The sequence below is a fragment of the Ziziphus jujuba genome, chromosome 12, assembly GCF_031755915.1.
Source record: "Ziziphus jujuba cultivar Dongzao chromosome 12, ASM3175591v1".
In the NCBI taxonomy this organism is placed as follows: domain Eukaryota; kingdom Viridiplantae; phylum Streptophyta; class Magnoliopsida; order Rosales; family Rhamnaceae; genus Ziziphus; species Ziziphus jujuba.
Genome location: NC_083390.1, coordinates 20,951,443 through 21,023,531, shown reverse-complemented (window position 1 = coordinate 21,023,531; position 72,089 = coordinate 20,951,443). Strand labels below are relative to the sequence as shown.

Genomic DNA, 72,089 nt, shown 5'->3' with positions numbered 1-72,089 from the left:
AATTTCCGACGGTGGCCGTTTGCTGTGAAATTTTGCAGATTTGTAGATCGTGAGGAGAGCAATCCAACGGGACCGACGGTGAGCAAAACGGAGGTCGGACGGCGGAGAAATCACCGTTTGAAGATTTTCGACCCCTCGCCGGAAAACGCTCCGATCCCGGCGCGTCGGTGGTCCGATGGCCGTGATTTTTGGTGGGTAGGCCGGACTTGAGGAGAGGATGCTGGGTGTATGGCGCGTGTACTGTACATCGGCTGGAATAGTGCCGATTCGCGGTGGCCGGCGGTGGAGGGGAAAAATCGCCGCCAAACTTCGGACGTCCGATCCGGGCGCGTCCGGCGGCCGTTCGCCGTGAAATTTGGAGGTTTTGCCGGAAATGAGGTGGGCAAGCTTTCTGTCCGGCGCGTGTACAGTAACTCGGCCGGAACAGTGGCAAAATCCGGTGGCCGGCGGTGGCTCTCTCTCTCTCTCTTTCTCTCTCCTCTCTCTCTTTCTCTCTCTTCTCTCTCTTTCTCTCTCTTCCCCGAGAGTTTTTCAAAATTAAAACCCTGCGTGACACTGTTCATGCCACGTGGACCAATCAGAAACTGACACGTGGCGTTTCACTGTTCACCGACCCAAAAAAATATTAAAATAATACGGTATCCGGTAAACTTCAAACGTCCATAACTTTTTAACCGGATGTCCGTTTTGAGCGTGCCGCTAGTCTGTGAACTCGTATCGACGAGCACTTCACAACCATGCATGAGTCAAAGCTCAATTCCCCATAAACAAAAAGTCAACTCCGGCACCCCTTGGACAGTTTGGACCGCAACTTGTTTCGTCCATAACTTTCAAACCGTAGCTCCGTTTTCGACGTGCTACCAGTCTACGAACTCGTGGCATCGTGCACTTCACCACGGTGCCCTAGTCATCTTGAAATTCTCACCGAGTCAAAAAGTCAACTTTTGACCCCCTTCGGTCAACGGTCAACGGTCAACCTCGGTCAACGTGCACGGATTCCGGTGCGATTCGGGACGGGGTGTTACAGCCTTCCCCCCTTACAAAAATTTCGTCCTCGAAATTTCCGCACGTCACTGGAACAGATACGGGTACTGCTCACGCATCTGTGCTTCGGGTTCCCACGTTGCTTCCTCGACCAAGTGGTTCCTTGCCAACCAATCCATGCCCAACACTACTTCAAGTCCGGATAGATCCAACAGGATCAGGTCTGTTTCCATCCCTTGATCTGTGAAATCGTCGGGCGTAGTCCTGGCTCCCTGCTGCGTCATAGCAAACACCCGGCCTTGACTTGTCTGCTGGGGTCTCCTTCCTCTACCTCGACTCGATCCTGCAGACGGCTGTACTGATCCCGAAGAAACTCCTACTGGCTGACTCCCCTGGGAACTCTATCCTGGAAATACCCTTGTATGCTGTGTCCGTCGACCTGCTTCTAGCACACTGCCACTACCATAAGGGCAATCCCTCCTTATGTGACCTGGCTGCCCACACCGAAAGCATAAACCATCCATCTGACACTGCCCAGAATGATTCCCCCTACAAAGTGGACAGATCCGCGGAGAACCAATGCGTGACTGCTGATACGAGCTTGCATCCACACTGATCGAATGGCGAGCTGGCTGGGGCATACGATAACTATCTCTCCTCTGGAATCTGCCTCGTGGGCTTAACCCATCACTGTCTGAGCCTGAGCTATGGCTCTTCTTAGCTGCCCCCTGTCGAGGTACTCCGCTATACGAACCTTCGAATGATCTGCGCCTTGCGGGTCTGTGTATCTCCTCCTGTCTCTCTAGCTTAAGCGCTGCATCCCTGGCGGACTGATAGGTGGGATGTACTGATCCAGAAAGGGTGTAGCTGATGCTCTCTTTCAATCCGTCTATGAACCTCACCTTCTTCGTGTGATCGTCGGGAATTAGGTGCATGTAGAATTCTGATAGTTCTCGGAATCTCCTCTCGTACTCTGTCACTGTCATGTTCCCCTGTCGTAGTTCTTCGAACTCTCTCCTTCTTGCTTCACGGTAGGCAGGAGGACAAAACTCTATCAATGGCAGTTGTTCATCCCAGCTACCACGAAACTGCATAATGCAAGACCTTAGCAGGTCTTCTAATGTCTGAATTGTGCACTCTGCTTGTCCATCAGATTGCGGGTGAAAAGCGGTGCTGTAGTTAAGTCTTGCTCCTAGTGCATCAGCCAACTTCCGCCATAGTCGTGAAGTAAAGCGCGGATCTCGATCGGAGACGATGGCTAACGGTACTCCATGAAGACTTACAATGCGTTGCACGAACAACTAAGCTAACTTCTCGGGTGAAAAATGTTCTCGTACCGGTAGGAAGTGTACCGACTTGGTGAGACGATCAATGATTACCCAAATGCCGTCGTACCTTCTAGGTGTGGAAGGAAGCTTGAATACGAAGTCCATGTTGAGTTCTTCCCACTTCCACACGGGAATCGGTAAAGGTTGGAGTAGTCCCGAAGGCTTCTGTCTTTCTGCTTTCACTTGTTGACAAATCAAACACTTTAATACGAAGTCTGCCACTTCTCTCTTCATACCAATCCACCAATAATACTTAACAAGCGTCCGGTACATCTTGGTACTCCCAGGATGCATCGCATACATCGAGCTGTGCGCCTCCTCTAAAATCTCCTTCTTGAGTCCTGGAATATCCGGAACACAAAGTCGTCCTTTATACACGAGGGCTCCATCCCTCCTTATGGAAAATTCCGGATCAAGACCTTCTTGTACCTTGCCCTTAATTGTCCTCAACTTAGGATCTTCCATTTGGGTCTCTACTATACGATCCACCAACACCGGTCGTACCTGGAAGCTAGCCATGAGAACTCCTGAAGGATGCATATGCATTAACACCCCCATCTTCTTCAACTCCACCATGAGAGGTAGTTGGATGACTTGGATGTGAGCAAGGGATCCAGTAGCCTTCCTACTCAAGGCATCTGCCACTACATTCGCCTAATAGTGACTTTAACTTCCCTCTTGTGCAACTTTCCTTCTCATGCCCACTAATTAAGGATAGTCAAATTGGTCCACGAGAACACGATCTACAAGTCTTGGTCATAGTCGAACGCTAACCATAAGGTGCTTCTAAAGCATGCATCCTTAAACCAACAACCAACTCTCGTGACTCGATCAGCACTTTAAAAGGTTAGATTAGAACTTAAGTCTAATTTCCTCAAATACTGGTATCACCAAGTTAAGGTTGAGATTAATTCACTTATCTTCGATTACCCTCCTAGTACTTACAATTATAAAGCCCCTGCTCCTCATTGATTAACCAATAGTCTTAACCTCGACAAACATCAATCTTTCTTTTAACTAAATTCATCAAGGTCATGAATAAAATTCTCAACATCCAAATATCATTCTTGAAAACCCTAAGTTTCCCTTATTTCAAATAAATTCCATGAATCCACACCTCAAGCAATAAGAAATTTAAATCCTAATTCTAGCATCACCACCAATACTATGAACAAATCACTAGGTCCTTAACCCAATAAAGTATTCCACACTTCTTAAATTCTAACTCCGTCCCAAAAATCATACTCCTTATCATTGTAAATTATCACCAACAATATCAACCACCTTGAATCGATAAAGCACCACCAATACGAACCTTAAATCTCCAAGGAAATAAGATATCAAGATCTTAGCTTCTAGAATGAAAAATAACCATGCTTAAACATCCAACCATGCCTAAGGAATCATCCTCATCTCATTAACCTCATCAACCACCAAGTAGAACTTTAGTCGCTATCCGGAGCTTGCTTGATTCTCTAAACGCTGTCGTACCTTCTCTTTGTGAATGATAGTTTAAGCACGAAATCCATATTTACATCTCCCTACTTTTACTTATCGGTGACCTAAGTACCTTTATTCGGATCTTGCAACTTCCTTTATCGTGCCAAACCACCATGTCATTCCATACGTCTTGGTACCCTTGGGGTGTATCGCATACTTTGAATCGCGTGCTTCCTTTAAGATCTCCTTTTTGAACTCAACGATACCCTGCTTTGGATTCTCGACTGGCGATACTTAACCCTTAAGTCGCTCTTGGAAAAACCATAACATAAAACAAATAATAAAATATATTTTTCAAATATACCTAACTTGCATAGGCAATTGTTAAAACTCCACATTGAAAATCATATCTTAAAATCCATAGCATAAAATAAAATATGCACGCTTGTAATGGAGGTACGTACAACACCTTCTACATGTTACGTAATCCATGATTCCAACTGTCGCCGACACTCTGCTACCAATACAAACCAGGGTGGTTGCCTATATTGGCCGTCCAATTCCCCGGGCTCATAGGCAACATGATCATGGGGCTAGCTCTACATGGACCACATTGGTTCGCCGCCTCCATATGGTGCAGTATAATATTACACAATATAACATACAAATACATGTACGAACAAAAACCAAAAATACTTGAATAAAACACTTTTAATTTCAAATACCACTTTGAAAAGCATTTAATTTTTTGATAAACGATCGGAAAAATATTTGACGCCTTGAAATCGATTGACACACATCCTTAGGCAATCATCCTTCTTCTCCATGAACGAAACGGATACCATTCACGATGATAAGCTTGACCTTCAAAAAGAAAAGGCATCCTCGACCATCGACTAGGGCATAGGAATTTCCCGTTAGGCTAGATGATCCTAATTGACACCCTCGAAGATTAGAGTTACTCAAACTCGGGCAACGAATTTACTTCGAGACAAACAGAAAGAACGCTTTCACACGGGTAAAACGAGAGATTAAACACGGATAGGATGCACAACAATGCACAGTCCCTTAGGAATACTAGAACCTAGAGCTCTGATACCAACTGTCAGGACCCGTCCAGAATTCCTTCCCCGGAACCCTAGACAGCCCTGATCCCAAGGAAACCCTACCGAACCTTCCAACGGAAAATCCGGCAGAGCCTCCCCTAAGGGATTTACTTACCACAAAATTCCCTGCACTGAAAACACACTTCTAAAATTATCCCCTTATTCCTCCCACAGTACTACAAATCGATTCCACAAATTGCAGCACTTAAAAAAATAAATACAGTAATCCAGTGCAAAATAAATACAACAAGAGTGAAAGAAATATTACAACTGCAATAAAAGAATAACAGGGTACTGCCGAACTAAAACAGCAAGGAAGATCAAGTCCGCTCCGAGTGAACACCGACAACCTGGTACCTAGAGGAACGGAATTTAAGAGTGTGAGATGCTAATCATCTCAGTGAGCGACCCTACTACTATACCATATATTATCACAGTAATAAGTATAAATAATAATTATTTGGAAATAATATTTTCTCTCAAAACCCTTACAATTCTCTCAGTTGGAAAGGTTCCCCTTTTAAAACAATTTCACAAAACCCTTTATCCATATTCCCCGAAAACCAAGACATCAATTAAATACCAGAAGCGGTAACATTTATATTTTTAATTCCAATTCAGTTTCCAAACATTTTATTTTTAAAACACAGTTCTGAAAATCATTTGATGCACCCACTATATACCAGTGGCGCCAACAGTACCCAGCGTCCCAAGGTACCGCCAGACAGGAGGTTATAGAGAGAAACCGGCATACGGTCGCGTGGCGTCCCACAGCGCCGCTGCTAACCTGGTGTCCCGGCCAAAGGGGGGTGGCCGCCCTCTCCGATGGCATCCACAGGACACCCTCATAATATCAACCGCGCGCTACTCACACCCACCTGCGCGCTAATCACATCACCTGCGCGCTAATCACACCCACCTGCGCGCTAATCACAACCGTGTGCACACTAACCATATCACATATACCATATCACATAATCAGAACACCAGTACGTGCACGGTGCATCTAAAAATTATAAAATCCATAAATTTAAATCATAAAACAAATTTCACATTTTTCATAAGCATAGCGGGCATAATCCATCCGCTTGAGCCGGGAAATTCTCCACAATTTCCTTATAATCCATACCAAAAATTCCATGATTTTCAAATCCACCAACTCCCAAATCCATCAATTCAAATATCCACATTTTTTTCCAAGCATAAATAATTTCTCGAAATATCATAATCAAATCCCATAATATTTTATGGGCATATTTCATAAAAATTGAAATCACCAACATAACCAAATATTTTCCTTGAAATATTTGAAAATCAAATCGTGCCCAATTTACCATTAAAACCACACCAATTTCAAAATCCTCAAAACCATAAAATAATTCCACACGGCATAAATTTGTAGAATTCGCATTTTCTTAAATCCAATAAGTTCATAAATACTTCTACAATAAATCCAATAAATATTTGGCACATAGAAATTAAATTCCAAATATTTAATTCACACATAATATATTCATCAATTAAATTCCCCAAAATTAATTTGAAGGTGGGTCACTCACCTGGAGCACGCAATTAACCCATGATCCACTACGGGATCAATTCTACGACTCACCGGTGCTCCTAGAACAAAATTCACAGACAGTCAAATAAATTAATATTTTATTCGGGTAAATAATACCCGGTACCCGGGGGGTCAAAACACAAACGATAACTAAAATTTACGAATCATATACCGAATCGAAACTCGAGTGATGCTAATCACAGATCCGGTCTTAATTTCCGATGATCGTACCCGACGGGGTCGGAATTTTATCGGGAAGCTTTTCGGGTTTCGGCTCCGCAATTCTCCCAAACTGTCGCGAATTGGTGGAAACGGAAGTCGGATTTGGGTTCAGGAGGTCGAACACTGCGGACTGGAGCTGGCCGGAATTTTCGGGTACTCGCCGGAACAGTAATTTCCGGCGGGCCGCCACGTCACCGGCAACCGTCGCCGGAACAGTAATTTCCGACGGTGGCCGTTTGCTGTGAAATTTTGCAGATTTGTAGATCGTGAGGAGAGCAATCCAACGGGACCGACGGTGAGCAAAACGGAGGTCGGACGGCGGAGAAATCACCGTTTGAAGATTTTCGACCCCTCGCCGGAAAACGCTCCGATCCCGGCGCGTCGGTGGTCCGATGGCCGTGATTTTTGGTGGGTAGGCCGGACTTGAGGAGAGGATGCTGGGTGTATGGCGCGTGTACTGTACATCGGCTGGAATAGTGCCGATTCGCGGTGGCCGGCGGTGGAGGGGAAAAATCGCCGCCAAACTTCGGACGTCCGATCCGGGCGCGTCCGGCGGCCGTTCGCCGTGAAATTTGGAGGTTTTGCCGGAAATGAGGTGGGCAAGCTTTCTGTCCGGCGCGTGTACAGTAACTCGGCCGGAACAGTGGCAAAATCCGGTGGCCGGCGGTGGCTCTCTCTCTCTCTCTTTCTCTCTCCTCTCTCTCTTTCTCTCTCTTCTCTCTCTTTCTCTCTCTTCCCCGAGAGTTTTTCAAAATTAAAACCCTGCGTGACACTGTTCATGCCACGTGGACCAATCAGAAACTGACACGTGGCGTTTCACTGTTCACCGACCCAAAAAAATATTAAAATAATACGGTATCCGGTAAACTTCAAACGTCCATAACTTTTTAACCGGATGTCCGTTTTGAGCGTGCCGCTAGTCTGTGAACTCGTATCGACGAGCACTTCACAACCATGCATGAGTCAAAGCTCAATTCCCCATAAACAAAAAGTCAACTCCGGCACCCCTTGGACAGTTTGGACCGCAACTTGTTTCGTCCATAACTTTCAAACCGTAGCTCCGTTTTCGACGTGCTACCAGTCTACGAACTCGTGGCATCGTGCACTTCACCACGGTGCCCTAGTCATCTTGAAATTCTCACCGAGTCAAAAAGTCAACTTTTGACCCCCTTCGGTCAACGGTCAACGGTCAACCTCGGTCAACGTGCACGGATTCCGGTGCGATTCGGGACGGGGTGTTACAGCCTTCCCCCCTTACAAAAATTTCGTCCTCGAAATTTCCGCACGTCACTGGAACAGATACGGGTACTGCTCACGCATCTGTGCTTCGGGTTCCCACGTTGCTTCCTCGACCAAGTGGTTCCTTGCCAACCAATCCATGCCCAACACTACTTCAAGTCCGGATAGATCCAACAGGATCAGGTCTGTTTCCATCCCTTGATCTGTGAAATCGTCGGGCGTAGTCCTGGCTCCCTGCTGCGTCATAGCAAACACCCGGCCTTGACTTGTCTGCTGGGGTCTCCTTCCTCTACCTCGACTCGATCCTGCAGACGGCTGTACTGATCCCGAAGAAACTCCTACTGGCTGACTCCCCTGGGAACTCTATCCTGGAAATACCCTTGTATGCTGTGTCCGTCGACCTGCTTCTAGCACACTGCCACTACCATAAGGGCAATCCCTCCTTATGTGACCTGGCTGCCCACACCGAAAGCATAAACCATCCATCTGACACTGCCCAGAATGATTCCCCCTACAAAGTGGACAGATCCGCGGAGAACCAATGCGTGACTGCTGATACGAGCTTGCATCCACACTGATCGAATGGCGAGCTGGCTGGGGCATACGATAACTATCTCTCCTCTGGAATCTGCCTCGTGGGCTTAACCCATCACTGTCTGAGCCTGAGCTATGGCTCTTCTTAGCTGCCCCCTGTCGAGGTACTCCGCTATACGAACCTTCGAATGATCTGCGCCTTGCGGGTCTGTGTATCTCCTCCTGTCTCTCTAGCTTAAGCGCTGCATCCCTGGCGGACTGATAGGTGGGATGTACTGATCCAGAAAGGGTGTAGCTGATGCTCTCTTTCAATCCGTCTATGAACCTCACCTTCTTCGTGTGATCGTCGGGAATTAGGTGCATGTAGAATTCTGATAGTTCTCGGAATCTCCTCTCGTACTCTGTCACTGTCATGTTCCCCTGTCGTAGTTCTTCGAACTCTCTCCTTCTTGCTTCACGGTAGGCAGGAGGACAAAACTCTATCAATGGCAGTTGTTCATCCCAGCTACCACGAAACTGCATAATGCAAGACCTTAGCAGGTCTTCTAATGTCTGAATTGTGCACTCTGCTTGTCCATCAGATTGCGGGTGAAAAGCGGTGCTGTAGTTAAGTCTTGCTCCTAGTGCATCAGCCAACTTCCGCCATAGTCGTGAAGTAAAGCGCGGATCTCGATCGGAGACGATGGCTAACGGTACTCCATGAAGACTTACAATGCGTTGCACGAACAACTAAGCTAACTTCTCGGGTGAAAAATGTTCTCGTACCGGTAGGAAGTGTACCGACTTGGTGAGACGATCAATGATTACCCAAATGCCGTCGTACCTTCTAGGTGTGGAAGGAAGCTTGAATACGAAGTCCATGTTGAGTTCTTCCCACTTCCACACGGGAATCGGTAAAGGTTGGAGTAGTCCCGAAGGCTTCTGTCTTTCTGCTTTCACTTGTTGACAAATCAAACACTTTAATACGAAGTCTGCCACTTCTCTCTTCATACCAATCCACCAATAATACTTAACAAGCGTCCGGTACATCTTGGTACTCCCAGGATGCATCGCATACATCGAGCTGTGCGCCTCCTCTAAAATCTCCTTCTTGAGTCCTGGAATATCCGGAACACAAAGTCGTCCTTTATACACGAGGGCTCCATCCCTCCTTATGGAAAATTCCGGATCAAGACCTTCTTGTACCTTGCCCTTAATTGTCCTCAACTTAGGATCTTCCATTTGGGTCTCTACTATACGATCCACCAACACCGGTCGTACCTGGAAGCTAGCCATGAGAACTCCTGAAGGATGCATATGCATTAACACCCCCATCTTCTTCAACTCCACCATGAGAGGTAGTTGGATGACTTGGATGTGAGCAAGGGATCCAGTAGCCTTCCTACTCAAGGCATCTGCCACTACATTCGCCTAATAGTGACTTTAACTTCCCTCTTGTGCAACTTTCCTTCTCATGCCCACTAATTAAGGATAGTCAAATTGGTCCACGAGAACACGATCTACAAGTCTTGGTCATAGTCGAACGCTAACCATAAGGTGCTTCTAAAGCATGCATCCTTAAACCAACAACCAACTCTCGTGACTCGATCAGCACTTTAAAAGGTTAGATTAGAACTTAAGTCTAATTTCCTCAAATACTGGTATCACCAAGTTAAGGTTGAGATTAATTCACTTATCTTCGATTACCCTCCTAGTACTTACAATTATAAAGCCCCTGCTCCTCATTGATTAACCAATAGTCTTAACCTCGACAAACATCAATCTTTCTTTTAACTAAATTCATCAAGGTCATGAATAAAATTCTCAACATCCAAATATCATTCTTGAAAACCCTAAGTTTCCCTTATTTCAAATAAATTCCATGAATCCACACCTCAAGCAATAAGAAATTTAAATCCTAATTCTAGCATCACCACCAATACTATGAACAAATCACTAGGTCCTTAACCCAATAAAGTATTCCACACTTCTTAAATTCTAACTCCGTCCCAAAAATCATACTCCTTATCATTGTAAATTATCACCAACAATATCAACCACCTTGAATCGATAAAGCACCACCAATACGAACCTTAAATCTCCAAGGAAATAAGATATCAAGATCTTAGCTTCTAGAATGAAAAATAACCATGCTTAAACATCCAACCATGCCTAAGGAATCATCCTCATCTCATTAACCTCATCAACCACCAAGTAGAACTTTAGTCGCTATCCGGAGCTTGCTTGATTCTCTAAACGCTGTCGTACCTTCTCTTTGTGAATGATAGTTTAAGCACGAAATCCATATTTACATCTCCCTACTTTTACTTATCGGTGACCTAAGTACCTTTATTCGGATCTTGCAACTTCCTTTATCGTGCCAAACCACCATGTCATTCCATACGTCTTGGTACCCTTGGGGTGTATCGCATACTTTGAATCGCGTGCTTCCTTTAAGATCTCCTTTTTGAACTCAACGATACCCTGCTTTGGATTCTCGACTGGCGATACTTAACCCTTAAGTCGCTCTTGGAAAAACCATAACATAAAACAAATAATAAAATATATTTTTCAAATATACCTAACTTGCATAGGCAATTGTTAAAACTCCACATTGAAAATCATATCTTAAAATCCATAGCATAAAATAAAATATGCACGCTTGTAATGGAGGTACGTACAACACCTTCTACATGTTACGTAATCCATGATTCCAACTGTCGCCGACACTCTGCTACCAATACAAACCAGGGTGGTTGCCTATATTGGCCGTCCAATTCCCCGGGCTCATAGGCAACATGATCATGGGGCTAGCTCTACATGGACCACATTGGTTCGCCGCCTCCATATGGTGCAGTATAATATTACACAATATAACATACAAATACATGTACGAACAAAAACCAAAAATACTTGAATAAAACACTTTTAATTTCAAATACCACTTTGAAAAGCATTTAATTTTTTGATAAACGATCGGAAAAATATTTGACGCCTTGAAATCGATTGACACACATCCTTAGGCAATCATCCTTCTTCTCCATGAACGAAACGGATACCATTCACGATGATAAGCTTGACCTTCAAAAAGAAAAGGCATCCTCGACCATCGACTAGGGCATAGGAATTTCCCGTTAGGCTAGATGATCCTAATTGACACCCTCGAAGATTAGAGTTACTCAAACTCGGGCAACGAATTTACTTCGAGACAAACAGAAAGAACGCTTTCACACGGGTAAAACGAGAGATTAAACACGGATAGGATGCACAACAATGCACAGTCCCTTAGGAATACTAGAACCTAGAGCTCTGATACCAACTGTCAGGACCCGTCCAGAATTCCTTCCCCGGAACCCTAGACAGCCCTGATCCCAAGGAAACCCTACCGAACCTTCCAACGGAAAATCCGGCAGAGCCTCCCCTAAGGGATTTACTTACCACAAAATTCCCTGCACTGAAAACACACTTCTAAAATTATCCCCTTATTCCTCCCACAGTACTACAAATCGATTCCACAAATTGCAGCACTTAAAAAAATAAATACAGTAATCCAGTGCAAAATAAATACAACAAGAGTGAAAGAAATATTACAACTGCAATAAAAGAATAACAGGGTACTGCCGAACTAAAACAGCAAGGAAGATCAAGTCCGCTCCGAGTGAACACCGACAACCTGGTACCTAGAGGAACGGAATTTAAGAGTGTGAGATGCTAATCATCTCAGTGAGCGACCCTACTACTATACCATATATTATCACAGTAATAAGTATAAATAATAATTATTTGGAAATAATATTTTCTCTCAAAACCCTTACAATTCTCTCAGTTGGAAAGGTTCCCCTTTTAAAACAATTTCACAAAACCCTTTATCCATATTCCCCGAAAACCAAGACATCAATTAAATACCAGAAGCGGTAACATTTATATTTTTAATTCCAATTCAGTTTCCAAACATTTTATTTTTAAAACACAGTTCTGAAAATCATTTGATGCACCCACTATATACCAGTGGCGCCAACAGTACCCAGCGTCCCAAGGTACCGCCAGACAGGAGGTTATAGAGAGAAACCGGCATACGGTCGCGTGGCGTCCCACAGCGCCGCTGCTAACCTGGTGTCCCGGCCAAAGGGGGGTGGCCGCCCTCTCCGATGGCATCCACAGGACACCCTCATAATATCAACCGCGCGCTACTCACACCCACCTGCGCGCTAATCACATCACCTGCGCGCTAATCACACCCACCTGCGCGCTAATCACAACCGTGTGCACACTAACCATATCACATATACCATATCACATAATCAGAACACCAGTACGTGCACGGTGCATCTAAAAATTATAAAATCCATAAATTTAAATCATAAAACAAATTTCACATTTTTCATAAGCATAGCGGGCATAATCCATCCGCTTGAGCCGGGAAATTCTCCACAATTTCCTTATAATCCATACCAAAAATTCCATGATTTTCAAATCCACCAACTCCCAAATCCATCAATTCAAATATCCACATTTTTTTCCAAGCATAAATAATTTCTCGAAATATCATAATCAAATCCCATAATATTTTATGGGCATATTTCATAAAAATTGAAATCACCAACATAACCAAATATTTTCCTTGAAATATTTGAAAATCAAATCGTGCCCAATTTACCATTAAAACCACACCAATTTCAAAATCCTCAAAACCATAAAATAATTCCACACGGCATAAATTTGTAGAATTCGCATTTTCTTAAATCCAATAAGTTCATAAATACTTCTACAATAAATCCAATAAATATTTGGCACATAGAAATTAAATTCCAAATATTTAATTCACACATAATATATTCATCAATTAAATTCCCCAAAATTAATTTGAAGGTGGGTCACTCACCTGGAGCACGCAATTAACCCATGATCCACTACGGGATCAATTCTACGACTCACCGGTGCTCCTAGAACAAAATTCACAGACAGTCAAATAAATTAATATTTTATTCGGGTAAATAATACCCGGTACCCGGGGGGTCAAAACACAAACGATAACTAAAATTTACGAATCATATACCGAATCGAAACTCGAGTGATGCTAATCACAGATCCGGTCTTAATTTCCGATGATCGTACCCGACGGGGTCGGAATTTTATCGGGAAGCTTTTCGGGTTTCGGCTCCGCAATTCTCCCAAACTGTCGCGAATTGGTGGAAACGGAAGTCGGATTTGGGTTCAGGAGGTCGAACACTGCGGACTGGAGCTGGCCGGAATTTTCGGGTACTCGCCGGAACAGTAATTTCCGGCGGGCCGCCACGTCACCGGCAACCGTCGCCGGAACAGTAATTTCCGACGGTGGCCGTTTGCTGTGAAATTTTGCAGATTTGTAGATCGTGAGGAGAGCAATCCAACGGGACCGACGGTGAGCAAAACGGAGGTCGGACGGCGGAGAAATCACCGTTTGAAGATTTTCGACCCCTCGCCGGAAAACGCTCCGATCCCGGCGCGTCGGTGGTCCGATGGCCGTGATTTTTGGTGGGTAGGCCGGACTTGAGGAGAGGATGCTGGGTGTATGGCGCGTGTACTGTACATCGGCTGGAATAGTGCCGATTCGCGGTGGCCGGCGGTGGAGGGGAAAAATCGCCGCCAAACTTCGGACGTCCGATCCGGGCGCGTCCGGCGGCCGTTCGCCGTGAAATTTGGAGGTTTTGCCGGAAATGAGGTGGGCAAGCTTTCTGTCCGGCGCGTGTACAGTAACTCGGCCGGAACAGTGGCAAAATCCGGTGGCCGGCGGTGGCTCTCTCTCTCTCTCTTTCTCTCTCCTCTCTCTCTTTCTCTCTCTTCTCTCTCTTTCTCTCTCTTCCCCGAGAGTTTTTCAAAATTAAAACCCTGCGTGACACTGTTCATGCCACGTGGACCAATCAGAAACTGACACGTGGCGTTTCACTGTTCACCGACCCAAAAAAATATTAAAATAATACGGTATCCGGTAAACTTCAAACGTCCATAACTTTTTAACCGGATGTCCGTTTTGAGCGTGCCGCTAGTCTGTGAACTCGTATCGACGAGCACTTCACAACCATGCATGAGTCAAAGCTCAATTCCCCATAAACAAAAAGTCAACTCCGGCACCCCTTGGACAGTTTGGACCGCAACTTGTTTCGTCCATAACTTTCAAACCGTAGCTCCGTTTTCGACGTGCTACCAGTCTACGAACTCGTGGCATCGTGCACTTCACCACGGTGCCCTAGTCATCTTGAAATTCTCACCGAGTCAAAAAGTCAACTTTTGACCCCCTTCGGTCAACGGTCAACGGTCAACCTCGGTCAACGTGCACGGATTCCGGTGCGATTCGGGACGGGGTGTTACAGCGAGGGTGTGAACCCTGGGCCAAAGAGGACAATATCCTGATGCGGGTGGTCTGGGCTGTTACAGTGGTATCAGAGCCAGTACCCGGATCGGTGTGCCAGCGAGGACGCTGGGCCCCAAGGGGGGAGGATTGTAACATCCCACATCGGTTGGAGAGGGGCACGAAGCGGTCTTTATAAGGCTGTGGATACCTCTCCCTTCAGGACGCGTTTTGTGAGCAAAACCTTGAGGCCAGGGGGGAGAGAGGGTGTGAACCCTGGGCCAAAGAGGACAATATCCTGATGCGGGTGGTCTGGGCTGTTACAAATGGTGCTGGAATTGAGGCAAAGAAAGCTCCACATTTTCCTAAAAATCCATGTTTATGTGTTCAATACATGTACTCTCTTTAAAAAGAAAGAAGTATATGCAAAATATATCATTTACCTAGTATAGAAAAGAAGATCATGAATCCAGCCGAAATCTGAACAACTCTTCGACTGCCAACACGTATCAAAGCTAACAAACCAGCATTTTCATTGGAAGAATTTGAAGGATGGTATAAGCCAGCTGGGGAAAACTAGTTAATATATAAACTCAACAGTATCTTTAAGTACAAGAATCCTAGAACCATACACAGATACAGATGATCCACTCCCAGTTCCAAATATACCAGAGAAAAGAATGCCGACTCCCTATGATCAGGAGAAAAAAATAATGATTACCCAAAAAATGAAATGGGATATGTATATGAAGGCAAACTAAAAATCATTGCTAGAACTAATGAAGTTTGACTATTTTGCCAAGCAAATTGACAGAACGGAGACAAACATATCAAAGTTTTTTTCTTCTTTTTTTCCTATTGACAAAAATTATCAAATTATATATAAGAAGTGTCGAAGACTTTCTAATAGCCGCAAGGTGAAAAGTTAGTGCATTTCAGTGACACTGTCATAGTTTACAACTAAATTCATAATTGCTATCTAGATTGATATTAGCAAGACATTTGTACCTACCAACCAACACCACAGCTAAGAATAGAAAGCGGCAGGGGAGTTGCACTTGCATACCTTGACATAGCTATGAAGGCACCAGTGAACTGTTGAATCAAAAATTTGTTGAAAAAAAGGAGAAAAAACAAAAAAAAAAAGAATTTAGGGAATTATCAATTTGAAGCTGCCCAGATTAAATAAAAGCATTATCAAGACCGATTTGATACGTGGATGAAATCATAGGAAATATCTGCAGTTAGTTACAATGTTTAGCATACAAGTTTCAAAGAAAATAATTAAATACTTAGAGTATCCAAAAAGAAAAAAAAAATATAACCCTAATTTCGATTCCAACTTATCCCAAAATTAATCAGAAAAAAAAAACACCCCACAAATGTTTTAAAAAAACCCTAGAAACCAATCAAATCGAAAAGTCAAAAGAAAAATGAAGCAAACAGACCAGGCATTTTATCAGAGAGGCCAAGCAAAACAGCAAGCTTGGGCATTTGCTTCACCATGCAACACCACCCTTGAGCTTTGTATACAAATCCATGTCCTCCTTCTTCACAATACTTTAATTTCAAATTCCAAACCATCAATTTCTTTGTATTGAATTTTGGTGACCGAAGAGATGAAACAGGGCTGTTTGGCAAAAAGGCAACTAAGTGAAGAAAGCTTGATGAATGAGAAGAGATGAGCTAGCTTTGGGGGAAGGGTGATGAAGGAGAAGAGAAAAGTCGGGTGAAGAAGAGAAAGAAAAAACAGAAGAAAAAAAAAAGTAAAAATATTTAATTTGGATATAAAGGTATTTTGGGATTATTAAAAATTAAAAAAGTAGAAAAAAAAAAAAAAGATACCAAATGAAGGGGTAAAAATCATGAAACTCATCCATATGAGGGCATTGGGCCAAAATTCCCAATTCTAAAACCTCTTAGATAGGGGAATTTGGCCTAATATCCCTGTTTCAGGTGTCTTAACGAAATCTACCCACATTGTTTTAATTTTTTTATTTTACCCTCTTAGTTTTTAATATTCCCAAGTTATCCTTTTTCAAATACCAAATAAAAAATTAAAAGTGAAAGCTATTCCATTTTTTCCCTTGCGAAGAAAAGAGAAAGAGGAAATGAGGGATAATGGCGAAGCCGCTTGGGATGATCGGGGAAAGTTCACCAAGAGGAGGGACGAGTGGAGGAAGCATCTAAGGCTCAGCAATCATTCTCTTTTCTTCTCTTTGTTTTTATTTCTTTCTTTTGTTTTCGGAAAACAACTTACAATATCCCATCGATTCATAATAATATTTTAAACGAAAAAAATATATATGATCAGTGATCACGGACATGGGAAAAAATTAGTTATCAGATTAACTGGCCTCTTTCCTTGAAATGATTCCGATTCTAAAAGCCAAAAATCCACAGCCGCAAGTAAAAGCAAAAATAATAATAATAATAATAATAAATAAATAAAAAAAGAAAAAGCTACACCCTTTGTTATTGGGATTCGATAGTTTTGTAAAGTGTTCTCTTTTCCATGCAGCCGTTCCACCAAGACAGATCTCCTTGATGATCTGGAGTGCAGGGAAGAAGGAAAAAGAAAGAGGGGAAGAAGGAAGAAGAAAGTGTGCAGGTATATGGGGGATTGCAGCGTGGGTTTCTCGAAATTAAAAAAAAAAGTACATCTAAGTCATTTTTAATTTTTATTAGGGACAAAACAAATATGAAGGGATAAATAAGAAAATTTTGAGAGACTATTGGTATATTTCGTTAAGCCCTCCAAACGAGGGGTATTGGGCCAGATTCCCCCTCTTAGATATTGTAGTTGGGCTTTTCGTCTGAACTTCAGCTTATTGAACTGAGTCTTGTACTCCTGCAGCCCAGCTCTTAGGATATTGGGATTGGGCTTTTGGCGAGAAGTTTTTCTCAATTACGGCCTGATTAATCTATTAAAATATTAAAATAAAAAATAAAAATAAATAAAAATTTATTATAGTATTTTGTAATTCAAATCAATAAATATATAAATAATAGATTTATTTCGTTCTTTTAATCTGGCCACAATAAGTTTCTAATCTAAATTGAAAAGGATATGTTTTGAATTTACGGTAGCATAAGACAGATATCATTGGATCAACTTCAAACTTATTTTGTTATAAAAAATATTATATAGTTTATGTCTTGCTTGGGCTCGCTTCTCTCAGGCTTAGAGGTTGTCTACAACTCATCACGATGCATACTGACTAATGAGATACTTTTTCTGTTACGGACTTAAAATTATAAGTAGCTTTTGATTTCAGACATGTTTGGCCTAGCTAGGCTTTGCATAGATTATGATTTTTAATTTAATTGAGTTTTGTTTTTAATAATAAAAAAATACAGAGAGTTTTTCATTATTTACTTTTTTATAGTTTTGTTAAGGTTATACGGATAGGGATGATTATTAGTTTTAACATTGTCAATGTTAGTATTTTGAAATATACTTCAAAATTTTAGTCACTCTCAATAATATATATCCGTCTATGAGATATTGAGATATGGAAAGCAGCCTAATTCAACATTCTTCTATGTAGACTAAAGAATAGCATATTTTGACATGGTATGAAAATAATTCATGATCCTCAAAGATTAATGAAATCGACTGAAAAAAGATAGGCTTAGATTTTTGGAAATGACAAAATTTAAGTTTAAGATGAAGAATGAGACAATACTAATGGTTATTTTTATTTTTTAAGATGTTGGGTTTAATCATTTACAACAATTTTTTTATATTCCGATGGGTCAAAGTTACGACTTTGCAAATGGACGTATAAGTGATATATATTACTTTATTACTAATCTATATATTTATGTACTTTTTTTCTATACTGAAGAGGAAGGCTTCAAACTTGGAACTTTTATTTTATTCCTATTTGGATTCACCAACGATAATCATTCCAAATCCATCACCATTTTAAAAGCAAAATCAAATGAAAAATTCTAATATATTGAAGTGCTTCATTAAGTAATTTGCAAGCCAACAAAATGATCATATACTTTCTTGCTCACAGAATTTCAATACCTATTGAAATTAAAATATATGATCTCAATATCGAATTTCTATACCAGTATAATAATAATTATATAAACAATAATTGATATAAAATTTGGTAGAAATTTGATATTGGATCTTACAACAATAAATTTTATATGCTAAAATACCTCATATTTTGTTGCAGTACTTATTTTTTTCCCAAAAAAAAAAATTTTACGAGTTTTCTGATTACGAGAAATTTCAAAATCAAATAATAAGGGGAAAAAAAAAAAAAACCTGATTATATGAAATTTCAAGATAAAATGTAAAAAAATCTGACTCTGTTGACGTTCAGTCAGACCTCACGTTAGATACATTTCCCCAAATCTTAGAGTTCAGATTTTTTTTTTTTTTTCAGCAGCTAACGTTTAATCAAGAGCAAATTCGATTTTGACAGTTTATCCTAATTACATTTTTTATTACAGTTTGAAATTTCATCACTGACCTCCTCTACTTTGTTTTTTGTGTTTTTTTTAATTAAAAAAAAAAAACGCATCATTACTTTTGATTATGATACATCACAGCAGATCTACTGTTAGAAGATTAAAAGAAAGTTAAAACTCAATGTTTTATAATTGAATAATATTATAAAAATATAATTATAGTTTTAAATTATTAAAATTAATTTGTAAAAAACTTATAAGTTAAACAGACGTAGAATCACATTATTCATGATCAACCTGATTGCTATATACCCAAAGTCAGAAGCATGATTTTTTATCAACACTCAACCGCTTAATCAAATAATTGAATAATATTATAAAAATAAAATTATATTTTAAAATTATTAAAATAAATTTGTAAAAACTTATAAGTTAAAAAGACATAGAATCACACTATCCATGATTAGCCTGATTATTTCAAATTTAGCCTATATACCCAAAATCAGAAGCCTGATTTTTGGTCAGTACTCAACCCTTAATCAAATATATATACATGCCAGATTTTTTGATTGTCTCTTCTAAATCAACATTATATTACATTATTTCCACCAGAAACAAAAAGAAGAAAAAGAAAACATTATATTATATTAAATGCTTTTACTCAATCTCAAAGTGGCTAAGTTTCTTGCAAAATAAGAAACACTAGCTAAGTTCTTTTTCTTGTACTAAAATATAAATGGGATAGAGCAAGATACATATCATATATGGAAAACACGTCATCTATTACATATATACGTGATCAATATCTTAATGAAAATTGAAATTGAAGGTAAAGGCTTCGTCTTCAGGAAATAATGCTCCGTCGTTGTCCACGTCACTATATTTTTTTACTGGTCACATCAGATATCTACTTTGATTACAGCATTATTAGCAAAAATATCAAAACTACTCTTTCAATATTATACCAAATCCTTAAAAAAAAAAAAAAAAAAAAAAAAAAAAAAAAAAAAAAGAGGCGACGAACCTTTCACATTTGTTTGAAGTAGTTACAAGTTTGATTCTTGACAAATCCAATTTGAGGTTTAATATGGATTTTACATGTTGAACTATATGAAAAAAAAATGATAAGAACAATCGGATATTAATAAACTGGACAGTCTATAAATTTCTATATAATTATAAAAATACAACTATTAATGACCTACAATTCCTTAATATCTGGTCAAGAATACTCTCTCGAAGGCCTATTTTTTTAATTTAACAAAAAAAAAATAAAAAAAGAAAAAAAAGTCAATAATACGTTCTCATCTACAGGGGTGTACTTGAATGCACGCGCAATCGCTTAAAAGAACTAATTAATGCACTTTTCACCCCAAAAAATAAAAATAAAAAGATAAATTAATTAAGCATATATGTAAAAGAACGGTGATCCACAAGCAAGCCTTAGTCCTTCACTGAGAATACATCCCGTATCCTAATTCAAATTTTGATTTGGCTGAAATCTTTATTTCATATTGTAATGTTGAAAAGAAAAAAAAAAAAAAAAAAAAAGAAGAGAAAAAAAAGAAAGAACCCACAAATTTCCCCCTCCTAAACGGAAAAAAATTACCTAGAATAAAATTTCTTTGGTGATGACAAATTATTTGTACTCTTAATTATTCTGTGTTTAAATGGCAGTTTTGAATTTGTATATTTTCGAGTTCACATAGCTCCGAAATGATGCATGAGGAAATTAAGCCCAAAACAACTAGTTCACCTTTGCATTAATGTCTTGATAATTGTGTTGAAAAGATTAGGCCAAGTCTGCGAGAGAGACATATAGGAATAGGATATGCAAATTTCTGGTCACTTCTATATAAATATTGTCCTTATTATTTGTTCCTTTGTTGCTGTTTTCGATTGCTAAGATATTTTTTCTTTAAGCAAATTATATGGAATCTCGAATTCTCGATTTGTATATATATACCATTATTTGTTTGTTTTGAGACATTATTTGTTTCAATATTGTTCTCTTCAACTTTTCAGTTCTAATACTACAAAACATATAGCAAGGCTGAAGGTAAGTATATATTATGGTTTTGTTCGATAACCGGAAATTAATTGTGAATTAAATGATTGGTGGGTTAAACCTTTTCTTTGTATAATATCAATTGCTTTCTTTATTATGTTTTTATTTTATTTTATTAATACCATTAGCCAATTAAACTGATTTGTAATAAATTTAAAATTTAAAATTTATATAAAGTAATTTCAAATTTTAAAATTGAATTTGTATAATCCTAAATTGAAATTCCAGGATATAATTAAGACAAAACCAGAAAGCTTGAAATGAAAATTTCCTTTTATTTATCAAGTTTTTTTTTTTGGAAATATTTATTTATCAACTCGTGGATGAATTATTATTTAGTTGTTTTTTTTTTTTTTTGAAATAGTTGAGTACAAGTTTTTATCACACCTACAATGTGACATGATATTCGGATAAATTTTTAACCTTTTTTCCTTCTGAAAAAAAAAAAGAAAGAAAAGAAAAACCAAAGCCATGTGTTTAATTAATAAATTTTACATGTCTATTATTGATGTGTACCTTTGGGGTCGATAAACTCTGTGGATCTTATTAACCAAAGAGACACGACTTTGCACTATAATTGATACATCGTCAATCAAGAAACTCCAAAAAAAAAAAAAAAAATTCCATGAACTCTTGTTATATATTCATTCTAACCCTCAAATTGACCTTTTTTTTTTTAGATTCATCGATAATAAATTGATCTGAACGTACTTTTAACATTTGTTTCACTTTTAAAAGAAATTGCATTACATCAAATCTCAATTTTTTATACATGAATGAAACTAATGTATCTCTTCTTTGGAACATTAAAAGCCCATTTGGAGTAATTTTTAGAGATTTAAAAACATTTTTTATAGTGTTAAACAAAAAGAATTTAAATTCATTTTTATTAATTTTATTGTAGAAAAATCACTTATTAGATAATTAAAAAAAAAGTAATTAGGTAATTTTTTAAAAATCATTTTCAAATAGATTCTAAATATTATCATTAATATTTTTTAATCAATTATAATGAAGGTGGCTCTATTCACTCTGTAAAAATTATAATTTACTTCTTATACTAATAAAATATACCTGATTTACCTTTATAATAAATAAAATTAAATTACCATAGATAACAATCACAATCCCCCCAATTCTAATACTCTTTCTCATGCATTGAAATCAGTAACCCTCTTCGAATCTTTCTTCAACCGCATTTTTAATATCTTCCAAATTGCCCTGACACCTTCCTTGTCCTCTTACCCAAAAGGAAAAAAAAAATCCTTTTTAAAAGTTAGTAGACATATTTCAAAACTTTTTAAGGTGCGAATTTGTAATTCCTGGGCCATATATATTTGTTGTCCATATTGGTAGCGTGTGTGGGAACATATTGTTCCTATGTTTCTTAGAAAATAGATACTAAGCAAATACCTAACATGCCCAAGCACCTGAATTAGTAATCATATATCAAGGGCGAAAGTTTCTAGGAAATCCGATTGTCTTCATATTAATATATATGGACTATAAAACTGTGATTGGACAAGAGGGAGTCTTTATTTAAACGAATGAAAAAATATACAAGTATTATTTTATGGAAAAAAAATTAAAATAATAATAACAGACAAATTACACAAATTAAGAAATACATGCTTGCCACCTATAGGGACTATTAGAGCGATTTATTCAAAAAAGTGAAAACGATACACTGTCCTAAAAAAAGAGAAAAAGCAAAAAAAGAAAAAAGAAAAAAGACAAATTGCACTAACAAATACAAGTTTGTCACCTATAGGGACTACGAGAGTGACTTATTCAAAACAAAGATAACCGGCCTTAGCCCAACAAGGGGAAAATATTAAACTATGAAACGATTAAATCTCCTTGGGATAGATGCAACTAAGATACTATTAAACAATGAAACCATCGATGTGGTACTTAATAGCGGGTTTAATTAGTAGTTGTGGAGGCGAATAGGAAGTCCTTCAATAGGGATCGGATTCATTCCTCCTAAAACTTTGCAATCAGGATTGATTAAATCCCAATTGAACCTTGTCACAACATGGTGTAGAAAAGTGAGAATTTGCATGCGAGCATAGTCTTTTCCTGGACAAGATCTTGGTCCACTTCCAAATGGGACATTGGAATATGGTGGTGGAGCTCCTCTGTCAAACCTTGTTGGATCAAACACTTCTGGTTCTGGGAATAATTCTGGGTCCATATTTGTAGAGCTAACTGACCAGCATACCTACATCAAAATCCATACAAAATGTATAATAAGAATCATATGCAAGAAAAGTACAAAATTAGTAATTTCAGTAATTGAAAGTGTTTCTAATAAAATGCTTTTATTTATCGATTTGTTTATTTATTTGTAAATATATACCTTCCATCCTTTAGGAATTGTATAACCTTCATAAGTGAAATCTGTAGTAGCTTCTCTAAAGAAACCTTGAACTGGTGGTCTATGCCTCATTACTTCTAGTGCTACATTCCATGAATATTTCATCTTTTGGATGTCTGCCCAATTGAGTGGCTCACCAGGATTTTTCGATTTTGCTACTTCAAATTGTTCTGTTTTCAAAAAACAATTCTCATGAGTTCCATTATTCCCATATTAAATTTTTGCAAACTATAAATATATTTTGTTAAAAGCATAATAATAGAAAGGTTAAAAAAAAGAATTACCGTCTCTGACTTTCTGTAAAATCTCTGGTCTTTCAGCAAGAAACTTCATAATGAAAGTGATATTGATGCAGGGTGAGTTAAAAGCAGCAGAGAGCAAACCCATCATTTTATCAGCAATATCATCCTCTGGCGTGAATTTACCAGTACTTGGGTCTGGTCTACTAATCATGAAAGAAAATATATCCTGCATCTCAACTCCACTAGCCATGGCTACTTTCTTCTCCTTGATCAACACCCGAATCTCTTTCCTCACAGACTCCGCTGCTTTCAATCCCTTATAGAAACAAGTTCCTGGGATCTTCAACGGAATAACATCCAGAGCAAACATAACGCTGTTCATGTAATCCGAAAGCTTTTCGATTCGAGCATGGTCTTGATAACCCATGAGGAATCGACAAGCAAGAGTTAGTAAAAGATGCAGTGAAAGCTTGTGAGCATCAACAATTTGTTTACCAACCCAATATCTATCCAAATGTTCCTGAACCAGAGTATCCATGGTTCCAACGTATTGAACCAGCGCATCAGGTTTAAGGAAATTCGGTGCTCGGACTATTTGGGTTTCGGTTTGGCGAGGAATGGGGGTTGCAGACTCTGCTTCTGTTGAGGATCGGTAAATTTTCTGCTGGGATTTTGGTCTCCATGCCAGAAACATTTGCAATTCATTTGAAGCAATGAATTTGTGACCAGCTGTTCCACAGAGGAAAACAACTGGTTCGCCGAGTAACTTGGTCTTGAAGATTTTTTATGAGTATTTTTTCATTCTATCTCCAATCCATTTGTCATGCGGTTCATTCATGAAACCAAGAGTTTCACCAATGACTGGCCATCCATAACTACCAGGAGGAAGATTGGGTTTGTTCTGGGATTTCGATTTGAATATGTAAAAGAGGAAAACCGTAACTAAAACTGGGAGAATAAAAGATAGAAAAAGGATAAAATGGTTCTCCATTTGGTAAGAAGTTGAATTTTTTTTTTTTTTAAATCTAATTTTTGAGGCAAAAATACTCAAGCAGAAAGTGGCTGAGAAGGCTTAGTAATTTGAATATGGAAGTGAAACTTGTAAAGGAAGCCTCAGGTTTCATCCTTTATAGAGACTTTTTTAGGATAGCATAGTGCATATGGCCCAAAAGGAATGAAAATAAATCTAGAGTGATTAAAGTTTTTTATCAAAATTTTGTTACTTATGATTGATATCTTTTAAATAGTTTACCTTTCCATGTATATATGACAATATCAATTTTATACCATTAAAAAACTGTCATATAATTGGTTATCAAAATTTTAGTAAAAAAATTTGATGTCTATAGTGTTGCTCAAGGAATAGTAAGTTTAGGCTAATTATAATTTACTAATCATTAAAATTTAAATTTTAAATTTTAAAATTTACTAATCAAATGTGAAATCTCTGGTTGATCCATCAAGGGAGCCTTCCTGTGTTTGTTTCTTGGAGAATTCTCAATCTATGTTTTCCTTCTTTTTTTCTTTCCCATATGTTATTTTCTCATGCTAAAATGATTAATAGACTAATTTATCTTAATTTTTTTTTTTTGTTTTTTTTTTTTTGGTGTTTGATTTTTACTTTACTATCTTAGCTAGAGAAATATGTGCAACAGGAGTATATACTTTTTCTTCTAATATACATGTGGATCCTACGAAGCGAGTATATACTTCGGTTGTATTGTAGATTTTTTCCTTAGCAAAGTTTTAATTTTTTATTTAATAATCAGTCTCAAATAAAGTTTATTTTATTTTATAAGGCTAAGATCCATATTTGATAACTATTAGATTTTATCAATAGATCATGTTTTGTTTTTTAAATGAGAATCTAATAATATTATTAAAAATAAGCCTTAGTATAATAAAGTAATATGGACTTTATTTAAGCATGATCGATCTACCCAGCGCTTCCACATTCATCTGGCTTTTTTCTAATATTCTATCTAATCCTTCCTTTATTTATTTTTTGCTTTTATGGCTTTATATGCCTAAAAAATAAACAATATTGATTAAAAAACCAAAGAAATTTGGATTTTTCGATTGCCATATTAGCCCTTGTGAAGGTAAATTTCCTTATTTGGTTCTATGATCCAGCTTATTAGGATTGGAAATCAGTTTTTTGTCCCTTAAGAAAACCCTATACTTAAGCAATAAATATATTATAATGTATCCCAGTTAAGGTACGAGCCTAATAATTTTTTGCATTCAAATTCGGTGTCCCAAAGGTCTACTAACAACCTTATAATTTTGATTTTTTATATTTTTTATGAATCAAAATCTTGTTGGAAAAATCTCAACTATTAATATAATCCAATGGTAACTTGGTGACTTATAAATTAAATTTTAAATATCAACTTTTGATGTGATTTAAAGATTGATAAAGAAAATTCTAATCTTAATACTAATATTAAATATCTTATTTGAACCTAATTATATTTTTAATTTTCTGTATTAACAACATGTACCTATAATTTAATATTGGATTTTAGACTTAGGGTCCATTTGGTATAGCTGACTAAAATAGAGCTTTTGTCTGTAGAGTTTTATATAATAGATCTTTTTGAAAAAGAACTATTATAAAAAATGTAGTAAGTGTTTGGCTGTAAATAAAAAAGTTGTATTAAATGCTAAATGAGTTCTCATATAAGCTAAAATAGCTATATTAAATTTCCATATAAGCTAAAAAAATAAATTTTTTTAAAAAAATATAAAATTTGGACTTCTCTAAAACAGCTTTAAAAAGTTCTTTTTTTAGTCAACAAGTGTTTGTTGACTTTTGCTAAACATTTTTATTTTTTAACAAAAGAACTTTTGCCTTCAAGTAGAGCTTTTTTGATTCCAAAAAAAGTTCTATCAAACAGGCACTTAGTCTATCAATTTAAAATCGTCTCTCACGTTATGTTTTAGGAAAACATGATTCTAAAGTATCTTTGGTCAAATTACGATGAATTAAAAAAAAAATTCAAAACTTAAATCTCCACCTCCAAATGTGTACACATAATTTTTAGGGTTTTTTTTTTCTTTTTCTGTACATTGTATTTTATTCTTAATTTTTTTTACGGTGAAATGAATGACACGGCCCCAAAAAAAAAAAAAAAAAGAATATTTTATTTACACTTATATAATGAACACAAAAGGTCAAAACTCAAATCTCCCTTCCAAATCATATGTGTACACATTTTTATTGTCTTTAGAAAGTTCAATAAGTTTTTATACAGAGTTTTTATCCTTTTTTATAATAAAAAATTGAATTAATAGAGGTTTCCTTTTTCTTTTTCAAGAAAAATAAAATAATAAAATCATGGCTGTGCTTGTCTTACCTCCCTATAAATACACATTAAACTATATTATTAAGGGTAAATTTGCATAAATGAATTTCAATTTCTTTTTAGGAGATTATAATTTTTTTTTTTTTTGATAAAGATGGGATTATAATTAAGATCACACTTTTATAAAACATTAGTGCAGCAAACATTAAAATATGTGATATAAAAAATGTTTTATTATTTTATTAGTTAACAAATAAAAATAACTTAGATATGAATTATGAACATTTAAAAGGGAAAACTTAAATACCACTGTGAAAAATCGTATTTCTGTTTTGTTACCACAGCTCAATGACTTGCTGCCATGTGTTTTAAAATTGGTCATGTCATCTTATTTTTAATTAAAAAATTTAAACAAAATTTTAGATAGCAACTAACCTAAAGTATTTAAATAGACAGCTTATATGTAAATGTAGGTTTCATCCTACCGTAAAACTATTAAAAATACATTTTAAAATTCTTGTTCAACTATATGTGAGTGAAATTCTTTATCCCTTTTAGTTTTTTTAAAAAAAAAAAGCGTGTATATATATATATATATATATGAAACTATATTTTAAAATTAGTATATTTAGAATAAAATTGATAAAAAAAAATACTTATTTTCGACAAAATCGTCCAATCATGTCGTGAACAAATGAGATACGTAGAGAAGAAAACATGCAAAATTATAGTGAAGTAAGACTCATTTTATTGGTCAATTTGAAATTCATAAATAAATAGCATTAACCTACTTGATGGTATCCTACTACACAAATACGTCATGAACTATGAATATGAACTAAGTCAATGAATGAACATCTATACGGTCAATTGCAGACTTAGTCGATAAATTTATTTATCAACTTGTTGATATCAATTTATATTTATTTATTTTTTTGAAAGAGCTGGTTGCAAAATAATACTAGGATAAAACATATACGAGATCAGCTTATGTCATATAACATATATACATATATATATATGAAATTTTTTTATAATACTAGTTGTTACATGTGCTACGTGATGTAATAAATTATTTATTGTCAAACACATAATAATATTTATATAGAAAAAAAAACTTTATGTAAAATTTATATTCTTAAATATTTTTCTTTTTTAATTTCTCATAAAATTTTTACATATCAAAATAATAAATATATACGCTAATCTATGTAAAAGACATAGTTCACTTTTATATTATTATGAGTAATATGATTATCATTACACATCCTATTTTTTATATAATTTTTTTGCAATGAACAAGGTTGTCCACTTGTTTTTATGTGCATTCACATCCTATGGTAATAGAGGGCAGCAAGAGCAACTCCCTGTTAGTAAATAATAGGGCCATCGCCTGTTAACGTAGTTTGATATAGATATTAGATTTATTTTTTATCGGTTAATTTTTAATGGTAATTTAATATATATAAAAAATTCAAAATTTTAAATTTTTTAATTCAAATTTACAAATAAAAGAAAATATTGGATATTAAATTCACTTTCTAAAAGCATAAAATTCTAAAATCAATAATAATTAAACATTGCCCACCAAAAAACTAAGCAAGATCCCTCTACTGTCAGGACCCGTTCAAAATTCCTCACCGGAACCCTAGACAAGTCCTGATCCCAGAGAAACCCTACCGGACCCTCCTATGAAAAATCCGGCAGAACCTCCCCTAAGGGATGGACTTACCACAAATTCCTGCACTGAAAACACACTTCTATAACGTCCCCCCTTATTCCTCCCACAATACTACAAGTTGATTCCACAAATTTCAGCACTCCAAAAAAATAAATAACAGTACTCCAGTGCATAATAAATACATAAGTGTCCCATACAGTATATAGAGCTTCATGAAGTACTACTAAGTATAGAATACAACAAGAGTGAAAGAAATATTACAACTGCATAAAGGAAGAACAGGGTACTTCACGAACTAAGACAGCGATGAAGATCAAGTCCACTCTGGATGAACACCGACAACCTGGTACCTAGAGGAACGGAATTTGAAAATATGAGATGCTAATCATTTCAGTTAGTGACCCTATCAACTATACAATATAATACCACGGTAATAAAGTAGATAAATAATAATTAATTGGAAATAATAATTTCTCTCAAAACCCTTACAATTCTCTCGGTTGGAAAAATTTCCCTTTTAAAACCTTTTCACAAAACCCTTTGTTTGTATTCCCCGAAAACCAAGACATCAAATAAATACCAGAAACAGTAATAATTATATTTTTAATTCCAATTCAATATCAAAATATTTATTTTAAAATCCCAGTTCTGAAAATCACTTGATGCACCCACTATATATCAGTGGCGCCAACAGTACCCAGCGTCCCAAGGTACCGCCAGACAGGAGGTTATAGAAAGAAACTGGCATACGGTCGCGTGGCGTCCCACCGCGCCGCTGCTAACTGGTATCCCGGCCATGGAGGGGCGGCCTACCCTCATCCGATGGCAACCACAGGATGACCTCATAAAATCACCTGCGCGCTACTCACACCCACCTGCACGCTAATCACATCCGTGTGCACACTAACCATATCACATATAAACAGAACACCAGTATGTGTACGGTGCATCTAAAAATCATAAAATCCACATATTTAATTTATATATCAAAATCTCAAATTTTCCATAAACATAACGGGTTTATTCCTTCCAATTGAACCCGGAAATTCTCCACAATTTCTTTATAATCAACATCATAAATTCCATGATTTTCAAATCCACCAACTCCCAAATCCACCACTTTAAATATTCACATTTTCCCAATAGCATAAATAATTCTTGAAGTATAATAATTAAATCACATAATATTCCATGGGCATGCTTACAAAAATTGAAGTCACCAACATAAACAAATATTTTCCTTGAAATATTTGAAAATCAAATCATGCCCGATTTAATGTTAAAACCACAAGAATTTCGCAATCCTCAATACCATAAAATATTTTTCACATTTGCATAAACTTATATAATGCATATTTTCTTTAATCAAAATAAATTCACCAATAATTCCACAATAAATCAATTAAATATTTGGCACATATAATTTAAATTCCAAATATTCAAATCACACATAATATTCACCAATTTAATTCCCGAAATTAATTTGAAGGTGGATCACTCACCTGAAGCACGCAATTAAACCACGATCCACTATGGGATCAATTCCACGACTCACCCGTGCTCCTAGAACACAATTCACACACAGTCAAATAAATTAATATTTTATTCAGGTAAATAATACCCGGTACCCGGGGGGTTAAACACAAATGTTAACCAAAATGGTCGAATAGTATACCGAATCGAAGCTCGTGAAACGAGGATCACGGATTCGGTCTTACTTTCTGGTGATCGGACCCGAGGTGATCGGAATCTCGCCGGAAAGCTTTCGGATTTTGACTCCGCAATTCTCCCAAACCGTTGCAACTTGGCGGAAAAGGATGCCAAATTCGGGTTCAGGAGGTCGAACACAGTCGGGAGGGATCGGCGGTGCAATTGGGTACTCGCCGGAACAGTAATTTCCGGCGAGCCGCCGCGATCACCGGCAACCGTCGCCGGCGGCGGCGCGTGCGGTGGCCTTTGGCTGAGATTTTTTGTAGATTTGTAGATAGAGGGGAGAAGAATCCAACGGGACTGGCGGTGAGGCAAACGGAGGCCGGACGGCAGAGAAATCGGGGTTTGAAGAATTTCGGCCCCTCGCCGGAAAAAGCTCCGATCCCGGCGCGTCGGAGGTCCAGTGGCCATGAAATTTGGTGGGTAGGCCTGACTTGAGGAGGTGGTGAGGGGTGGCTGGCGCGTGTGGCCTAAAAATGACCGGAAAGGGGTCAAACGGCGGTGGCCGGAAAAATCGCCGCCGATCTTCGCCGCCTCGATCCGGGAGCGTCCGGCGACCAACGGCCGTGAAATTTTGGGGTTTTTCCGGAAATGGGGAGAGGCGTCCGTCTGGCCGGTGCGTGTAATGTGAATCGGCCAGAAAATTTAAAAAATTCCGGCGGCCGGTCGATCTCTCTCTCTCTCTCTCTTTCTCTCTCTTCCCCGAGATTTTTGTCAAATAAAAGCCACCGTGTGACACTGTTCATTCCACGTGGACTAATCAAGTGATGACACGTGGCATCACTGTGCACTTAAGCCAGATATAATAAAATATTACGGTATCCGGCGAAATTCAAACGTCCATAACTTTCAAACCGTAACTCCGTTTTCGACGTACTGCTAGTCTACAAACTCGGGGCATCATGCAGTTCGCCATGGTACCCTGGTCAACTCGAAATTTCAACTGGAACAAAAAGTCAACTTTTGATCCGCTCGGTCAACGGTCAACCTCGGTCAACGTGCACGAATTCCGATGTGATTTGGGACGGGGTGTTACATCTACTGTAGCATAGCTGTGTCCATATGTACTTCACACGTTTAAAAATTCAAAAACTCCATAATTAAAGACTTATATGGTACACCTCGCTTAGCTATCATGTGACAGTCATATCAATATAAAACTTTTTTTTCTCTTTTTGTTCTTTCTCATTGCCTTAGTGTAAATATTTTTATACTATTGCTCCGGGTCGGGTAAATCCCTCTAATATTGGCTAAAAAAAAAAAAATTATTGTTGTTTTCACTATTTATTCTTTACCTTTCCCAACTTTATTATTTTATGCTATTCTCTCTTTTTTTTTTTTCTTTTTGATATCATTAATGTTTTATATATTAAGTCCTAACATTTCCAGCTCACAATTCTATACATGTTTTTAAATAAATCCTTGGTAATTTTTTAATCCAATTAAATATACAAATAAGGTTTCTTCATAAATAGGTAAAATATTTATATCAAACTCGTATCAAGATATATATTGTTTTGTTATAAAAAAGATGAAGTTTACCTTATAAAGGAAAAATCTAACATCGAATATCATTTAGAGAAAATCAGCATTGCTCTAAAGTGGACACTACTTCAATAAACATGTTTACATAGTAGATTTATACGTTTTAGCACAACAATGGCCCTTCCAAAATGATATTCATTATTAAATTTTCCCTTTATAAAGTGAACTTGATCATCTCTATAGCATAACCGTGTATATATATATATATATATATATGGAAATGAGAATAAGACAATATGGGGTTCAATTTCCTAGTTTATATATAAAAAAATTAAAATTTAATTTTTAAAATTTAATTTTTCAAATATATTTTTCATTTATTTCACATAAAAATTTATTTATACAAATATAATATTTACAAACCATAACATGATTAATATCATAAATATATATATATATATATATTTGAATAAAAAAATTTATATTTAAATAAATATGTGTATGTATATATTTTAAAATATATAAATAAATAAATAAATATATATATATATATATATATAAATAGGACGGGGAATATAATCTCTATTCCCACCTCATTAGGAGGGGGTTCCCAAGGGAACCGGTTTATACAGGTTGTTTTGTCATCCCCACATATATATATATATATATATATATATATATATATATTATAATATATAGGGTAGTCTAATAAATAACAAATTATTCAAAGTCTAGACTTTAATTAACTACTAATTTTTATATATAGATGTACATAAGATCAATTCTAATATACACAAATGATCTTAAATATCTATTCAAAAAATATCTAAATTAGTTATATATAAACAATTAATCAAAAATATTATGTCTCTACTAATTAAATGAATAGTCAAACTCACATTAGAAAAATTTGATGGTTTTAATATCATATTTTTCTTTATTATTGGTTAAATCACATAAAAGGTTATAATTTAAAATTTAAAAATTGTTCAAACATAAATTAGCGACGTATTAAAATTTTATTTAGGAAAGATGAACTATATTAATATTCTGTGATTGATAAATGTAATTTTAAATTTCAATTATTAATATGATTTGAAAATTGAAAAAGAAAATTCTAATGTTAGTTTTGATATAAAAGTCTTAATTTCATCAAGGCTAATTAAATAAAATCATTTATAAATATACACATACACACACACACACACACACACACACACATATATATATATATATATCTTGTATATGGAGAATAAATTAACTAATTCTCAGATCATATATATTTCAAACTACAAATATATATATATATATATATACAGTCCGTCTATGGTGCGTACAGTCCTCATGCGGACCACAGTATTGGTGACGGTTTTTTATAGTATTGGTGACGATTTTCTAATAAACCGTCGTTAATACTATGAAAAACCGTCACTAATATTGCGGTCCTCATGCAGACCATCTTCATCATAGAATTTCCGTATATATATATATATATAGATATAGATATATAAGAGTTGTTTTATGTTGTATGTTAAGGTTGTTGGTTTAAGGTAATTTGCTATTCTCAAATATTACTCTTTGATAGTTATAGTTTATGAAACATTTTAAATAATTATAAATTTATAAAAAGTAAAAAATAACAAAATTTGGAATTGTGTTAGGTTTAGTATTTATATACATATTCCTTTTAACTTTATAATTAAATTGGATGGCTAAGAAACTAATCTAACTAAAAAAATAAATAAATAAATTAACATATAATTACATAAAAAAAAATTACAAACTAAAAACTAACTATGTGAACAAATGACACCTACTAATTCTGTTAGAATTTGAGGATCTAAATATACATAATAAATTTCATAAATTATAAATTACTAACCTCCAAATGCAGCCATTGATAAATTAAATCTTTAATTCTGCAAAATAGAAAACAATATAAAGTAGTACCTATGGACACACTACTCTCAAACCACTCTCAGATATCTGAAAATCCTAATCTCAAAATATCATATGACATATGTTTGTTTGCTTGCCCTAGACCTTTTATAGTATCTACAAGTCAGACTTACCCATTAATTTTTAACACACACAAAATAATAATAACTTAATAATATAATAATAATAGGAAAAATATGGGTAAGTCATTAGACTTATAAAAAGAGTTGGTCCTCCAGTCCAATGGGCCAACCGGAGTATTACAGAGAGTGTGTGACCAAGGACTTTACTACAAAATAATAAATAAATCAGTCACATTAATGACATAAATGGGCTCTGTAAGTGAGTAATTGATTATGCTAAATCCATAAATTATTTATTTATTTAACATTCTCCCATTCGAACTGCATAATTATCATCATATATAATCCAAACTTACTTACTAAAGAATCTCCCAAACCATAATGCCGTTTCATCTAAATATATAGCATATTGACAGGGTACAACAATATACTAGACTAGATAGTAGAGATTCTCTCAGTAAATATGCCAAAATATGATACCATTTCAACTGAGCACTTTGCATGCCATAAACTCAGTCTAAGTAGTAGAGATTTACCTAACCATGTGCAATCCCCTAATACCATTTCATTCGAACATATTATGTATCAAAAGGATACAACAACATACCCAAACTAGGTAGTAGGGACTAACCATGGCACCTGTGGATCAACATACACATATACATAGACTAATAGTCTCAAAAGGCCTGTAAATATAGGAGCAATAATATGTGTAATAAATCATCTCATAAATAAATAATAATCCATATACATCAATATATCAAAATACTCAAAGAAATAAATAATACTTAACATGAATATTACTGCAGAAAATATAACAAACTTTCACTGACCCACAACAGTCTCAACTGCCTAACAATTCCATACGGGACACATGCTCCTCAAATATGCCTACTGGTAAGGCCTTGGTCAGTGGATCTGCCACCATGCTATAAGCCGGCATGTGAACAACAGTAATGAGGCTTTCTTCAACTTTCTCCTTAACCACAAAATAATTTACATTAATGTACCTCGCACCAAAGATACCTTTTAAATTATTGGAGAAAGACACTGCTGCAATATTGTCACAATACATCATAATAGGCCTCTCAATGGAGTCAACCACTCCCAAATCACGAATAAAATTCCGAAGCCAAACTGCATGACAAGTAGCCTCGTAACACACCACATACTCTACCTCCATAGTTGAGGATGCTGTCACAGATTGCTTGACACTCCGCCAAGACACAGTATCTCCCGCCATAATAAATATATATCCAGTGGTAAATTTCCTATTATCCACACAATATTTATAATCTGTATCATTATAACCAACTACATCAAGCGAGTTGGTATGGTGATATGTTAACATATGATCTTTAATACCCTAAAGATACCTAAAGTCCTTCTTAACTGCTTGGTAATGAATAGAACCATGATTGCTTATAAATCTACCAAGCACACCCACAGCAAAACCTGTATCAGGCCATGTACAAATTTGAGCATACATTAAACTACCCATTACTGAAGAATAGCAAACATTTCTCATTGCCATCTTCTCTTTATCATTCTTGGGACATTGATCCTTAGAAAATCTTTCACCCTTCGTGATCAGTACACTTCCAGGAGAACAATTATGCATATCAAATCTCTTAAGAATTTTATCAATATAGGCTCTCTGAGACAATTGCAACACATAATTAGTCTTATCTCGAACAATCTTGATGCCCAAAACAAAAGAAGCCTCACCAAGATCTTTTATATCAAAATGGTTGCACACATCTGTTTTGTCTCAGCCAACAGGTCAGTGTCATTAATAGCCAAAAGTATGTCATCAACATACAACACCAAAAATATAAAACTGCTCCCACTAACTTTCATATATATGCATCTATCAACAACATTCTCCTTAAAGCCATTTTGGGTGACAACCTTATCAAACTTAAGATACCATTGCCTCGAAGCCTGTTTAAGACCATAAATTGACTTCTTAAGCTTACAAACCAAATTACCATTCCCTGTTTGCTGGAAGTCAACTGGTTGAACCAAATACACATCCTCAAATAAATCACTATTCAGAAAAGCAGTTCTGACATTCATCTGATGCAACTCCAAATCATAATGCACCACAATCGTCATAATGATTCTAAAAGAATCCTTTGTGGATGCAAGAGAGAATGTCTCTGTATAATCAATTTCTTCCTTCTGGCTAAAGCCTTTGGCTACAAGTCTAGCCTTATATCTCTCCACTTGACCATTAGAGTCTCTCTTAGTCTTAAAGACTCATTTGCACCCAATAGGCTTGTTACCCTCTAGTAACTCAACCAAATCCCAAACTCCATTTGATGCCATGGATTTCATTTCATCTTCTATGGCATCCAACCAAAAATTTAAGTGCGAACTGCTTATGGCCTTCTCATAAATGATTGGATCTGAATCATCATTTATGTCAAACTCATGCTTCTGCAAGTAAACCTCATAGTCATCAAGAATAGCAGACCTCCTAGTCCTTTGTGACTTCCTCAAAGGCACATTAGCATCTACAATAGCTGGAATTTCTTGCTCCTCAACAATGGGTTCATCCTGACCAACTACTGGTTCATTAATTACTGGATTAATAATATCTCTATCAGGAATTAAAACACTAGGACTGATTACATTTTCTTCTCTAAATTGAGGCTCCCTTGGAACATTACTATCATCAAACCCAAAATCATCTTCAAAATAAATAGCCCTGTCTAACTCTACAATTCCGGTGGTGTGAGATGGACAAAAGAATCTTGAACCCTTAGATCCTATACAATAGCCAACAAAATACCCACTTATAATTTTAGGATCCAACTTCTTAATTTGGGGATTAGAAATTCTTCCTGACCACAACTCAAAAGAAGTCTTAGGAACGGATTTATTTGGAACTTGATTCAAAATATAAGCCACCGTCCTTAAAGCCTCTCCCCACAAGTAATTTGGCAAACTAGAATTTGCCAACATAGGTCGCACCATATCCAACAAAGTGCGGTTTCTCCTCTCAACTATGTTATTCTGCTGAGGTGTACCAGGCATTATATATTGCACATCAATGCCACACTCACATAAATATATTGCAAAAGATCCTGGGTTCCGTCCAGTCTCATCATATTTGTCATAAAATTCACCACTTCTATCAGACCTCCCAGCTTTTATTTTCTTATTCTTTTGAAACTCCATCTTTACCTTAAACTCCTTAAAAGCAACTAAAGAATCCAACTTCTCACGGATAAGCTCAACATGTCCATAACAAGAGAAATCATTAATAAAGGTAATAAAATACCTAAAAACACCCAAAGCAGTTAAAGTAAAAGGTCCACATATATTAGTATGGATTAATTCCAAAATATCTCCACACCTTACCATCTTATCCTTTCTAACCTTAGAAGTTAGCTTCCCTTTCACACATTCTACACAAGTCGACAGATCGGAGAAACCAAGATTAGAAAATATTTCATCCTTCACTAACCTTTCCATCCTGTATCTAGAAATATGTCCCAAATGCTTATGCCGCAATATTGAGGAATTATCATTAATTCTTGGACGTTTAGAAGCAATAATAGGGGCAACAACAAAATTAATAGAAAAATTAAGACCATTACTAAATAAATCAAGTGTATATAAATTGCCACATAAAGTTCCCAAACAAACAACTTTGCCATCCTTATGTCCAAACAAGAAACTATAATCTTGACTATTCAAAAGAGAAATAGATAATAAATTTCTCCTAATTGAGGGTACATATGAAACTTCTTGTAATTCTAAAACATATCCAGTAGCAAGCTTCAACTTGATTGTTCTTTCACTCTTGAGCTATCTCCCATATAAACATGCTGCTAAAGATTGGTTGGTCCCCTTTGCCTTATCATCCATTGCAATGAATTAGTAACATGAATTGTTGCTCCAGTATCTAACCATTAAGAATTCAAAGGCACATCAACAATATTGGTCTCAATCATTAAAATATTATCTTTCTTCTCTTACTTTCCCTTTCAATTCCAACACTCTATCTTCTTGTGTCCAACTTTATTGCATTAGCCACATCTTCCATTGAAGTACTCTTTCATTTCTCCTATCTGATAAGCATCATCATACTTAGTATTATTCAAAAGGTCCAAATAATAATGCTTCTCATTCATATCAAACTTGACAAATTTCTTTCTTATCTCCTCAAGAAGTTCCTTTGCAATTTCCACTTTTGGAATACTTGCATAAATTGATTCATCCATATGATTCTCCATCATCATCATGCAGCACTAATTAGAATGTCTCCAATCCTCATAAAGTTTCCTATCTGCTGCACTACTCTCATCAGTTGGTATCTCTGGTGAATTATCTCTAAAACCAAATCCAATTTCATAAAGGTCAAATTCATAACTAAAATCTTCTTCCACTTCTGATAGTTTGTCCCATCCAATTTCATTATGACAGTCATAGGCAGAATATTCGGGGTGCTACTAACTGTGAAAATAGTAAACACAATAAAGCATTTAATATATATAAAACAATAACTATTTTCCAGCCCTTTATCACATAACATAAAATCAATATCGCTAGGGTCTTTGTAGCACTAAAGATACTCTTTCGCAGGCCACGGACAGTCAACCAAATAACCACAATCAAATGCATTAAACTGAATCATCGATAGTGTAACTCAGAACCTACGATTCATGGCATTCAATCAACTTCCATTGTCATTCCAGGCGTCATACAAAGTAACTAAAACCATCGACATGGTAGCCGAGTTACCCGTATAGACTCTGGTTAATAAGTGGGAGATAACAATATATTGGCAATTTCATGAAATAGGTAAATATAAAATATCTCATTCACTATGTCAACATACATTACATTGGTACACATAATGCAGACAAAATAAGTCTCATGATAGGTGAGTACTTAAAATTCCACACTACTATATCAACTAGGCACAAAACCTCTTTAGGTAAAGCTAACACAATCCAATTCTCCAAACATAGATATTTAATTCAATTTAATAAATTTAGAATAAAATAATTAAACAAATAAACAAATGAACTAATTACCAATAAACAAATAAACAAATGAACTAATTACCAATAAACAAATAAATAACAAATTTTTATTTATTTTATTATTTTATAATAATAAAATAAAAACAATAGATAAATAAATAATTAATCAACAATAAATTAAATAAATGAGAATAAATATAAGTAAGAAAACATGTTTTTTTTTTTCAAAATCTTTTTTAAAAAATTTTTGGCTGCTGACATCATCATGCTAACGTCAGCAAATGACATGTAGTGATGACATCATCACACTGACATCAGCAGACTAGCCAAATCTACATGTCGTATGTTTCATCTTCTTCAGCTAACCGGGTCACAAGCGACCCGGTTTCGCTCCAAACGGGTCACGCGACCCGCCTATTCGACCCGCCTGGAAATTTCTTTGCCGGTAATCGTTTTCTACAATTTTGGTGCCATTTGATTCCTCTTTTCTTGGGTGATGTTTTCCACAAATCAATTTCAATTTTTTAGCAACCAAAATCAATGCCCAAGAAAACTTAATCGTTCGGCCAAAACCGGGTTTCTCAATTTTTTTTTTATTTATTTATCTGAATTCAAAAGGGTTTAGAGAACAAGATCCAACAATACCCAGAAGAAAAATTCATGCAAAACACAATTTTTTTTCTCAAAATTTTGCAAAAGCAATATACGGTTGAATTTTTTTTTTTTTTTAAGGATTTTCAGATCCAATTAGAACACAATAAAGAAGAATTTTTCACCATACCCAGGTCTTAATTCGAACTAAAACAAAAATTCACATAATTTGCACAAACTCAATATAAACCCATTATTGCACAAGAGAAGAGAACTTAATCAATAAAATTCCATTCTTAAAATTTGGATCTGCAGACAATCAATAGCCGCAAACACAAATGAATATCACATATTGGATTTCAGGAAACAAGCATGTAATAGCAGAATCACAAGGATGAGAGAATAATTATAAAATAAATATCATGTCATCAATATACACGAACAAAGTTCAATGGCCGCATATAATTATAACGACAAATTTCAAAATAATTTATTATGCATATTAACCATGTGCTTCGATACTAATTATTAGAATTTGAAGATCTAAATATACATAATAAATTCCATAATTATTAACCTTCAAATGTAACCATTGATAAATTAAATTTTTAATTTTGCAAAATAGAAAATAATATAAAGTAATATATATGAACACACTACTCTCAAATCACTCTCAGATATCTGAAAATCCTAATCTCAAAATACCATAGTGCATATGTTTGTTTGCTTGTCCTAGACCTTTTATAGTCTCTGCAAATCAGACTTCTCTATTAATTTTTAATACGCACAAAATAATAATAATAGAAAAAATATGGATAAGCCATTGAGTTTATAAATAGAGTTGGTCCTCCAGTCCAATGAATCAACTGGAGTATTATAGAGAATATGTGACCAAAAACTCTACTATAAAATAATAGAATAACTCAGTTCCATTAATTATATAAATAAATCCTATAAGTAAATAATTAATTATATTGAATCCATAAATTATTTATTTGCTTAACAGATTCTGTATATTAGAACAAGGATACGATTTGGAATCCTCATACCCACAGAATAAATTTTTCTGATATTTTAAACCATGGGTGTAGGTGCGCTTGTGTTTGTCGTCGTCAATTGTTTTTTTCTTTTGTCTTTATTTGCGTCTTGATCACGTGCTGCACTGAACCCAATGCTGAAGCATTTTTTTTTATTTTCTTTTCCTCTAGTTTTTGGCCTTCATTGGTCCAACTGTCCTAGTGCACCATTGGGCATCAAGATTTTTGGATGGTAAGGAATTAGATTCATTTTTTGATGAAATATAAGGAACTAGATTCGTTGTAAAAGAGAGAGCTACTAGATTCATTTAAAACAGCAGCAAGGAACTTTTGAAGTTCAGAAGGGATATTTAAACCCCAATACAAAGGAAGAGATCTATTAAGTACATGTTTTGGCTATCCAATTAAAAATTTTATTAACCCCACAAGAAATGGTATTAAAATTGCAACGAGTAAATAAAGATTTAATATTAAGAATATCAGAAATATCAGCACTAGATTCCCAACGATACTCAAGAGGAGCCAAGTACCAAATCATTAGTCACATCATTTCCAACTCCACTTCTTATTCTATAATTGAGAATATGTATGTTTATGAAGCAAGCTTGAATTTCATGTATATGTTTTATTTTATGTATATAATTTAAAAAAATTTATTGTTTGTAGTAAAAATACATTTTTAATTTTTGGTTTAAAATTTGAACTAGTTAAAAAGTTTTTATTTTTTTTAATTGAATTACCTATCAAAAGTTTAAAACTAGATGATCGCATCTACAACTTTAAAGATTTTTATTTAGTCATATGATATTCAAAATTTTCCATATGACCAAACAGTTTTTCTCCTTTCAAATTTTAAAGTATAAACTTTGTTCAGAGAGGTAACAAAAATCGTAGGCAAAAAGCCATTGAGTTTATTCTCATAATAAATGGTGCAAAAGAAACCCTATATTATGCCATTTGAAATCCACAATTTCCAGGACCTCCAAAGAAAATATAATAGCCCAGCTGTCACATATTTCATAACATTGTGACAATATAGTACATCCACATACAACTTAAGGTGATAAGATAATGGATCTCTATATTCTGAGTTATATTCTGGGGGTTCATTAGGAATAACTTGAATCTGATTCATATATGCTGCTTTCCCATAACCTTTTTTTGGAAAATGACCACTGCCCATTTGAGGGCTCAACTCATTATATAGCTGCAAAACCTCCCCTCCCCAAGAACTAAAATCTGCACCTTCCGCCATAATAGTGAATATTGCATTTCGTCAAGCAGGGGCGGAGTGATCATGATTCTTTCTTTGGGTGGGCTAAGTTACAATATTATTATTATTTTTTTGAACGTTTAACTTGTTATCGATGATATAGTTTTTCTACTATATTTGTAATCCCTAAAAAAATTGATAATTAGTTTTATAGAATTTCATATAATTTATTATTTTAACATCTAAATAAGTCTATTAGAAAATTTAATTCGATTTGTTCAAAAAAAATCTATTATAGTAATATAAGAGAATATAATTTAATGAAAAAATTGATATCATTCAAAAACTAAAATATCTGTTTAAAAAAATATATATATATATAAGAGATAAAATGTCAATAATAAAATTAATGAAAGATGAAAATTTTACAAAATACTACCAAAAATAAATATTAATCATAAAAAAAAATAGCATTAATATTTATTTATTTACTTTAATAAATCATCTCATCTGTGCATCTCTATCTGTTCCATCCATGATAAAGCAGAAAGTGTATATATATATATATATATATATTTTTTTTTTAAATATATAACTTGATGCCCAAAACCCAGGCCTCCAATCTATATTCCCTAATTCCCATATTCCTTAATTCCCAGTCCACGAACTTGACGTTTCTTTTTTAAACCCAATCAATGTTCCTTGCGAAATTGCACTTTCCGTTTAAACCTAGTATTTGTAGTTGAAATTATTTATCGGTGCCATCAAAATTTGCAGTTGGGTCCGGATATTCGATCAAAGTTTTTTTTTTTTTTTTCTTTCCATTTTGTCCGAATTTGAAACATTACTCGCAGTCTCCTGTTTGCGATAATTCACAGTTTAGTGGATGGTCGGAGGTTGTCAGATGCTCAAGCTTTGATTAAGGAGTGGCATTTTTCGGGTTGAAGTTGTTGAGTCTTTGGTTTCACAATGGTCTGGGAAAAGAAAAAGCATCGTTTTTCATTTGTTATTCTTTTGCTTGCCATTACTGTATTTCTACAGAGAGAGAGAGAGAGAGAGAGAGTTGGAGTTTTGGGAGGAAAAAGAAATGCATAATCCCGAGATTACCAAGGACTTGACACAAAATATGTTATGGGTTCCACATAAGATTATACAAAAGATTGTGTCTAACTCTGAATTTATGGGATTTTCTGTTTTTTGGGACTGAAGGGGAGGAACAACAGAGAAAATTAAATTACTGACAAAAGCAATTATTTATTTATTTATTTTTTACTATTATCAGCTTGACAAAGCTTTTTTTTTCCAAGCATTGTCTATTTCTCCAATATTGTCTATTTCTCTTAATATGATAAAGCTTTATAGTTGGACAGAATCATTAAAGACAATTCTAAACTCCTATTGCCTCTCTAATCACAATATGTATAGCTTAACTAACTGGAGTTTTCATAACTTAACAAACTGGAAGTACAAATTGCTTTGTCCTAAATCTGAATATTCTAATGTGTCTGTTGAAAGGTAAAAAAATTAAAAAAAAGTAGAACAAAATAAATAAAAATTTTGAAAGGAAGATAATGAGAGAGAATTATGGAAATTTGGTTATCCTATTTATATTATAATCTTTATCTAATCTTCTTTTTTAGCTTAAAAGGGAAGGTTATATTAACCAAAAAGAGGAATACATCAGCGAAAAACCCAGATCAGATAGCAGCAGTAAGACCACTATCCTGATGTGCAACCTCTAAGAGTTTTTTAATTATTTCTAAATAGGATAACCTAGTCAAATAACTTAATCCTAAGCTAAATTCCTAGAAAAATCAATAACTTAAGAATTACCTTAGACCTATGGGTTTTAATGGATTTATATTTTCTGTCAGTGTTTTACTTCTAAGTTGTTCTTATAAAAGTCAATAACTTAGGAATTACCTTAGGCTTTTATAGGTGCTGATGGATTAATTTCTTTTCTAAACTAGATGTTTTTCTCTGTCAGTACCTTAATCTTAGAATGTTTCTATGAATGTCAATAGTTTAAAATTTAAATGAGTTCTTTTTAATTCAATTCAATTTTAATTGGACTTAGCTAATTGAGCCTGTAACCCCACAAATCACTAATTAGCTAGATGGCCAGAAATTTTAAAATTCCAATTTTATTAGTAATCCAAACAAATATTGGATTATTAGTGATAAATTAAGAATCTAATTAGTTTCATGGGCCACAATTTAAATGTTCAATTAAATTTATAGATTATTAAAAATGAGTGTTATAAATGGATTGTTTTAATTAAATTAAATTGTCTAATAAATTAAATAGACTTTTTGATTTAGCATTAATTGGCTTTCCACCAATCAAAATCAAAGGTTGCCAATTAAATTAATTTTGACATACAATTAAATCAAATATCTAATATCTAATTAATTTTAGAGACTATTAATCTCTAATATATTTTAATTGTCCAATAAAATTAAAAGAATTATTAAATAATAATTCAAAGAGGGCTTTTGAAATTAATAGTCATATCAAATAAATGATTATTAAAAATTGTACCTAAATAAAAGTAAAATTGTTTTCAAATGATCTATTATGAATTTATTATTTGGCATATAATTCAACCTAAATCAAGATTTTTAGGATAATAAATTCAGCCAATTAAAAATTATTTGAATATCTCCACCAAATTAAGAGTGATCAAATAAACGCTAAAGGATATTTGTATATGATTGAAATTTTGAGGGATGTCAACCTTGTTGGGTTGTTTCTTTCTTCTTGTTATGCTACGCATAAGTCTTAGCGTAAAACTTATTAAAATTATTTCTTCAATTTTTTTTTTAAGTCAAATAACTTAAGCAAATATTTTTGGATTATTAAATCAATCAAATTCCAAAATTTTGAAGTTCCAAATTTATTTTTTTTTTCAATGAGCTATGGTTAATTTGATTCTGGAACGTGAGCAGCCTAGTCCAACACTATGTGTAGTTCAAATTTTCAAACAAATCATTCAAAATTCTAAGTTTTGAAAATTAAATTATAAATTCTCCAAACAAACAAACAAAATTCTTTTTAAAAACTACAAGTGACTTGATCCATTTAAGAGGGCAGCTCAATATTTCCAACCGAGTACAATGGCAAAATTATTTTTAAAATCATTTTTTTTTTAAATATAATTGTAATCAAAGGGTATTTCCTTGTACCTAAAGGTTGTAATTAAAGACTATATAATCTTAAATGGGTCAAACTATAATTCTAATAAACTTTTATACCCCTAATAGGATATAGGTGAAACATTAGTTTGTATATCTTAAATTTTTTGTGACCACTCTCAACATTAATTTATTGTTTAAGAATTCTAATTTTAGTTAAAATATAGTGAAAATGCAAAACATATTTATCAGATTTTTAGACTATTGCTACAGTTATTTTTTCTTTTTCTCTTTTTTTTTTTTTTTTTTTTGGGGGGGGGGGGGGGTGGTTAGACTAGTACTTATCAGATATATATAAATTTATATATTTATTTAGTAGTACAGAATATATATGTTCATATGTATGTCCAATGAATTCAAACCAAAAGAAAAAACGTATGGCCAATGACAATTTTAATCTATATTTAACACTACGCTCTCAATTAGATTTTAATTATTTGGGTTTACAATATTGTGAAGGCTTTTTAATGTGCTAATTTTGCAATTCCGTAAGCCAGTTCAACAGATACCACTGAATCCTCAATCGGCTATATTACATTTATACATAATAAACATATTTAATATGGCAATTTAAGGGAATATTTCGGTCCGCGTTGAAGATGTAGGAGTAAAATTAATGGTCTTCGATTTCGATTTATTTTTTACCCATTAAAAAATGAAGCAAATGTGTAACACATAGCGATCAAGTACCTGAATTAATAATCGTATACGGTATTAAGTGCGGAAGTTTCATAGCAAAATCCAATTGCTTTCATATTTGTATAAATAGATTATAAAACTTGAAAGAACGATATGATTTAACGAAAGAGAATATTCATTTGAACAAAATGAAAAATATGCAACTATTAATTATATTAAACAAAATGATAAAAAAGACTAATTGCACAAAGAAAATACATGTTTGTCACCTATAGGAGTATTCAAGTGACTTATTTAAAATAAAGCTAGCCGGACATAACCCAACTAGGGGACGTAACCCAACCAGGGGGAATGTTAAACGAAGAAACAAATGAATTTCCAAGGGATAAAGGCAAAGATATTACAAAACAATTGAAATCATCGATGTGGTACATATAGTGGGTTTAATTAGTACTTGTGGAGGCGAATAGGGAGTCCATCAATTGGGATTGGATTCATTCCTCCTAAAACTTTGCAATCAGGATTGATTAAATCCCAATTGAACCTTCTCACAACATGGTGTAGAAAAGTGAGAATTTGCATGCGAGCATAGTCTTTTCCTGGACAAGATCTTGGTCCACTTCCAAATGGGACATTGGAATATGGTGGTGGAGCTCCTCTGTCAAACCTTGTTGGATCAAACACTTCTGGTTCTGGGAATAATTCCGGGTCCATATTTGTAGAGCTAACTGACCAGCATACCTACATCAAAATCCATACAAAATGTATAATAAGAACCGTATGCGAGAAAAGTACAAAATTAGTAATTTCAGTAATTGAAAGTGTTTCTAATAAAATGTTTTCATTTAATTATTTGTTTATTTATTTATAAATGTATACATACCTTCCATCCTTTTGGAATTGTATAACCTTCATAAGTCAAATCTGTAGTGGCTTCTCTAAAGAAACCTTGAACTGGTGGTCTATGCCTCATTACTTCTAGTGCTACATTCCATGAATATTTCATCTTTTGGATATCTGCCCAATTGAGTGGCTCACCAGGATTTTTCGATTTTGCTACTTCAAATTGTTCTGTTTTCAAAAAACAATTCTCATGAGTTCCATTATTCCCATATTAAATTTTTGCAAACTATAAATATATTTTTTAAAAAGCATAATAATAGAAAGGTTAAAAAAAAAAGAATTACCGTCTCTGACTTTCTGTAAAATCTCTGGTCTTTCAGCAAGAAACTTCATAATGAAAGTGATATTGATGCAGGGTGAGTTAAAAGCAGCAGAGAGCAAACCCATCATTTTATCAGCAATATCATCCTCTGGCGTGAATTTCCCAGTACTTGGGTCTGGTCTACTAATCATGAACGAAAATATATCCTGCATCTCAACTCCACTAGCCATGGCTACTTTCTTCTCCTTGATCAACACCCGAATCTCTTTCCTCACAGACTCCGCTGCTTTCAATCCCTTATAGAAACAAGTTCCTGGGATTTTCAACGGAATAACATCCAGAGCAAACATAACGGTGTTCATGTAATCTGAAAGCTTTTCGATTCGAGCATGGTCTTGATAACCCATGAGGAATCGACAAGCAAGAGTTAGTAAAAGATGCAGTGAAAGCTTGTGAGCATCAACAATTTGTTTACCAACCCAATATCTATCCAAATGTTCCTGAACCAGAGTATCCATGGTTCCAACATATTGAACCAGCGCATCAGGTTTAAGGAAATTCGGTGCTCGAACTATTTGGGTTTCGGTTTGGCGAGGAATGGGGGTTGCAGACTCTGCTTCTGTTGAGGATCGGTAAATTTTCTGCTGGGATTTTGGTCTCCATGCCAGAAACATTTGCAATTCATTTGAAGCAATGAATTTGTGACCAGCTGTTCCACAGAGGAAAACAACTGGTTCGCCGAGTAACTTGGTCTTGAAGATTTTTGATGAGTATTTTTTCATTCTATCTCCAATCCATTTGTCATGCGGTTCATTCATGAAACCAAGAGTTTCACCAATGACTGGCCATCCATAACTACCAGGAGGAAGATTGGGTTTGTTCTGGGATTTCGATTTGAATATGTAAAAGAGGAAAACCGTAACTAAAACTGGGAGAATAAAAGACAGGGAAAGGAAAAATTGGTCCTCCATTTGGTAAGGAATTGTAATTTCCTCTGAGGCAGATATTCCAGCAAAGAGAGAGCTTAAAAGGCTTTGTAATTTGTATATGGAAGTTGGTAGAATGGTTATGTCCTATATATAGAATTTTTTTGGGTAGCTATGGTGAGCAGAGTCCTATATGTCCGAAAGAATAAAAAAATATATATATAATATATATTTTAATGAATAAAAGAATAGTCAGTTTGGACTAGCTCTTTGACTTTCTAGACACTTAATATGTGTCATCAGTGCTTCGTACTGTTCAAGCCTTCAAGCCACCAAAAAAAGCCACCTCGCTTTCTTGTTTTCATTTGTACAGTCAACATGTTGCATGCTATTTCCTTTTTTTATTTTTTTTTAAACACATGTTTAGTTGACGATTAAAACTATATTACAAGTTATCAAAAAAAAAATTTTATCAAATATTAGATTCCAAATAATGTAAATATTATTTTATTATTGTTCATATTGGATCTGATTGTTTCTCTTTGTATGTAAATTATTCTCATAAATAACATATGAATGTAAACAAAATTAGGTAAATAAATTTGGTGTGCATAGTATTTTTAAAAATTGTTGAAGATTATGAAACTTAAAATAGGGCTTTCCATATGCGGTAGCGTGAGAATGTATTTTTCGTTGAGTACGCACGTATACCTTTTTATTGGTTTTAATATTTTGTCGATGTTTTTTCTTCTAATACTCCTTAAATATATCCACGGTCAATTAGGTAAATTAACAGAATATAGATCTCTACATTTCAAATAAAACGTAGAGCATCAAGTTAAATTAAATTAGTTGAACAGAAATATTTATCTCAGTTTTAGTTTATGTTTCATAAAAATCTATTTAGGAAAATAAAAGGAGAAAATTTTCCACCCGGTTTGATGTTCAAGTTTTTGGCATCTGTTGCTAGTTTTTGAAAATTATATATATACACCAAATAGATTAAATTGGTTTGTTTTACAATGTTTAGATACATTAATTCCAATGCATGCATTGCAAATAGGACGTGAATACTTAATGTATAACCCATAAAATATTATTTCTGGAGGGAGAAAATTATGCATGGAATGCCGATTATATAGATATATATATATACAGTAGCCATCTATATTTATGTCTTCAAAAGCAAAGATGTCAATACTTGTAAGGATGTTGGTGGTTAATTTTTGGAGTGTCTAATCATTCCGAGAAGTTCGGCAGAGAAAATTTTCTTTTTGGTGTACATACTTTCAACATGCATGATAATGGGGGAAGGAAGAAAATGTTGACAAATAACTTATAGAAGAAATAATATTGCAGATATAGATAAGAGGTACGTAAAGGGGAACAAAAAAAAGGGGAAAAATAAGGACAAAACAAAAAGAAAGAAAAATTGCAAGAGTAAGGTAGCTGAAAGTAAAAGCTAGGGATAATTGCACTTATTCAGCTTATATTTTCAATAAAATATAGACAAAACACATATACTTTTTTATTGTTATATTCTTACTCTTTTTTCTACCTTTCTATTTGAAATAAACTTATTAACTCCTTTAAGTTTATTATTAAGTATGGTAAAAACTCCAATAAGTCAACACTTAACTCATTTGCGAAAACAGCCTGGTTGCAAATATATATATTGTAATTTATTCATTAATTATTCTAAATTTGAATCCGAAATCTCTAAAATAAAATAAAATAACCTGTTGAAGTGAAATGCATATGATTCTTTGACAATAACCACCAGCGTTAATCCCTCATAGTGGATTACAATCAGTAGCTATCTTTGGCTAGTGCTACTCGTCTTTTACAATCAACCTGCTTTTGGCATTACTGGAAAGGAAAAAAATAGTTTTTTCCTTATAGCTAACGATGTGAACAAGAAAAACCCTTGTATCCATTAATGAAAAAGCCTTTCACCAAATTTGATGGATTATCGAAACAAGGAAAAAAAAAAAAAAAAAAAGAACTAAGAGCATCTTGAATGGCTCAATGAATTGCTATATTATTCTTACCACATTAGAAATATAGACGAAGCTAAAAATAAAAAATAAAAATATCTCTAATGGCTTTGTCTATTTATTGTGTCAAACTGATATAGTAAAAAAATATAATAAATACTGTTAAAATACTGTTTATTTTAGATAGTTTGGTAGGCAATATGACTCACTAAAATATTCTTTATTAAGATATTTTTTAACAGAAAAATAGATAAATAAATTATTATTTTTGAGGAAAGCTATATATAAATATTATTATTTAATTATGATTTAACTGGAACCATTGAAATTTAGATTGAATGTCTATCAAGTAGGCATTATGCCAGATAGATTAGAAGTACTTTCAACATAAGTGCACATAGAAAACAATTTACGGAGTTATTGGACATGCTTTAATATGTTGGTATCGTAGTAAACATGATTAATTTTTAGTGTGAAAGTTGCTTAAATCAAGAGTTAATTAGAGTTTTTTTTTATATTATCGAATTGCAATAATGCATACTCAAAAGGGGAGGGGAGTATATCTTGAACTTACGATCTCACGGTTTAGATATGAGAGCTAGACCAACCTCACTTGACTATTTTAGTTAAAGTTTGATAAACATCTAAGTAAACTATAGAGCTAAGTATTAAAAAAAAAAAAAACAAAAACAAAAACAAAACATACATAATAGCAAAGTGAATACAATTTCAAATTGTATTATTTTTTTATTTATTTTAAGTTTATAGTTGTTTAAAATGTTTAACAAATTATTACCACTAACTAACATTTGAGATAAGTAAATTATAGACAATTAAATATAAAAAAATAAAAAAAATGAAAAATGAAAAACTAAAAACCACTCACATTAAAAAAAAGTGCCAACTGTGGCCGTATTTCTTAACTTCAACAAATCATTTACCAAATTTTAATTATTAAAGGCTAGACTAATCAACATGACATAATTATTAAAGGCTTAGTTGGTATGTCTTCATATCCATACCTATAAAATCAAAGGGGAGACACCAACTTGTCCATTAGACTTAAATTGTTTTAATTATATATAAAAAAAAGAAAACAAGAAAAAAAAGAAAAAAAAAAAAAAGAATATCACTTCACGGAGCTTCATGTAGTTTTGTTACATTGCATGGTACAATCATAATCCAAACAAATGTTGAATTATTACTCTCAGACTCTCAGTTTGTCTTGTCTAAAAACAAAATAAAAATAAAAATAAAAATTTCTCAGTTTGTCATTTAAATATAAATGTTTCATTATCATTTAATAACATGGTTAGTTTTAAGGGTGTTTTTTTTTTCCCCCATCTAATTATATTTCAATGAAAATATAATCATTTGAAGAGAAAAAAAATGAATATAATAAATATAAGAAAAAATAGAAAAATTTAATATATGAAGTGATTGATAATATATATATAAAGATTTTATGGTTAGGACTGTCTGAATAAAGTTGCATGCGGACTAAGAGCAAAGTCGATGCAAAGTGTAAGCAAAGATGATATTTTAAGAAAAGTCGACGTTTTTTTTTTTTTTCGTGTAGCGTTGTCTTTTTCTCTAAGTGAAAAGCCGATGTTTTTTATTTGTATAGCGTCGGTTTTTTATGGTCCATATGCGATTTTATCCGGACTGTCCTGACTGTAGAAGGACTTTATATATATATATATATATATAAATATCTATGTACACACTCTTCATCAATGTAGGTTTAATGAAGGTCCGCAATCCGGGGATTGATCTGGATTTAAAATCAAAATTATACCATATGTTTTATGAAACAAAAGATTATACAACAGGTAAAAATAAAATTAGTAAAAGATTAATTAAATTTGAATAAAAAACAAAAAAAGAATACTTCTAATTCAAAAGATAACTAATAATTAAAAGAGAACCTCCACTTATTAAAAAGAAAAACAACAGGAAGTTTAAAAAATTATTTTACTAGCAAGTCGATTAAATGCCATATAAATTAAATTTGGCGTATAACTTGTTTAATATAATTTAGTTAAAAAAATCAAATATGTGTTGTAATTTATGGAAAACATTTTTTTCTTTTTTTTAATTAAATATTATATTTTTATTAAACAAAAGTGAACCGTCTTATACAGGACATGAAATTAATTGTTCTAGTGCTGTATTTGTCTCATCATAACGCGTGGCTTGCATGTCTTTATTATAAACTACGCCTATAATACTACAAAATTCAAAAAGTTATCGTTTTCAAATCTTTATTTATTTATTTTTTATTAATAATAGTATTAATTTATTCCAATACGTAAGAGATTATTCCATATACGACATGAAAAGTAGGAATACGTTTTTTTTTTCTTTTTTTTTTTTCTTTTGATAAAATAAGAATACGTTTTAAAAATCCGTTTTAAGATCGCCAACAGTAAAACTATTATTTTCTTATATAATATTCATGAATTAAAATTGCCTTATTCTAGATTGAGTGTGATTCAGAACATGTTGTTTTTTAGATTGTTTCTGGAGCGGACATCTCATTGTGATTTGGTGGAGTGGTGCAGGATTATGGGTCAACAAAATCCTTCGATTGCACATGTTTTTAGGGAGTATAATTATGTTGTTGACTATCTTGCAAATTTAAGTCATTTTTGTAGTATTGGTTTACATGTTAAACAACTACTCTTGTATGATTGCATGGGAGGTGTTCCTTCCTGCAGAGTCATTAGTAAGTGGTCTTAAGAGCCTGTTTGGCTCCGGTCTCTGATCAGGGAAAAAAAAAAAAAAAAATCACATTATTCTATATATGTGTATATATATATATATAAAAGAAAAATCAGTGTATATATATATATATATATATATAAAAGAAAAATCAGAAAACAACATATCCTCATTGGCGCTCCTACCTCATAAATTTCGGTTATTTATATGACATTTTAGCCCTTCATAAATAATAACAAGAACTAATTGCACTATTTGTAAATGTAATTGTCATTTGCAAATGTCCTTTGAGTAGAAATAATGTAGTTGGCATTTGTAAATGTCCTTTTAGTATGTATGATGTTTACTTTTAAATTCAAGAATTTGAACATCATTATTTTCAATTTAACACAAAATTTAAAATTTTAGTATCGATGATTCAAAACATAGAAATATCCTTGGAAGTATAAAAATTTATTAAATATTGATAAAAACTCATACAAAATAATAAAAATTGATGAAAATTTATTTTAAAAAATAAAAATTATTATTAAAATTTTTGAATTAGATTATTTATTTAATTAATTATTAAATTGACTATAAAAATTGTAAAAATATTAAATAGATATTATATTTCTCTTAATCAATCAAGTTATAAAACGTTAATGTTCATAAACATATTATTATTAATAAAAAATACAAAAAAAATGAATTTTTATTAAAATTATTTATTAATTAAGATATATTATATTTTATAAATATCATTTTAGTACTATAAAGAATTTTTGCATGGTTAAAAATTATTTGTATATTCCTCATTCTCATTTTAAAATATGAAATGTAAGAAGTAATTATTGAAATATATATCTAGTTATTTGATAATTTTACATGTAATTGTTAATATACCATTGATATAATCATTTGACAATTAAATTTGCATAGAATATATCAATAATATTAATTTGCCAAAAAATTTTATTAAATATCAATAATATTTAAAACAATTTTTGATAAAAAAATTTAACCAAAAAAATCATACTTATTTCTAAAATTTTTATGGAAATTTCAAAGAATTCCATAGAAACTATGAATTTTTAATAAAATTATGAAGGATTTGATAAAGATATTATAATGAAAATTTCAATAAAAATTATAAAAAAATTCAAAATTTAAATGAATATTATGAAAATTATATCAGTCTTCATTTAATAGTTAAATTTCCTTTACATATATTCAAAAAAATAAAAATTAGCAGAAAATTTTGATATTTTAAACTATAATTCAATAGAATATTTTTAATTTCCAAAAATATAAACTAAATAATAAAGTCGTCCATTTAATAAGAAAAAAAAATCTATTGATATAGATGGAGAGGACCAATGAGGAAGGCAAAACGATAGTAGTTTTGTAGTCCCTACAATTCAAAATATGTTAACGTTGAGTTAGTAAACATATTTTATTTCAACTTGAACCTAGTGCTCACATTGTAATTCGTAAATCCATGCAGTACACTAACAACTTGTACAATGATGTTCGAAATTTTTAGTTGAGGCAACTTTCAAAAATTTAAACGAGATTTCAAAATAAGCTAATATTAATTAAAAGATAGTTTTATAAATTAAGTTACTTTTATGCAACTAGCATTACTATTTCATCGTTATTAATATTTAAAATCATTCCATTAAGTAGCTTACACACTTGGACATCTGGATTTTACCAGATTTACCGGTTACATCTACATGTGAAAATTTTTAATTTATATATATATTGTTTGATTTTACATATAAAATTATATAATATATATGTTATATATATTCACAAAATTTTATTTATGAAATGATGTATCATGATGTGATAATATTTAATTGGTATGTTTATATATATATATGGATAGATTCTAATTTTATAAAATTAAAATATATACAAATCAATAAGAATGAATTAATTATTTAAATTTCATCAATTTCATCCTAATTTATTTAGACTACATCTTAGCTTAATTGATAAAATTAGAATATTCTAATAGGATAATTAATACATGCTATTATTGAGAAGAAATGTACGATGAAAACTACCCCAAAGTTTCAATTTTCCTGTCGACATAACGAGCAAATTTTTATTTTGTTTTCCTCCTACGTGTATTCTTCAAAAATAAAATAAAATAAATTACCAACTTCTTGAGGTTTCAAAATGAGAGAGATCGCTAAATAATATGTCGGATTTTTGAATTATATTTTTCTATTAGATAGCTGATGGCTGGAAATTATATCAAAATTGTGTGCCAAAATTACCGTATCATTTCGTAGAAAGCTGATCCTCTCTCTCTCTCTCTCTCTCTCTATACATATATCTATATATATATATATATATATATATATCTGAGACATCTTTTACTAGATGGGCATAGATAGCTACAGAAATATCCAGAAACAAAACCACCCACTTCTGGCCACTTAAAAAATTAATTGAAAGGAAAACGAAAACGATAATTTTTACAAAACAAATTTTAAAAATATATAGTTTTGCAAAATAAATTCGAGTCTAGACTGACAGGGACGTCGTTGCAAACATATAAGGTCGTTTACGTTATTATTTAAAAAAGATGGGTTATTTAACAGTAACATTGAAAAACAAAAATGATGATGAAACAAAGAAAAGGAATTAATTACTGATTCAAAACCGCTTTTCCATCAAGCCATTAGTTTCCTAGAAATATTCAACAAGGAATAAGAAGAAATATATATTTATTAATATTAAATTATTGAGAAAGTACAAGAAAAGACTCGAAGTCAATTAAAAGCAGCAGCATCAAATAATTCAACAAATGAACGCTCAAAATAGTACCAAAACGGGAAAACCGTTCAGATATATATCTTTCTAGAAGCAGGGACGGGAGCCAAACCCTTTAAAGTTGCTTCAAATAAATTTAAAATTAATAAAAAATTAAGTATTTGGCCATTCCATAATTAAGATACCACATGAATTTTCATTTAATCAATACAAAAATAAAATATAAAATTGTTACTAGAAAGCTTCTAATTCAAATATCAATTATTTTTACTACAAATAAAATGAATTCCATTTATATTGTAAATATATTTAAAAAAAAAAACCCATATCATAATTTGTGCTTTTATTTATTTTTTTATGTTTTAACTTATATAAAGTTATAAAAAGATGGATAAGTATAATTTTATTTATCATAATAGTTTTTTAGAATTTTTATTTATTTTTTTCTCATTTACATTTACTATTTTCATTTGGTATACAATATATTTGTTTAAAACTTTATCTATGGCCCCTAAGTTCAATTTCCTTGTTGCGCCCGTCTATAAGAACGCTCAGGTATATACTAGCAAGAAATACTATTATAAAAGTGATTCTGAAGGAAAAATAAAATTAAAAAAATAAGTGTGCTATGAATGTTCTAATGGGAAAGGTCTACAACGTGTATCTTCGAACCTGGGGCCAAGTCAACACTCACGAGACTAGTGAGTGTTTGATCGCTTTCAATGTCGATTATTTTTCTTTTCTGTTTTTTTCATAACAAAAAATTAAAAGAAAAGCTTTTTTATTTTTTTACCTCAATAAAAAAAAAAAATCTAATCGACGTATTAAGAATGCAATTATAAATCTAAGATATTTTGCCATTGAAAGAAACTTGGAGTCAAGTCCTTGCTATATAGGTTATAAATAAATATATCATATATATATATATATGATGATTTTGAATTTCTAGAGGTTTAGACTCCTTCAATTGTCATCTAGAATTTTGGATCTATCGTTCTATATAGAATTTGCTTAGCAATAATACTAGTGGTTCCAATTTGTTTATCAACATTTTAGATACAAATAATATAGTACAGTTTTATTGGTTTGCCTTGAGCTTTAGTTCTCCATTTAAAATTTCATTTATTTATATTTAATTTATGTTAATTTTTTTATTATTAATATATTATTATATTATTTAATAACTAAATTTAATATGCAGTATTTGTTAAGAAGTATTTATAAAAGCTGTTTGAGGCGTTGCAACGCACAGAAACTTGAAAAAAAAAATTTCTGACCACAAATAAAAAAGAAACAAAAATAAAAACAAAGAACTTCGAGTCAAGTTTAACGGTATAAGATATTGTATGCTAATTATTTTTTCATGATTGACATGTTTGAACTTAGTTGATATGATTAAAATGATTGAGAGCTCTTTTTATTCGTGGATTATTTTGCACTCATATAATATATATTTGTGTGACCATTGAAAATTCACTATTAACAGAAACCACGTGCGAAAATATTAGTAAAAATAGGCATGGAAACGATCAAAACACTCAGCAATGAATTAACTAAAAAAATAATAATAAATGAGGCACACAAATTTAGAATCAAAAGCTTTTTTGCAACGCAACTTTTTTAATCTTGTTGAAAATTTACCCATTGAACGCTCTTTCCTAATAATCTTATAAGGACGTTCAAGAAAAGACCTGCACCAAAAGACTTTCAGAGTCCGGACCCAATGATATAACTGACTTTATGGGGGTATGGCTCACCAAACTGTCAATTTTAATGATTTTAATATGAACTGTTACCATGATGATTTCTTTCGACCCTGGTATGGTCAATTTAGTTGACTTAGACAATCAGCAAAAAAGTAATCTTGACCATAATTTTAGTCCTCTATGGCTCCTTACCAATTTGGGAATGTTAGCTATGATAGACCATACATTAAAAAGATGAAGGGCGTCATTTTTAACCTTGTCTTTGATAATTTTCTAAGAGTAAGACCTAAAATTTGAGTCCTCGATCCAAACTTTTTGGCTTCCAATTTTGAATATCCATCATCCATGAACGCTATTAAATTCCTTTCTACATTTGGCTTGATGCGTGGAAAATCTGTTCTACAAATTGATTGGTGAAGATATTTCTCACGTTAATTTGTGCTCAATTTAATAATTAGATGACCAAACGTTGGGTTTATGATAAAATGACTGGCTTAATGGATCATGCATTCTGCAATGTAAATTAGGCACTATAGTTGATATGGCTGCCTGGACGTTAGAGGTTAGTCAGTGAAGCAAGTATGTGCGGTCGCATAATTAATATATATATGCCTAATTTATTTTTACCTGTAGAACTATTAATAGTAGGCATGTTCTCCAATCAACGTAGATGGATCACTATTTGGAGTAGCAAGAGTATGTCAATCTCAACCTTGTCAATTTTCTTTTTTTATTTTGTCAAAAAAGATAATAGTGACCATGACCATATCCCTTGGTATATAAGTTTCACTTCGAATAACCTGAATATTAAAAAAATATATATAAATGTCCAATTTCAGTTACTGTCATTATCATCCGATGGGAACCATTGAAAGAGCGAATAATTTTAATTTAAAAAAAAAAATTGACGGAAGAAAAATTTTACTTGTCAACCCCCAAATTAATGTATATATATATATATATATTCATAAAAATCCAACGGAAGCAGCAGAGATATAACTTGGGTCATGAATTCTGCAAACTACAGGACTGCTAAGTCTCTTTTGGTATGCTGAAGCTATATTATACTATTTATACTGACTGCATTCTATGTATTATATATATATATATATATATATACATTGTATTATATATTTGATGAAATATTGTATTATTATAATTAAAACACTCAATTTTGATCTTATATTATTCAAAAAAGAAAAAAAAATATTTATACCATTAATCATTTGATTTGATTTATGCATATATACAATTCTTGTCTTATCAGATCTTGTTTAATCATATTCCATAATATATAATAGGGCGTAGAAAAAGAAGAAAAAGAAAAAACCTATAAAACCCATATATTTTGGTGATGAAATGTGAGAGGCATATAATAAAATAAGCTGGAAGCCCACTTCTAAGTAAAATTAATTATGTATATTTCTTTTGGTAATGTGGGAGGCCTATTTAATTTTTATCGAAACTTAGGTTTATGTGCTATTGCTAACTGGGGGGGAAAAAAAAAAAAAAAAAAAAAGGGAAAATGTCTAAACAATTATTTTAACTGGTTGGTAAAATTGTAATTTTATTTTATTATATTTTTTATTTTTTTGCTGAAAGTAAAATTGTAATTTTAAGTTCTCGAAAAGTCTACACACACATGATATAATTGGCAAAAGCTGAACGAATTTATTGGTCAGAAATATATAAGACACGTCAAACCGGGAAACGCGTACATCTCAAAATATTTGATTCTCGCACGAACACCAAATTGGCAAAAGCTGAAGGAATTTATTGTATTTCCTTCTTCTTTTTTAGGGTTGTTTGTCCTTTGGTTTATAAAAACCCTTCTTTTTCATAAATTAAAAAAAAAAAAAATGTCTCCATCTATCTGTCTTTATTAAGGGTAAGCATTGACTGAATATCATTCACCCTCTTGAAATTTCTCATTCGGCCTTCTCAAGTTTCAAAATTCATCGGTTATCACATATTATATAATTTTACTTGCTAACTAAACTAACTTAAAAAAAAAAAAAAAAAAATTCTGGTGTGCCATTTTGTCGATAGAAAAAAAAAAAATAATAACTAATATTTTGATATATTTTTCTATATCTAAATCTTGGTCCAGTTGTAAAATCATATTATAATATTAGAACATATATTATAATCGATGTTAAAAAAAATAAGTAGTTTTATTTTTTCATCGTATGATATAAAATAAAATAAAATAATGTAAAATAATACATAAAATGTCAAATAAGGTTAAATTAGCTAAGTAAATAATTCACTTTTAAGATTAAAATATCCTGAATTTGAAATATTGATATGAGGAGGAACAAGTATTAAACCAATTAAAACTTCAATGTTTTATTAATTAATACTTTGCCATTTTTTATTGTGTTACGAAATGAAGTAAAACAAAAAAATGTAAAATGCAAACCAATGTAACTTAAAATATTTCATTTATTAAACAGATTTTAGGTAGATGAATTAATTTTTCTCAAAAATGTAAGAAGCAGCTTTATGTTATAGTTAGTATATTTTTTCATATTGAATGTCAATTTTCATGTTGAATGAAAGTTAAACTAGAATTTTAGAGCAAAATCTGCAAAGGAGAAATATAATAGAAATTATGTTTTTATCTCTCTCTCTCTCTCTCTCTCTCTCTCTCTCTTTGTGTTTTTCCCAATTAAATCATAATTGATACTCACCATAAGCAATTGATCAAATGCCTGCCATAAGATGGCCACTATAGCCAAACTCGATAGATTAGATACCAAGTATAAATGTGATACGCAAATTGACCTTTTCTATACAAATTTTCAGGTCTATGTGAGGCAGTCAAAATAAAAAATTTTCCCCGATATTCTCGGTTGACTAAGACGTTCAAACCCGGCCGATCCAAATATCTTTCAGTTCCACCTGACCAGTTGGTAAAGCCGTCTACGTTGGAAGCTTCTGTGACTTGCTAATAATTATACTGGGATCTGTACATGCGCATTAATTACGTCTGCCTAGGATCACATGGATGACATGACTTCCTTTAAGACTTCTAACTATTATATGCTAAAATTAAGATACGTATCCGTTTCCAAATGTTGAAATATTTGAAAAAGAATAACAAAAATAAAATAAATAATAATTAAGAGTAATCATCTTTCATAACTGAAAATCCCTTCCAATTAGGTAGCCTCCATTGTCTTTTTAAGACAAAATTGTAGTCTGCCTTTACTGCAATATACCTGAATTCCAAGATATATATTAAAATATATGTATATATATATATAGATATATATCTTTTATTGGTCCAATTCTGTAGTGCAGCAATAAAAACGAACTATAAATTCTAAAAATTATAAGGTAATGCAACTAGTTATTTGGTTTTTTTCTTGACGAAAATGGCCAGCGGATAAGAATTGTGTAGGAATAATTTAATTAGACCCACATGGCGGTTGAAACAATGGGCTGAATCCGATGCATGAACTTGGAAATTTTCTCAAGTTACTTTTTCGGCACTGAAAGTGTTTTCTTCTAATGTGGCGTCTTCAATGAATTTTGATATATATATATATATATATATATATTGGTGAATAGTTACTTGCATTAAGCACAAAAAGCCTCCAAACCTAATAAATTAGAGCAGTCCAAATAAAATATAACTTAGCGAAGAGATCTGCTAAGGCATTGGAAGATCTAGCATTCCAATGAAGAGCCCAGTTGAACGTCTGAAACCTTGCTTTAATAGCCAGCACCTAATATCTAAGTACTCCAGCACTTGATATCAGAATTTTGATATAGGGAACACGCTTGCTTTCCATGAAAAATAAATTAAATACTTCAGGTGTGTGTATAACGTTTATACAGCAAAGTATGAACAACCAGCCGTAGGTCATGGTAGATGATGGATTTGTTGGATTCAATGAAGCCTGGGCTCAAACAGAAGGGACTAACGCGTTGTCCCTTAATCAAGGCCCAAAGTCCCACAACATCTTAATGGGCCCTAAAAAAATACTAGCTTTCAAAACCCACGCTAATAAATAATTATCTTAACAAAATTATAATTTTTCGTAATTAAGTTTTATGAAAAAAATTACAATAATCAATTAAACTTTTGCACGGAGGATAGGTGTATTTGGACCCCTGTAGCAAGTGGAAAAATTTTCTATCAAATTTGCATATCTCGGTATCAGCAAGCTCCTTTTCAATTGATTTAGCCAATTAGAGAAAAAAAAAAAAAAAAAAAACTCTTTTTCAATCCCCTATTCTTTATGGAACAAACTTTGGTTTGCAAATAATTCATCAAAGACATGAAGTCTATGGCGGTACCTGTTTTAGGACACATAAATAGTTCCTAATATATGTAGGCTAGGGAACTTTATTATTCTTTCCACTTCCAACACTTTGCGTTTTGATTTTTTAAAAGAAAGACAAAATTGCTTATATATATATATATATTTGTTTTTTATAGTGTGATTTTCCCGCAATTTGGTTTGCTTCTTGTTGGAAGTATTAAAATTCACTTGGATGCATATATATTTCAAAATATGGCTAAGTAATTTAATTTCTCCACTAGCCTTTGTTGAATGAAAATGCTAGTTTGCTTTTTAAATGCCTCAACAAATTCGAGCCATAGCACATGGTTTCATAAAACCATACGATTTTCTAGATCTAAATAAAGCAAACATGTTTTACTTAAAAAAGATTTGGCTCAGCTTGCTTTGCTCTGTTTGTTTATCAATAGTCTATGATTAATTTTCTTTCATAGTACTTTACCTTTAGAGAACTATCAAATCCCCTCTATCTCCTTGAAAGAGAGATATCCTGAACCATTGGATTGGACAATGGGGGCATATTTGCCTGACCACCATCATACTATGCTCCTAGATGAATACTTTTTTAAAATTGCTTGGCATCCCCTCCGCAAATTATTGGATTTGATTTTAGAAACTTATGTTCTAAACTCACAGTGATCAATTGTTAGGTTTTTCGGCCAAGTATGGAAAACCTGGTCCAGTTAATCGAAAATATCCTGTCCATTGGTCCTTTCCCCTAGCCAATGCCTATGTAGAGGCAAATATACGGTCCAAAGACCACTAGGCCGAATTAGAAAATAAGTTATTCAGGATTAAAAAATAAGTTATTCAGGATCAAGGTGTGTGTATATATATATATATATATCGATATATATGGATATATAAATAAAAAGGAATATCTGTCAATTGAAGATTCAAATTTAGATCATCATATCATTCGGAATTTTGAAGTATATTGAAGTGAACTTAACCATCTTAAACTTTGTCCACTAAAATTCAAAATAGTATATTGTAAAACATCTTAAACGAAAGTTCTACAATGAAATCTGGTTTATGGAAAAATGGATAACAATATTTCATAAAATATATAACATGATCTATAAATGGATAATATTAAATCATAAAATAAATAACATTTCAAATTTTAAAATATTATTCAGTTTATCATTAAAAATGACATAATTATGGACTATGTTATATATTTTATAAATTATTGTTTCTGGTGTTATTATAAGACCAATTTCGTCGTAAAAATTTCATTTTAAATCCGATAAAACTTTCTGAACTTTCTAAGGTGATAAATTCTCTTATGGTTGGTAGAAAATTATCTTTTACTGTTGTTCGATCTTTGGTCAGTCCCTTGTTCCATGGCATATTGAACATAGTGTTGATAACATAAAAAGCTTTCTTGCTCAGTTTTGCGGTGTCAGAATGCTAATTTTCCTTACACGTCTAGTAAATTTGTTGCCCACAATGTTGTCTAGTGGGAATATGTTTCTTAATGGAATTTTCCATCATATTCTTTTCCTTTGGGTATATTATGAGGAGTCAGGAAAGTATGTTTGTGATTCTTGTGATTGTGTTTTTCAGTGAAATCTTATTTTAGCCAAAAAGTTAAAAAAAAAAAAAAAGGTTTAATTATTTGATAAATATGGTTATTTTAGGGACATAAATTCCGGCCATGGTGCCAAATTCTGAAACTTCTGGGAAATTGTAATTGGGCTTTTTGTCCGAAGTTTTGCTTGCTGAGCTGAGTCTCACATTCCTGCAACCCAGCCCTAAGGATATTGGGATTGGGCTTTGGGCGAGAAGTTGTGCTTAATTGCGGACCTGATTAATCTATTAAAATATTAAAGCGAAAAGTAAATATAAATACACATTTATTATAGTATTTTGTAAATCAAATCAATAAATATATAAATAAAAGAATTATTTTGCTCTTTTAATCTGGTCATAATAAGTTTCTAATTGAAAGCTTTATCAAAAAAAAAAAAGTTTCTAATTGAAAGGGATATATTTTGAATCTACAGTCGCATAAGAAAGATATCATTGGATCAATTTCAAATTTTTTTTTTTTTATATGACGAAAAAAATTAATTCTAGTAGTTGAATATTTCTATTTATATCATGAATGAATGTGTTCGAGTCATATAGGAATGAGTTTGAGTTATGTTGTAATGTTAAAAATATATATATATATATATATATTATTTTGTTATAAAAAATATTATATAGTTTATTTCTTGGTTGGGCTCGTTTCTTTCAAGCTTGGAGATTGTCTACAACTCATCACGATGCACACTGAGTAATGAGATACCTTTTTTTTTTTTTTTTTTTTTTTTTAATTTTTAATATATATATATATATATATATATATATATATATATATTATGGGCTCATAATTATTAGTAGCTTTCGGTTTCAGACATTTTCGGCCTAGGGAGGCCTTGCATAGATTATGATTTTTAATTTAATTGAGTTTTATTTTTAGTACCGAAAACAAAAAAAAAAAAAAAAAAATCAAATACTTTTTCATTATTTACTTTTTATAGTTTTCTTAAGGTTATACAGGGATAGGGATGATTATTAGTTTGAATATTGTCAACGTTAGTTTTTTGAAATATACTTCAAAATTTATTGATTGTCAATAATATATCTCTGTCTATGAGATATTGAGATATGAAAAGCAGCCTAACTGAACATTCTTCTATGTAGACTAAAGAATAGCATATTTTGACACGGTACCAAAATAATTCATGATCCTCAAAGATTAATGAAATCGACTGAAAAAAGATAGGCTTGGATTTTTGGAAATGAGAAAATTTGAGTATCGGATGGAGAATGGGACGATGCTAATAATTATTTTTATTTATTATTTATTTGGGTTTAATAATTTATAATAATTTTTTTCAGATGTAAATGTAAGTGATATATATTATTTTATTATCAATTTATTTATTTATTTACTTTTCTTCTATACCAAAAATAAAGGCTTCAAATTTGGAATCTTTATTTTGTTTTTATTTGGATTCAACAATAATAATCATTCCAAATCCATCACCATTTTAATAAAAGCAAAATCAAATGAAAAGTCCTAATATATTGAAGTGATTCATAAAGTTAATTTGAAACCCAACAAAATGAGCATATATTTTCATGCTCACAGAATTTCCATAGCTATTGAAATTAAAATATATGATCCCAATTTCAAATTTCCATACCTGTATAATAATAATAAGATATGATTTATTATATCATTTGACTTAAAGCACTTCCATTGGCATGCTCTTGCTACATTTTAGCATTATTCCCCGTTTGATATCTTTAACTGGCTTGGGTGCTAAATTTTGGCAATACAAAATTTGGTCTGAAATTTGGTATTGGATCTCACAACAACAAAGTATGTGGGCCTAATTCATGACAGCAAAATTTATAGATTCTAGACGCTATGTTTTAGCATTCCTATTGGATACAAATTTTAAAAATAGTAATTCTTGGAGATGCTGTAAAAGCAAGTTGTTTCTTTTTTGATTTGCTGAATATGGTTGTTTGAGATTACAAATAAAATATAGAAAAGATTCTCTCACGAAGAAAAAAAAAAGATAGGGATTATTGGATATGGAGTCCTTGTATTCTTTAATAATCACATTGTAGATTTCAAAAATAGTCTTACGTTTAATAAATCTGACAAGTTGTACACAACCTGGACTCTGTGTATTTGGGAAATAATGATAAGCTCATTAAGGTTAATTGGAAATGAATAGAATTTGAAAATTTCTCGCTTTGCCAAAATTCTTCTTCCCTTACTAAATTCATTTGTTAGGTTAAAAATGTTTTGGTAGTTCAAGCATTTTTAAGAATCTACTTGGCATTTTAAAGTTAACAAGGGATATAAAATTAACCAGTAGCTGAATTGTTTGTAACAATCGATTGATTAAGGACAAGTTGCAGGGCATGTATGTTCTATTTTATATGTTTGTCCGCTTCCAAAAGCAACCTTCTACTCAAGTTGCATTGGTTGGGAAATTTGACAAGCAACACATATACTTTGTATATTGGGTTGCATATAAAATTTTTGGCTTTTTGTAATCCATGTGGGATTATTTTTCAAATAATAATGATAATAATAAGGTCAATTTGAGATCATTTATTCTTTAAAAAGTTATTTATGTCATCTAATTTGTATTAATTTAAAAACATCAAATATGTGATGTCTCAAAACAAATTGACTAAATTAGTATATATATATATATATATTTTTTTTTTTAATCATTCTTTCAGGGTTTTAGGAATCACTTCCAAAAGTATTCTTAAACTTATCAGTCAAAATTCAATCTTAAATGTGTTCAATGATTTAAGAAGGAAAAATGATTTATTTATTTATTATTATTATTATTTTTACTTTTTCTTTAAAAAAATTTAAAAAAATAAAAATATTTAATTTCATCAAATGAGAAGTTTGAGATATTGTATGAAAAAGACTTTCAAGTGGTTGAAAAGTCAAATTTCAACTAGCAAATAACAGTCTGTACTTTCTGCGTGTAACATCCCAGTTGCACCGTACGGCCATTGACGAAAGGGAATACTTGGGTTGAGGTACACGCATGTGCTTGAGTGCGAAAGACAAATGGGCTTCCAAAGAATACGGATGTTCTGTTCAATATCTCACTGAAATTGAAATTGAGGGTAAACGTTTTGCGTTCAAGAGATAATGCTCCGTCGTTGTCCAAGTGACTGTATTTTTTTACTGGTCAAATCGGATATCAACTTTGATTACAGCATTATAGCAAAAGTATCAAAACTAGACACTTTCAGCATAATATCAGATCCTTAAATAAAAAAATAAAAAAAAAAGTCAATAATACGTTCTCATATACAGGGGTGTACTTGAATGCACGAGAAATCGCTTAAAAGAACTAATTAATAAACTTTCCAGCCAAACAAAAAAAAAAAAAAAAAAATTAAGCATATTTATTAAAAGAAGAATAATGTTATTTGTCATCAGTAGTGACTCTCACCATCCTATATAGCAGTGGATTCATGTATATATATGAATAAAAAAAGTTTATATTATAGTGAGTTTCATGTATATATAAAAACTATTTTAACATTGGATCCACCACCATATAGCATGGTAACAGTTACCACTGGTGACATATAGCAATACTTTTAAAAGAAAAATAGTCCACAAGTAAGCCTTAATCTTTCATTGGGTATACATCCTGTATTCTAGTTCAAATTTTGATTTGGTTGAAATCTTTTATTTTACATTGTAATGTTAATTAAAAAAACAGACCCACAATTTTCCCTCTTCTATACAGAGAAAATTACCTAGAATAAAATTTCTTTGGTGATGACAAATTATTTGTACTCTTAGTTATTTTGTGTTTAAAAGGCAGCCTTGAATTTGTATATTTTCTAGTTCACATAGCTCCGAAATTATGCATAAGGAAATTAAGCCCAAAACGACTCGTTTACGTTCGCATTAATGTCTTTATAATTGAGTTGAAAAGATGAGGCCAAGTCTGGGAGAGAGATATATAGGATATGCAAATTTCTGGTCACTTCTATATAAATATTGTCCTTATTATTTGTTCCTTTGTTGCTGTTTTCGATGGCTAAGATATTTTTTCTTTAAGAAAATTATATGGAATCTTGAATCCTCCATTTGTATATATAACATTACCTGTTTGTTGAGACACTATTTGTTTCAATATTATTCTCTACAACTTTTCAATTTTAATACTACAAAACCTATAGCAAGGCTGAAGGTGAGTATATATTATGGTTTTGTTCGATAACCGGAAATTAACTATGAATTAAATGAAAGGGAAAACAACTAATAAAAATAATTTCAGTCAACGGACTGTAAATTGGCATATTTTAATGGAAATTTATCTTCAACATTATGTTATTGGGCCATATACCGTATATATATATATGGGTTTGATCCGAAGATGTGACATATCCGTACTAAAATCAATTTGCTCAATAGAAGTTCATATTGATTCAGAGATACATAGAGGAAGAAAAGAAGGAAAATGGAAGCATAAAGCTCCAAAAATAAATCCCTTGCAGAAAATGGAGAAGTACATTCTCAAAGTGACGCCAATATGGTAAATACTAGCTGCTCCCTCTCTCTCTCAACTATTATAATTAATTTTTTAAGCTAAAGATTTCATCTCTATGTTATGTTTGGCCATCATATCTTGTACTCCATTACTCAGAAAAAAGGGACTATATATGTAACACCCCGTCCCGAACCATGTCGGAATTTTTGCACGTTGACCGAGGTTGACTGTTGACAGTTGACCGAAGGAGTCAAAAGTTGACTTTTTGATCCGATTGGAATTCTAGGTTGACTGAGGTACTGTTATGAAGTACATGTTGGCACGAGTTCGTAGACTAGTAGCACGTTGAAAACGGAGCTACGGTTTGAAAGTTATGAGCAAAACAAGTTGAGGTCCAAACTGTCCAAGGGGTGCCGGAGTTGACTTTTTATTCATGCAAGGTTGAGCTTTGACTCATGCATGGTTGTGAAGTGCTCATCGATACGAGTCCGTAGACTAGCGGCACGTCCGATTTGGACATGTGGTTTGAAAGTTATGGACCTGTAAAGTTTTTCAAATACTGTATTATTTTAATATTATTTTTGAACGTGTAACGATGTGCCACGTGTGACTTAATGAAGGTGACCATGTGTCACCATGTTGAGAAGCCACATGTCAACCATGTGTAAAATCATATTATTTTATTATTATTTTAAATAATAATATTATTATTAATATTATTTAATTATTTTTAATTTATTCTTTTTTATTTTCTTTTCTTTTTCTTTTTCTTTTTCTTTTCTTTTCCCCCACGTGGGAAAAAACGCCAGGGGCCCGATCCTCTCCTTTGTCTTCTTCTTCTTCTTCTTTCTTTCTTTCTTCCTTCCCACCGCCCGTCTCTCTCTCTCTCCTTGCTGCACATTTTCCGGCCACCGGAACCACTCACGCACCGGCCGACGTGAAAGCCCACAGCTGGGCGACACCGGCAGCCAAATTTCCGGCCGAATGGCCAGCGGATGAGCCGGGATCGGCCTCCAACGCCGGCGGCCGGTGTGTCACTGGTTTGGCCATTTTCCGGCAGCCACCGGTCGTGCAACTGGTCCTTTCCCACTAATTTGGACCCTCTGATTCCAATTCTGAGCTCCAATTAACTCAACTCCCGTCGATTTGCGAGATACGAGGAATTGAAAACCGGCCGAAGCTTTCCGACCACCTCCGTCGGAATTGGGGTCGATGGAGACCGGATTGGTAATCCTCGTCGCTCAAGCTTCGATTCGGTATATAATTTGTCAATTTTGGATAACGTTTGTGTTTGACCCTCCCGGGTACCGGGTATTATTTACCCGAATAAAATATTAATTTATTTGACTGTGTGTGAATTTTGTTCTAGGAGCACGGGTGAGTCATGGAATTGATCCATGGTGGATCATGTTTTAATTGCGTGCTCCAGGTGAGTGACCCACCTTTGAAAATGTTTTTGGGGTAATTAATTGTATTTATGTGGTATTAAATTGATATCTGTAATTGGTGCTCATGTGGCGTATTTTAAATATAATCGGAAAAAATATTATTTTATATATATATTTACCCATTGGTGCTAAATGAAATTTTGGGGTCATTAAGAAATTCCCGATTATTATTTTATTGTGATTAAATGATATTTATTACACATGAGCAAGTATTTTCAATAATTGATTGTGTCTGGATTTTATATCATTTTTGGGCAATTAATTATGTTTAATTAGTATTTAAATTATGCTCATGTGGTACAATTTGGTTATGGTTTTATTGTGGTTTAATTTATTTATTATGCATGAGCAAAGTATATTTTGGTAATAATCGTACGTGGTTTTAAGTATTATTTTCGGGCATAATTGGGTTAAGTATTTTATGAAAATATTTGTTTAAGTTGGTGGTTTAATTTTATAAATTATGCCCGCGGTATTTTTATTGTTGAACCTCGTACTTCGAGAAAATTGTGGTTTATTGTTATCGATGTTTCGTACCGATTTGTTAAATAAAAATATGTGGGATGGTAAGTGTGAAATTTTGATATATTTCCCATGGTAATTTTGGAAAACGGTACGGTTGGTTAATAATAATTATTTTAGACGCACTCATACAGTATTGGTGTTCTGGTGTATGGACACGTGGTAGTGCGCAAGTATTATGTGGTTTAGCGCGCAAGTATTATTTCTCCCGTGGTTGCCATTGGACTGGGCAGGCAAGTTTGATATTGGCCACAGCCGCCCCTCCCTTGGCCGGGATGATGGTTTCAGCAACGGTACGGTTGGGACGCCGAAGTGCCGTTTGCAAGTTTCTCTCTTTAATTTCCCCGCCAGTCGGTGCTCAGGACGCTGGGTATCGGAGGGCGTCACTGGTATATGGTGTGGTGCGTCAAGTACAAATTTTTCGGATAGAAATTTCAAACCCCAAAGAGTAGAAATTATTTATTATAATTTATTACAGTTTATTTATATTTTGGGTATTTATTTATTTATTTGTTGTTTATTAAATTATTTGGTCCCTTAGTTTTCGGGAAGTACGAATATCGGGTTTTGTGAAACTGTTTTAAAAGGGGAACATTTCCAACGGAGTGAATAGTGAGGGTTTTGAGAGAAATTGTTACTTCAAATATTTATTTATTTATTTATTTAATTGTTCGGTATTGCTTAATTAAATTCCTTTATTTTTATATTATTAATATTAAAGGTGTTCAGTAGATAGGGTCACTCACTGAGATGATTAGCATCTCACACTCTTAAATTCCGTTCCCCTAGGTCCAGGTTGGAGACGTTGATTGTCCGGGGCGAGCCCGACGTCTCAGTTCGTTGCCGAAGTCCAAGAAGTATTTCTTCCCTTTTTCCTCTCTATCTTGTATTGCTTCTTATCTGTCATTGTATAAATTCCACATTATCTGTATAATGCTCTGTATACTGTATTGGACGTGTAGTTGTTATTTATGCACTGAGTTACTGCTATTATTTGAAGTGCTGAAATTTATGGAATCAATTTGTAGTATTGTGGGAGGAATAAAGGGATGTTTTAGAAGTGTGTTTTCAGTGCAGGAAATTTTTGGTTAGTCCTACCCTTAGGGGAGGTGCTGCCGGATTTTCCGTTGGAAGGTTCAATGGTATTTCCCTGGGATCAGGGCTTATCTAGGGTTCCGGGGAAGGAATTCTGGACGGGTCCTGACAATACATATATTTAAACATGAAAATTTTTAATAAATTTTTTATATTTAATTCTAATATTTAGATACATTCATTCATCATGTTAACGGAAAAAATTGAATTATGTTGTAGTTGAGAGTGGTTAAAGCTGGCCAAAATATAGTAAAGGAAGAAATTGCAAAGCATTTTGACATCAAGAGCCTTCCTTCTTCCACAAAATCAATTCGAATAGTAGATGTTGGATGTTTCTATGGATTAACCACTGTCCATGCAATGAACAACGTCATGGACGCTATTAAATCCAAATACGAATCTGAAGGACTTGAAAACCAAGTCCCTGAATTCGAAGTGTTCTTCAACGATCTTGAGTCCAACAACTTCAATGCCCTTTTCAAGTTCCCCACCAAATAGAGACTACTTTGCGGCTGCTCTTCCTGCATCTTTCTTCAACCCTATACTTCCTAAGCAATCTCTTCACGTTGTTCATTCCTCTAACTCTCTTAATTGGCTCTCCGAGATCCCGAAAGAGATCACGGATAGTTCTTCACTGGCTTGGAACAAAGGGAAAATCCATTACACAAATGCTCATAAGGAAGTTGTGAAGGCTTACTCTGCTCAATATGCTAAGGATTGGCAGAGTTTTCTCCGTGCTAGAGCTCATGATGTTGCTGTTGGAGGGCTAATGGCTCTTCTAGTTCCTTCGGTTCCTGAAATCCATCTCAGCTCCGAGACTCTTAGTTGCTCGGACTTTGTTATTTTCGGAGATTGCATGATGGACATGGCTAAAGAGGTAACAAATATTTTCTAACCTAATAATTTCACTGAGTGAAGTAAAGTAGAATGTTTGATAATTATTAATTATCATTATCATTTTAATTACCCAAATCAACTTAATATAAATAATAAACTGCTTTTTATTAATTTTTTTTTTTACTTTCTAATTATAGAATATTACTTCTATTTTTTTCTTTTTAAATTGAACTCTAGATGTGTCCTAGTAATTGGGAGGGCTTTATTGAAGTATTATTTTAGTATATTCTGATAAGTAAGAAAAATTAAAGTGGCAACCCACAAATGGAAATGAAATGGTTTGTCTTAAATGTTGTCAGCCAATAATTCTGATTTCAATTGCTCTTTTGAACATATATGTATTTTGAGAGGGAATAATCAAAGAAGAGCAAGTGGACTCTTTCAATCTGGGATTTTACTTCTCATGTCCAAGAGAATTGAAAGAGATAATGGAAAGAAACGTTGAATTTAGCATAGAGAGCATGGCAAAATTGGATGGTCTTACTTCGAATGGAGTTCCAATTGAAAAGAGAGCTTTAATCTTGAGAGGTGGACTTGAAGGCTTTTTTAAACGGCATTTTGGAAGTGATGAGGTTGTGGATGAGATTTTTTACCGTTATTCCAAGAAAGTTTTAACTTCTCCACTTCATTTACAGCCTGATACCCATAAAATGACCGTCGTCTTTATCCTTCTTAAGAGGAAACCATTGATTAATTAATTTTCCATAAAATTAAGTAAACGCATCGAGTAAGTAACGAGATTCTCTTCA

General features: G+C 33.1%; 3 protein-coding genes across 3 annotated transcripts; 1 reads left to right on the top strand and 2 right to left on the bottom strand.

Annotated features, from left to right (window-relative positions):
• Nucleotides 1-22,859: 22,859 nt before the first annotated feature.
• On the bottom strand, nucleotides 22,860-24,863 carry LOC107434180 (beta-amyrin 28-monooxygenase). The gene is made up of 3 exons (XM_048462876.2): nucleotides 23,888-24,863; nucleotides 23,586-23,773; nucleotides 22,860-23,447 (listed from the first exon to the last, which is right to left on the bottom strand). Exons 1-3 carry the CDS (start codon nucleotides 24,537-24,539, stop codon nucleotides 23,154-23,156), a joined length of 1,134 nt encoding a protein of 377 aa, XP_048318833.2. The 5' UTR covers nucleotides 24,540-24,863; the 3' UTR covers nucleotides 22,860-23,153.
• Nucleotides 24,864-45,903: 21,040 nt separating this feature from the next.
• On the bottom strand, nucleotides 45,904-47,945 carry LOC125418174 (beta-amyrin 28-monooxygenase-like). The gene is made up of 3 exons (XM_048462132.2): nucleotides 46,913-47,945; nucleotides 46,609-46,796; nucleotides 45,904-46,466 (listed from the first exon to the last, which is right to left on the bottom strand). Exons 1-3 carry the CDS (start codon nucleotides 47,859-47,861, stop codon nucleotides 46,173-46,175), a joined length of 1,431 nt encoding a protein of 476 aa, XP_048318089.1. The 5' UTR covers nucleotides 47,862-47,945; the 3' UTR covers nucleotides 45,904-46,172.
• Nucleotides 47,946-70,912: 22,967 nt separating this feature from the next.
• Nucleotides 70,913-72,038, top strand: LOC125418485 (loganic acid O-methyltransferase-like). The gene is made up of 2 exons (XM_048462045.2): nucleotides 70,913-71,320; nucleotides 71,691-72,038. Exons 1-2 carry the CDS (start codon nucleotides 70,913-70,915, stop codon nucleotides 72,036-72,038), a joined length of 756 nt encoding a protein of 251 aa, XP_048318002.2.
• The last annotated feature ends 51 nt before the right edge of the window (nucleotides 72,039-72,089 follow it).

Bases quoted from the DNA above. Each gene is read 5' to 3' on its own strand.
- LOC107434180 (XM_048462876.2), bottom strand. From the start codon at position 24,539: ATGTTTCTGGCATGGAGACCAAAATCCCAGCAGAAAATTTACCGATCC. The intron at 23,774-23,887 runs GTAATTCTTTTT...TTTTGAAAACAG, and splicing joins TTTACAGAAAGTCAGAGACG to AACAATTTGAAGTAGCAAAA. The intron at 23,448-23,585 runs GTATATATTTAC...ATTTTGATGTAG, and splicing joins CAATTCCTAAAGGATGGAAG to GTATGCTGGTCAGTTAGCTC.
- LOC125418174 (XM_048462132.2), bottom strand. From the start codon at position 47,861: ATGGAGGACCAATTTTTCCTTTCCCTGTCTTTTATTCTCCCAGTTTTA. The intron at 46,797-46,912 runs GTAATTCTTTTT...TTTTGAAAACAG, and splicing joins TTTACAGAAAGTCAGAGACG to AACAATTTGAAGTAGCAAAA. The intron at 46,467-46,608 runs GTATGTATACAT...ATTTTGATGTAG, and splicing joins CAATTCCAAAAGGATGGAAG to GTATGCTGGTCAGTTAGCTC.
- LOC125418485 (XM_048462045.2), top strand. From the start codon at position 70,913: ATGCCCTTTTCAAGTTCCCCACCAAATAGAGACTACTTTGCGGCTGCT. The intron at 71,321-71,690 runs GTAACAAATATT...GTATTTTGAGAG, and splicing joins TGATGGACATGGCTAAAGAG to GGAATAATCAAAGAAGAGCA.